The 72,089-nt window shown below is 41.0% G+C and overlaps 2 protein-coding genes across 2 annotated transcripts; one reads left to right on the forward strand and one right to left on the reverse strand.

The window, feature by feature from the left end:
- The first annotated feature begins 3,034 nt into the window (after positions 1-3,034).
- Tesl2 (testin LIM domain protein like 2) lies at positions 3,035-27,871 on the forward strand. Its single transcript, NM_001432879.1, is given in 2 exon segments — positions 3,035-3,176; positions 26,524-27,871. A coding segment is annotated over 1 exon segment (1,233 nt). The 5' UTR covers positions 3,035-3,176; positions 26,524-26,525; the 3' UTR covers positions 27,759-27,871.
- An 11,556-nt stretch (positions 27,872-39,427) lies between these two features.
- On the reverse strand, positions 39,428-56,027 carry LOC102553553 (uncharacterized). Its single transcript, XM_087601126.1, is given in 9 exon segments — positions 39,428-39,447; positions 48,670-48,846; positions 48,849-50,132; positions 50,135-50,396; positions 50,399-50,562; positions 50,565-52,097; positions 52,100-53,618; positions 53,620-53,884; positions 56,008-56,027. Coding segments are annotated over 9 exon segments (5,244 nt in total).
- Between the last annotated feature and the right edge of the window lie 16,062 nt (positions 56,028-72,089).

A 72,089-nucleotide genomic window follows, 5' to 3' on the forward strand; every position in this document is an offset into this window, starting at 1 on the left:
AAAGTCCTGGAAAAAACAAGAATTCAAGGCCCATACCGAAACATAGCAAACCAGTAGCTAATATTATACTAAATGTAGAGAAACTTGAAGCAATCCCACTAAAATCAGGAACTAGACAAGGCTGACCACTCTCTCCCTACTTATTCAATATAGTTCTTGAAGTTCTAGCCAGTGCAATCAGAAAACAAAAGGAGATCAAAGGGACACAGATTGGGAAAGAAGAAGTCAAAATATAACTATTTGCAGACAGGATGATTGTATACTTAAGTGATCCCAAAAGTTCCACCAGAGAACTACTAAACCTGATAAACACTTTCAGCAAAGTGGCTGGGTATAAAATTGACTCAAAGAAATCAGTAGCCTTCCTCTACACAAAAGAGAAACAAGCCGAGAAAGAAATTAGGGAAATGACACCCTTCATAATAGTCCCAAATAAAATAAAATACTTCAGTGTGACTTTAACCAAGCAAGTGAAAGATCTGTATGATAAGAACTTCAAGACTCTGAAGAAAGAAATTGAAGAAGATCTCAGAAGATGGAAAGATCTCCCATGTTCATGGATTGGCAGGATTAATATAGTAAAAATGGTCAATTTACCAAAAGGGATCTACAGATTCAATGCAATCCCCATCAAAATTCCAACCCAATTCTTCATAGAGTTAGCCAGAACAATTTCCCAATTCATCTGGAATAACAAAAAACCCAGGATAGCTAAAATTCTCCTCAACAATAATAAGACTTCCAGGGGAATCACTATCCTGGAAATCAAACAGTATTACAGAGCCATAGTGATAAAAACTGTATGGTATTGGTACAGACAGAGACAGACAGATAGACCAATGGAACAGAATTGAAGCCCCAGAAATGAACCCACACACCTATGGGCACTTGATTTTTGACAAAGGAGCCAAAACCATCCAATGGAAAAAAGATAGCATTTTCAGCAAATGGTGCTGGTTCAACTGGAGGTCAACATGTTGAAGAATGCAAATCTATCCATTCTTATCACCCTGTAAAAAGCTTAAGTCCAAGTGGATCAAGGCCCTCCACATCAAACCAGATACACTCAAACTAATAGAAGAAAATGTGGGGAAGCATCTTGAACACATGGGCACTGGAGAAAATTTCCTGAACAAAACACCAATGGCTTATGCTCTAAGATCAGGAATAGACAAATGGGATCTCATAAAACTGCAAAGCTGCTGTAAGGCAAAGGACACTGTGGCTAGGACAAAATGGCAACCAACAGATTGGGAAAAGATCTTTATCAATCCTACAACTGATAGATGGCTTATATCCAAAATATACAAAGAACTCATGAAGTTAGATTGCATGAAGATAAATAACCCCTTTTAAAAAATGGGGTTCAGAGCTAAATAAAGAATTCACAGCTGAGGAATGCCAAATGGCTGAGAAACACCTAAAGAAATGTTCAACATCTTTAGTCATAAGGGAAATGCAAATCAAAACAACCCTGAGATCCCATCTCACACCAGTCAGAATGGCTAAGATCAAAATCTCAGGTGACAGCAGATGCTGGCGAGGATGTGGAGAAAGAGGAACACTTCTCCATTGTTGGGATTGCAGACTGGTACAACCATTCTGGAAATCAGTCTGGAGGTTCCTCAGAAAATTGGACATCGAACTCCCTGAGGATCCAGCTATACCACTCCTGGGCATATACCCAAAAGATGCCCCAACATATAACAAAGACACGAGCTCCACTATGTTCATAGCATCCTTATTTATAATAGCCAGAAGCTGGAAAGAACCCAGATGCCCTTCAACAGAGGAATAGATACAGAAAATGTGGTACATCTACACAATGAAATACTACTCAGCTATCAAAAACAATGACTTTATGAAATTCATAGGCAAATGGATTGAACTAGAAATTATCATCCTGAGTGAGGTAACCCAATCACAGAAAAACACACTTGGTATGCACTCATTGATAATGGATATTAGCCCAAATGCTCAAATTACCAAAGATACAATCCACAGACCACAGGAAGCTCAAGAAAAAAGGATCAATAAAATTGTGGTGCTTCATTCGTTCTTAAAAGGTGGAACAAAAATATTTATAGGATAGTATATGGGGGCAAACTTTAGAGCAGAGACTAAAGCAACAGCTCTCTGATCCTGCCCCACATGTGGCCCATGTATATGCAGCCATCAAAACTGGATAAGATTCATGAAGCTAAGAAGTGCATGCTGACCAGAACCAGATATAGATCTCTCCTGAGAGACACAACCAGAGTATTTCAAATACAGAGGTGAATGCTGGCAGCAAACCACTGAACTGAGAATGGGACCCCCTTTGGGGGAATTAGAGGAAGGTTTGAAAGAGCAGATAGGCTTGCAACTCCATAAGAACAACAATGCCAACAACCAGAGCTCCCAAGGACTAAACCACTAACCAAATACTATACATGGACTGACCCATGGCTCCAATTTCATATGTGGCAGAGAATAGCCTTGATTGGCACCAATGGAAGGAGAAGCCCTTTTACCTGCAAGGTTGGGACCCCCAGTGTAGGGGAATGTCAGGGGGCAGGAAGTGAGGGTGGATGGGGAATAGAACACCCTTATAGAATTAGGGTAAGGGATAGTATAGGGGGCTTATGTCCGGAAACCGGGAAAGGAGATAATTTTTGAAATGTAAATAAAAAATATCCAAGAAAAATACACTCATAGGTCACAATGTCAATCTCCAGTTTGACTCATCTGAGAGGCACATCTCATATGCCTCCTGCAGACATAAGAAGACTAAAGTATTTTTATTCAAAGACAGTTTGTTAGAGCAGACCCCCACCTTTGGCATACTATTAAATCAGGCACTACTATGGTTAGAGGAAATAAGTCTAAGGACCTCTTCAGAATGTATTCAGTCAGAGTGTCAGACCCTTGCACTTGTGGGTTAGTTGAGTTCTACGGGGCCATATCTAAGACTTGATGGAATTATTAGCAGGAGGCAGAAATTTTTATGATTCTAGAAGGAAAGGTCTTAATCCCCATTGTGACTTCAGAAATTCTATTGCACAGGATTCTTAAAGGACTGCATATGTGGCCTTCTTAGGACCTTGAGTAGGATTGAATTTCTTTGCTTATCATTCATATATATCCAAGAGCCCTTCAGATATTGAGAATATGTGTAACATCCTTGCTCTGAAATGGTAAGTGTTTATCCATTTGGGCAGTTATAGAATGTCTGAGGTTTCCTAGTTATCAAAGGAATCGTGTCCCTATGTTTTCTTGAACACTGGGGAGTATCTGACACATTTGGTATTGAGAGAGTACATCTGAAACCCCCTTAAGATCTTGGTGAAATTTATGAGGTACAATGTTTCTAGACAGAGAAGCATAAGACCAGTTAGGCTATTTGGTAAGATCTGAGGACCTTTGGTTCTGAATAGACAGATCAGAAGCCCCTTGTTTCATACAGTAGTTTGGAACATTTGTGGTCCTGAAGCAGTAGGTCTAAACCCAACTTGAGAATGACTGGAATTAACTTCCTGGTTTAGAAAGAGTATGCCTGAGACCTTGATCCCTTGAGAATGATTTGAGCTCCATCTTTCTGCTTCTGAACGAATAAATCTGAGACCAGATTATCAGAAAAACTATTTACTGGATTCTTGGATTAAATGAGAATGTTTAAAGTATTCACAACCACAAATTCTTAAGGACCATGATTTTTTACTTAGATAATTTTTATTTACATTTCAAATATTATTCCCTTTCCCAGTTTCCCATCCATAAGCTCCCTATCACATCCCCCTCATCTTCTTCTATAAATGTGTTCACCCTTCCCACCACCTGCCCTTCCTGCCACCCCAACCTGACATTCCCCTATACTGGGGAGTCCAGCCTTGGCAGGACCAAGGGCTTCTCTTCCCATTGGTGACCAACAAAACCATCCTCTGCTACATATGCAGCTGGGGCCATGGGTCTGTCCATGTGTAGGCTTTGGGTAATGGTTTAGTAAATGGGAGCTCTGATTGTCTGGTATTGTTGTTCTTATGGGGACGCTAGTCTCTTCAACTCATTCAATCCTTTCTCTAATTCCTCCAAAGGGGATCCCTTTCTCAGTACAATGGTTTAGTGCTAGCATTCACCTCTGTGTTTTTCATGCTCTGGTTAAACCTGTCTGTCCCTTGGCTTTATTTGGCTGGGAGGCTTTTAATAATTGCTTCTATTTCTTTAGGAAATATGGAACTGTTTACATGGCTTATCTGATCCTGATTTAACTTTGGTACCTGTATTCTGTCTAGAAAATTATCCATTTAATCCAGATTTTCCAGTTTTGTTGAATACAGTTTTTGCAGTAGGGTCTTATGATTATGATTATGATTATCTGATTGTCTTATGATTATGTGGTGCCTTGCAGGCACCACAAGTTGTGGGTCATAGGTTTTGTGGCTGTGGTGGTATACTATTTCCACCATTGGAAGCCTAGCCTGGTTATAGAAGATAGCTGGTTCAGGCTCCATACCCCCTATTATTAGATGTCTAATCTAGTGTTAATCTTATAGATTCTGGAACTTTCCACTACAAGAGGTTTTCACATAGCCTGCTGCATGCCAAACTATTCCAGTGTCTCACTCCATAGTGACTCTCTCCATCCCTCTCTCCCCAACAATACCCTTCCTGTTCCCTTCCCCAACCATCCTAGTCTACCCACAAAATCTATTCTATTCCCTCCTCTCAGAGAGATCCATGGATCCCCTGTAGACCTCTCCTCTTTATTTAACTTCACTCGGATTGTGAATTATAGTGTTATCCTTTCTTTAACAGCTAATGTCCACTTATAAGTGAGTATATATGTTATTATTTCTGGGCCTAGCTTATCTCATTCCCAAAGATTCATTTATAGTTCCACCAATTTGTCTGCAATTTTATGATGTCATTTCAATAATAGCTAAGTAATACTCCATTATTGAGATAAACAATTTTTTTCTGCACCCATTTTTGATTATTGACATCTAGGTTGATTCTAGCTTTAAGTCATTATTAATTAAGCCACTTTATGACTTTATGGCTGAAATAGTCTATAGAAATCTGTTAGAAACAGTGGGTCTATAAGTCTTTTATCTCTAGAATTTTTGCTTGGTTTTGGCAGGATGATTTGTTTCTTGGTGAGAGTAAATGGTTGAACTCCCACTATCAATGCGTAAGGGTCAATATGTGGATTAAGCTTTAAAAAAGTTTCTTTTTGCAAATGTAGGTATCCTTGCATTTGGGGCATAGATATTAAGAACTGAAACATTATCTTGGAATTTTACCTTAAGAGTATGAAGTCATTACTTGAACCTTATGATTAATTTTGGTTGAAGTCCATTTTTATAGATATTAGAATGCCTAAACCAACTTATTTTGTAGGTTCTTTTCCTACCTTTTATTTTGAAGTAATGTCTATCTTTGATCTTGAGGTTTTTTGTATACTGTAGAATGATGGAGCCTGTTTTCACATCTATTCAGTTAGCCTGTGTCTTTTTTTTCCTTAAATGACTTTTATTACACTATAAATATAATTACTTTCATTAATTTGCTATTTTTATTAATATCTATATAGTTTAGAAATTAAACTATATTTTTCATATTAACATAAGGAATAAAACAGCACAAGTATGGTTTAGTACTAGCCTCAATTGTAGAAATTTTCGAGAAGGATTGGAACATACTCTAACAGGCATTACATAGCACTGTCTCTGCAAAGTACTTTCCCTGCTTCTCTCTGTGTATCCTCACATGGGAGAGGGACGCTCAGGTCAGAGGAATAAGGCAGCCATATGAGATCCACTTCCACAGACTCAGTCACCTCATAAATCACTCAAATGTCTTTCTGTGAGAACTCAGGCTTTATAATATGGATTTTGGAAGAAAATGAAGTGCCAGACCATGGCAGCAACAAATTATCAAATTACTTAAAGCATAATAAAATGTCAAAATTAGTTTCACTTGTTCCTCTTTTTGTATGGAATATTGTATTTATTCACATTTGAAATGTTAGCCCTTTCCTGGTTTCCTGACTGGAAACACCCCATGCTCCCTCCCCTGCTTCTATGAGGGTGATCCCCCTCTCGCTTACTTTACCCCCTGCCCCAAATTTTCCTACACTAGATATCAAACCTTCCCAGGACAAAGGGCCTCTCATCACATTGATGTCTCACAAGGCCATCCACTGCTAAATGTGCAGCTGGACCCATGAGTCCCTCCACATGTATTCTTTGGTTGGTGATTTAGTCCCTGGGAGTTCTGGGAGGTCTGGTTGGTTGATATTGTTGTTCTTCCTATGGGGTTGCAAACTCTTTCACCTCTTTCAGTCATTTTTTTCCATTGGATTTTTTTTATTTATTTACATTTCAACTGCTATTCACATTCCTGGATTCCCAGCAATAAACTCTCAATCCCATAACCCTTTCCCCTTCTTCTAGGAGAGTGTTTCCCCACCCATCCACCCACCACTTCCCTGCCTCCAGGCTCTGATATTTGCATACACTGGGGGATCCAGCCTTGGCAGAACCAAGGGCATCTCCTCCCATATCGTGCCCAACAAGGCCATCCTCTGCTACATATGCAACTGGAGACACGGGTCTGTCCATGTGTACTCTTTGGATGGTGGTTTACCCCATAAGAACAGTTGGTTGGTACTGTTGTTCTTATGGCGTTGCAAACAGCTTCAGCTCCTTCACTCCTTTATCTAACTCGTCCACTGGAGACCCAGTTCTCAGTTAAACGATTGGGTGCAGAGATCCACCTCTGTATTTGTGATGCTCTGGCTGAGCTTCCCAGGAGAGGGCTATATCAGGCTCCTGTCAGCATTCACTTCTTGGCATCAGCAATATTGTCGGGGTTTGGTGGCTGTATGTATATGGGCTGGATGCATAGGTGGGGCAGGCTTTGAATGGACATTCCTTGAGTCTCTGCTCCAAATTTGTCTCTGTATCTCCTCCTATGAATATTTTTATTCCCCTTTCTAAGAAGAACTGAAGCATCCACACTTTGGTAGTCAAACTTCTTGAGCTTCATGTGGTCCGTGGATTGTATCTTGGTTAATCTGAGATTTTGGGCTAATAATCCACTTATCAATGAGTACATATCAGGTGTGTGTTTTATGAATAGGTTACCCTACTCAGGATGATGTTTTTTAGTTCCATCCACTTGACTATGAATTTAATTAAGTCATTGGGTTTTTGTTCCTCCATCTTTATTAACTTGAGTATTTCGTATTTACATTTCAATTGTTATTCCCCTTCCCGGTTTCCAGGCCAAGATCCCCCTAACCCCTCCCCCTCCCCTTCTTTATGGGTGTTCCCTTCCCCATCCTCCCACCATTACCGCCCTCCCCCCAACAATCACCTTCACTGGGGGTTCAGTCTTGGCAGGACCAAGGGCTTCCACTTCCACTGGTGCTCTTACTAGGCTATTCATTGCTACCTATGAGATTGGAGCCCAGGGTCAGTCCATGTATAGTCTTTGGGTAGTGGCTTAGTCCCTGGAAGCTCTGATTGGTTAGCATTGTTGTGCATGTTGGTTCTCAAGCCCCTTCAAGATCTTTCAGTCCTTTCTAAGATTCCTTCAACAGGGGTCTGTTCTCAGACCAGTGGTTTAATGATAGCATTCGCCTATGTATTTGCTGTATTCTGGCTGTGTCTCTCATGACAGGTCTACATCCAGTTCCTATCAGCCTGCACTTCTTTGATTCATTCATCTTATCTAGTTTGGTGGCTGTATATGTTTGGGCCACATGTGGGGCACGCTCTGAATGAGTGTTCCTTCTGCCTCTGTTCTAAACTTTGCCTTCCTATTCCCTCCCAAGGTTATTCTTGCTCCCCTTTTAAAGAAGGACTGAAGCATTTACATTTAGGTAATCCTTCTTGAGTTTCACGTGTTCTGCGCATTTGGATAATTCGAGCATTTGGGCTAATAGCCACTTATCAAAGAGTGCATACCATGTATGTTTTTCTGTGATTGGGTTACCTCACTCAGGATGATATTTTCCAGTTCCCTCCCTTTGACTATGAATTTCATAAAGTCATTGTTTTGATAGCTGAGTAGAATTCCATTGTGTAGATGGAAGGGCATCTGGGTTCTTTCCAGCTTCTCGGTATTATAAATAAGGCTGCTATGAACATAGGGGAGCACGTGTCTTTGTTATATGTTGGGGCATCTTTTGGGTATATGCCTAAGAGAGGTATAACTGGGTCCTCAGGTAGTTCAATGTCCAATTTTCTGAGGAACTTCTAGACTGATTTCCAGAATGGTTGTACCAGGATGCAATCCCACCAACAATGGAGGACAGTTCCTCTTTCTCCATATCTTTGCCAGCATCTACTATTGCTGGAGATTTTGATCTTAGCCATTAGGATTGGTGTGTGGTGGAATCTGAGGGTTGTTTAGATTTGCATTTCACTTATGACTAAAGATGTCAAACATTTCTTTAGGTGTTTCTCAGCCATTCGGCATTCCTCAGCTGTGAATTCTTTGTTTAGCTCTGAACCCCATTTTTAAATAGGGTTATTTGTCTCCATGCAGTCTAACTTCTTGAGTTCTTTGTATATTTTGGATATAAGCCCTCTATCACTTGTAGGATTGGTAAAGAGCTTTTCCCAATCTGTTAGTTGCCGTTTTGTCCTAACCACAGTGTCCTTTGCCTTACAGAAGCTTTGCAGTTTAATGAGATCCCATTAGTCGATTCTTGATCTTAGAGCATAAGCCATTGGTGTTTTGTTCAGGAAATTTTCTCCAGTGCCCATGTGTTCGAGATGCTTCCCCAGTTTTTCTTCTATTAGTTTGAGTGTATCTGGTCTGATGTGAAGGGCCTTGATCCACTTGGACTTAAGCTTTTACAGGGTGCTAAGCATGGATTAATCTGCATTCTTCTACATGCTGACCTCCAGTTGAACCAGCACCATTTGCTGAAAATGTTATCTTTTTTCCATTGGATGGCTTTGGCTCCTTTGTCAAAAATCAAGTGACCATAGGTGTGTGGGTTCATTTCTCTGTCTTCAATTCTATTCCACTGGTCTGTCTCTGTACCAATACGATGCAGTTTTTATCACTATTGCTCAGTAATACTGCTTGAGTTCAGGGATAGAGATTCCCCCAGAAGTGCTTTTATTGTTGAGGATAGTTTTAGTTATCCTGGGTTTTTTGTTATTCCAGAAGAATGTGGAAGTTGTTCTGTCTAACTCTTTGAAGAATTGGATTGGTATTTTGATGGGGATTGCATTGAATCTGTAGATTGCTTTTGGTAGAATGGCCATTTTTACTATATTAATCCTGCCAAACCATGAGCATTGGAGATCTTTCCATCTTTTGAGGTCTTCTTCAATTTCTTTCCTCAGAGGCTTGAAGTTCTTATCATAGAGGTCTTTCACTTGCTTGGTTAAAGTCACACTGAAGTATTTCATTTTATTTGGGACTATTATGAAGGGTGTCATTTCCCTAATTTCTTTCTCGACTTGTTTCTCTTTTGTGTAGAGGAAGGCTACTGATTTATTTGTTAATTTTATACCAGGCCACTTTGCTGAAGGTGTTTATCAGGTTTAGTAGTTCTCTGGTGGAACTTTTGGGATCACTTAAGTATACAATCATATCATCTGCAAATAGTGATATTTTGACTTCTTCCTTTCCAAACTGTATCCTTTTGATCTCCTTTTGTTGTCTGATTGCTCTGGCTAGAACTTCAAGAACTATATTGAATAAGTAGGGAGAGAGTGGGCAGCCTTGTCTAGTCCCTGATTTTAGTGGGATTGCTTCAAGTTTCTCTCCATTTAGTTTAATGTTAGCTACCGGTTTGTTGTATATGGCTTTTACTCTGTTTAGGTATAGGCCTTGAATTCCTATTCTTCGCAGGACGTTTATCATGAAGGGGTGTTGAATTTTTTCAAATGCTTTCTTAGCATCTAATGAGATGATCATGTGGTTTTGTTCTTTCAGTTTGTTTATATAGTGGAGTATGTTGAAGGTTTTCCATATATTAAACCATCCCTGTATGCCTGGGATGAAGCTTACTTGATCATGATGGATGATTATTTTGATGTGCTCTTGGATTCAGGTTGCAAGAATTTTATTGACTATTTTTGCGTCAATATTCATAAGGGAAATTGGTCTAAAGGTCTCTTTCTTTGTTGGGTCTTTGTGTAGTTTAGGTATAAGAGTAATAGTGGCTTTATAGAAGGAATTCGGTAGTGCTACATCTGTTTCAATTTTGTGGAATAGTTTGGATAGTATTGGTATGAGATCTTCTATGAAGGTCTAATAGAATTCTGCACTAAAACCATCTGGACCTGGGCTCTTTTTGGTTGGGAGACCTTTAATGAATGCTTCTATTTCTTTAGGAGTTATGGGGTTGTTTAAATGGTTTATCTGTTCCTGATTTAATTTCGGTATTGATATCTGTCTAGGAAATTGTCCATTTCCTGCAGATTTTCAAGTTTTGTTGAATATAGGCTTTTGTAGTAGGATCTGATGGTTTTTGGAATTTCCTCCGATTTTGTAGTTATGTCTCCCTTTTCATTTCTGATTTTGTTAATTTGGACACATTCTCTGTGTTCTCTCGTTAGTCTGGCTAAGGGTTTATCTATCTTGTTGATTTTCTCAAAGAACCAAGTTTTGGTTCTGTTGATTCTTTCTATGGTCCTTTTTGTTTCTACTTGGTTGATTTCAGCTTTGAGTTTGATTATTTCCTACCTTCTACTCCTCCTGGGTGTATTTGCTTCTTTTTGTCCTAGAGCTTTTAAGTGTGCTGTCAAGCTGCTGATATATGATCTCTCCTGTTTCTTTCTGCAGGCACTCAGAGCTGTGAGTTTTCCTCTTAGCACACCTTTCATTGTGTCCCATAACTTTGGATAGGTTGTATCTTCATTTTCATTAAATTCTAAGAAGTCTTTATTTTCTTTCTTTATATCTTCCTTGACCAGGTTATCATTGAGTAGAGCATTGTTCAATTTCCATGTATATGTGGGCGTTCTATCCTTATAGTTGTTGAAGACCAGCTTTAGCCCGTGGTGGTCTGATAGGAAGCATGAGATAATTTCTATCTTTCTGTATCTATTGAGGATTATTTTTTATGACCAATTATATTGTCAATTTTAGAAAAAGTACCAGGAGGCGGTGAGAAGAAGATATATCCTTTTGTTTAAATATCTGTTAAGTCCATTTGGTTCATGACTTCTCTTAGGCTGTCTATGTCTCTGTTTAATTTCTGTTTCCATGATCTCTCCATTGATGAGAGTGGGGTGTTGAAATCTCCTACTATTATTGTGTGAGGTGCAATGTGTCCTTTGAGCTTTAGTAAAGTTTCTTTTATGTATGTAGCTGCCCTTATATTTGGAGCATAGATATTTAGGATTGAGAATTCATCTTCATGGATTTTTCCTTTGATGAATATGAAGTGTCCTTCCTTATCTTTTTGATGACTTTTAGTTGAAAATTGATTTTATTTGATATTAGAATGGATACTCCAGCTTGCTTCTTCTGACCATTTGCCTGAAAAGTTGTTTTCCAGCCTTTCCCTCTGAGGTAGTGTCTGTCTTTGTCTCTGAGGTGTGTTTCCTGTAGGCAGCAGAATGTACGGTCCTCGTTGTGTATCCAGTTTGTTAATCTATGTATTTTTATTGGGGAGTTGAGGCCATTGATGTTGAGAGATATTAAGTAATAGTGATTATTGCTTCCTGTTATATTCATATTTGGATATGAGGTTATGTTTGTGTGCTTTTCTTCTCTTTGTTTTGTTGCCAAGATGATTAGTTTCTTGCTTCTTCTAGGGTATAGCTTGCCTCCTTATGTTGGGCTTTACCATTTATTACCCTTTGTAGTGCTGGATTTATAGAAAGATATTGTATAAATTTGGTTTTGTCATGGAATATCTTGGTTTCTCCATCTATGTTAATTAAGAGTTTTGCTGGATATAGTAACCTGTGCTGGCATTTGTGTTCTCTTAGCGTCTGTATGACATCTGTCCCGGATCTTCTGGCTTCCATAGTCTCTGGTGAGTAGTCTGGTGTGATTCTGTTAGGTCTGCCGTTATATGTTACTTAACCTTTTTCCCTTACTGCTTTTAATATTCTTTCTTTGTTTTGTTCATTTGGTGTTTTGACTATTATGTGATGGGAGGAGTTTCTTTTCTGGTCCAATCTATTTGGAGTTCTGTAGGCTTCTTGTTTGTTTATGGGCATCTCTTTCTTTAGGTTAGGAAAGTTTTCTTCTATGATTTTATTGAAGATATTTACTGGTCCTTTGAGCTGTGAGTCTTCACTCTCTTCTATACCTATTATCCTTAGGCTTGATCTTCTCATTGAGTCCTGGATTTCCTGTATGTTTTGGACCAGTAGCTTTTTCCGTTTTATATTACCTTTGACAGTTGATTCGATGATTTCTATGGAATCTTCTGCTCCTGAGATTCTCTATTTTATGTCTTGTATCCTGTTGGTGATGCTTGTATCTACGGCTCCTTGTCTTTTCCTTTGGTTTTCTATATCCAGGGTTGTTTCCCTGTGTCCTTTCTTATTTGCTTCTATTTCTATTTTTAATTCCTTCACCTGTTTGAGTGTGTTTTCCTGGAATTCTTTCAGGCATTTTGTGATTCCTCTCTATAGGCTTCTGCTTGTTTATTTATGTTTTCCTGTGTTTCTCTAAGGGATTTCTTTATGTCTTTCCTGATGTCCTCCATCATTATGATAAAGTGTGGTTTTTAAATCTAGATCTTGCTTTTCTGGTGTGTTTGGATATTCAGTGTTTGCTTTGGTGGGAGAATTGGGCTCCGATGTTGCCATGTAGTCTTGGTTTCTGTTGCTTGGGTTCCTGTGCTTGCCTCTCACCATCAGGTTGTCTCTGTTGTTACCTTGTTCTGCTATTTCTGAGAGTGGCTAGACCATCCTATGGACCTGTGTGTCAGGAGTGCTGTAGACCTGTTTTCCTCTTTTCTTTCAGCCAGTCATTGGAACAGAGTGTTCTTCTTTCAGCCGTGTAGTTTTTCCTGTCTACTGGTCTTCAGCTGTTCCTGTGGGCATTTGCCCTGAGTCCACCAGGCATGTCGCTTGGAGCAGAAAAGTTGGTCTTACCTGTGGTCCCGTGGCTGAAGTTGTTCCTAGGGGGCTGCTTTTGAGCTCTCCATGAGGGCAGCAGCCAGGAGGGCCTGCGCTGCCTTTTCCCCAGGCCCCCGTGCACTGGGGTCCCATATGGAGTTAGGTGTTTTCCTCTGGAGTCAGAAATGTGGGCAGAGTGTAGTCTCTTCTGGATTCCCAGGTGTGTCTTCTGAGCTACTCTTAATGGGAAATGGAACCCCTGCCCTGCTTTTAGTCAGAGAGTCCAATCTGATGCCTCAATATGCCAAAGTAGCTAGGAGTAAAAGTCATATTTTTGAATGATAGTTGATGAGAAGAAAATGTTCTAAATTACTGTTCTTCGTATGGTGCACAAGATGGGAAAATATGAGGGTGGCTTGTGGATAAAAAGAACTGGTAAGAGAGCCATGGTAGGAGAGAATAGGGCCCCGGCTCCTCTACTGACGGATGCTACTTCAGCAGTTCCATTTGGCAATATGGAAAGCTCTTTTGTCCCCTTGGGCAAAAGGGGTAAATCGGAGGCTTTATTAGAGGAAAAATTTCTATGTTCTCTTTTTTCAGAAGGAGCACCTCTGAGGTCCAGTTTGTTAAATGGGGTATTAAAAGTACATCTCTTTCATCCTGAAACATTCTGATGCTGCCTGCAACAAGAGGCGATATCTAATGCCGTTTGGGTGAGACTGGGAGAGTCTGAGGCCACATTGTTCACATGGAGAAGGTCTGATAACTCCTTTATGGGAGAAGATAGGACAAAAGCACCACGTGCAAAGTAGGGTCCTTTGGAGACTGCTTGGAATTGAGTGTGACAGAAGGGTTACAATGAGGGACCCATTATCATATTGGAAGGTTGTGCATTTTCCTTGATCAGACAGGAAATATTTCAGGTTCCCTAGTTGGGATAGGATATGTCTGATCTTTCTTGGGTAACAGGGAAAAATGAGGTACTTTTTCTTGAAATGGGTACTGATATGAGTGTGTCCCCATGGGACAGGAAGCAAAGCCCTGGCCCCCTGTGGCACTAATGGCAGGTTTCTCTTCCTCTTGGACAGAAAGGGCATTTTTGAGAGCTCCTCAACAGAAAAGAGGTGGCTGACATCCCCTTGGTCTAATGATAGTTGGGCACACCCATGGGATTATCTCCATCTGGAGATGACTCAAAGCCTTTCTTGTTCTTCAGGAGAAGTTTTGATGTCTCCTTGATCTCAGGGCTATTCCTCAGTCTACTCCTATAGAAGGAGTATGTCTGGGATTCCCATGAGTAGAGGTGGAATTCCTGAGGCTCTCTTCAAGAGAGAATGTCATTCCAGTACCTTCTTTTGTAGAAACGGAAGATGCTATGTCCTCTTATGGAATAGCTTTTGGTTTCTTATCCTTTTCTGAAAGATGAAGAATCTCTGTGTCTTCTTTTGGCAAAGTGGATGGTTTGGTTTTCACTTATCATGAATTGGAATCTTGGTCAAAAAGGAGTCTTTTCTAATTTGGATTTAGTAGATTTGGACCATCTATTGATGTCTTGGAGAGATTGGAGAAATCTGAGTACCTACTTATGAGATACTGAGGACCTGTAACCTCCTTTGGCAGAAGCAGAAGTAGTGAGCCTCGTCTTGGCCTATACTTTAAACCATGCAGCCATTTTGTATGAATTAGAAACCCCCCCCCATTTTGGAAAAATAGCGAAGTTTTGGACCTCATCTTCTGATGGCAGAGTATTGAGGCCTGCTTGATCTGAAAAAGCATATCTTGGTTGTGTTTTCTTTTATTTATAATGTCTGTTACAACATCATGTAGAGAGAGAAGATCTGAGATATTAAGGATAATACTAGTTCAGAAGCCCAATTTTGATAATTTGTGAGGTTAGACACTCCTTGGAGGAATAGAAGTAAATTTGAGCCCTTTTGTGGCATACATGGAAGATGTGAGCCTACTTTTGGCAGAAGGTATAGGTTTTAAACCATGAAATCATGAAAAATAATATCTGATATCCTCTTCAGGAAATGGGGTATGTGTTAACATCCTTTGGTAGATTTGGAAAGACTTGTGCTTTTCTTACAATAAGGTGAGTGTCTTGAACACTTTTCATGAGAAGGGAGAGGGAAAAGGTTACCAAGTGAATAAATGAAGTTTCCCAGAAACTGTGTTGAAAAGGAATCTCCCACAGTCTCTTGGGTAGATGGCATAGATTTTAGTAGCCCTTGGGTTGGTTAAGAATGTTCCTGTTAGCTTCCAGGGACTAAGCCACTACCCAAAGACTATACATGGACTGACCCTGGACTCTGACCTCATAGGTAGCAATGAATAGCCTAGTAAGAGCACCAGTGGAAGGGGAAGCCCTTGGTCCTGCCAAGACTGAACCCCGAGTGAACGTAATTGTTGGGGAAAGGGCAGTAATGGGGGGAGGATGGGGAGGCGAACACCCATATAGAGGGGGAGGGGGAGGGGTTAGGAGATGTTTGCCCGGAAACCGGGAAAGGGAATAATTCGAAATGTAAATAAGAAATACTCAAGTTAATAATAATTTAAAAAAAAAGAATGTTCCTGTTTCCTGGAGAGATGGTGGTGTTCCCAGAATCCCTTGGTCAGGTACTGAAAGGTGCAGCATAACTTCCTTGGGTTTCAAAACTATTGGAGAACCTAGATCACATATCAAAGTTTATAGAGTCCCTGATATAGATTCTGAAGTCTTACAAATGCTTGAGCAGATGGTTGAGTTTCTGCTCTCTCTAAACTAACTGGTGAAGGAAGTAGAAATCCACGACTTTCTCATGGAGAATGATGAAAATTCTATAACTTCTTGAGAGACAGACATTATTTATAGACTGTTTTGAGTCTATAGCATTGTTTCTAATGTCCTCTGGGCTGATGCAGAAAGTCCAAGATCTTCTAGATCATATGGTGAATGTCCTAAAACCCCTGTTTCCAAACAAGACCTGGGATGACAGGGGAGTGTCTGGAGACCATCTTGTGATAGTGCTGAAAAACCACAATCCCTTGGGTAGATGGTGACCTTTCTGATGTGGTGAAGTTCCTAGAAACACTTGGTTAGATATAGACAACTTTGGACAAAACAGTCATGATAATAAAGAATCTAAGCCCTGGAACAGATTAAATAGGTCCCAATTAATTTGAAAAGATGAAGCAGAATGGAGAGTTTTCTGAGAAATGTCAATAATCCTTCAATCTTTGGGTCAGAATAACAAGGACACACAGCACCATTGGCAGATATTGAAATACCCAGTATTCCTGGGAGAGATGGCAAAGTTGCTAATGTCCCTGATGGATATTCTGAAGAAATTAAAAACTCTTGAGGAGAAAACTAATTTTCTGATATCTTTGGGGTTCATAGAAAATGTTCCAGATACCCAAGAGAATGAGGGTGAATTTCTAGAGTACCTCGCATTGCTGACTAATTTTTTAAAAGATCTCTAGGCAGAAGATGATGTTTGTAGAGTAACTTCGGAAGATGGCAAAGTTTGAAATATACCTGTGTAGAGACAGAGAGAACCAACTTCTGGAACAGATAGGAACATTATTATGAACCCTTGATCATCAAAAGGGCCTAGCACTTCATGAGAATTACGGAAGTTTTTAGAGTTCCTTTAAGGAATGGTGAAGGTCCTAGAGACTCTTGTATTGATGGCTACAATCTCATAGCTCCTTAAGTAGTGGAAGGTTTTCATTCATACCATTCTACAGGTGGTGAACTGTGCTAGAATCACTTGTGAAGACTGAGATATTTTCTGACCCATTTTATGTGGCAGAGAATATTCCAGAGTACTTGGTGTAGATAAGGTAGGTCCCAGAGAATGTTGGAAAGATGGAGAGTATTTCAGGAATATTTGGGGTATGGCTAAATATTCTAGAGAATTCTGTGAAGATGTGGAAAGTTCCAAATTGCTTTGGGGGGATAGGGAAAGGCCTCCAGCATCCTTGAGGGCAAAACTAAAAAGTCCTGGATGCACTGAGGCAGAGAGCATATTTGGTACAAACTCTGAGGTATAGAAAACAGATTTGAAATCCCCATAGGCAGATAGTAATGCTTTCAATTTTCGTTTGCTCTGGAAAAATGAGAAAGTCTCTGAGATACCAGGCAAGGGGATGTGAGTTCTAGATCATCTTAGGAATTTGGGAAAGGTTCTGTACTCCCAGTATATCTAGGGAAATTTTCACAACACTTTGGGTAAATTTCAATGTTCCTATAACACCATGAGCAGAAAGAGGATATCTCAGAGACAATGAGACAGGTTGAGACACTCCTAAATTCATTTGGACAAATGAAGAACATCCTAAATTCACTGGAGTAGATGGTAAAGTATCTAAATCTGCTGGTGAATTATTAAATATTCCTTGGTAGCCATATGTACAGGAGAAAACTTCAGATTGCCCAGTGAAGACAGGCAATGTCCTCCAGATTCATGGATAGATAAGAAAGATCCAAGAACTCACTTGATCAGATAAGGAAAATGCAAAAGACCCTAGGGAACATCATAGAGATCCTACAGTTCAGATAAAGACATAACCATGTGAATTTTGAAAGAAGGCATAGATCCTGAAGTGTATGAAGCAGATGAATCAGATGGATGGACCATTTGGGCAGATTTCAAAGATTCACATGGTCTCTGGCAAGAAGCAGAAGGTTCTTGTGTACCTTGTGTAGATGTAGATAGATCAAAAAACCTTCTGTTTAAAGGGAAGGATAAAAGTCTTTGGCAAGGTAGTAAAGGACTAACTTAGGGAAATATTGAACTTTCCAGAGGGGCATGATCAGATACCACATGGTCTGATATAGCTGATGACAATTTTCATGCACCTGGTTCAGATACAGAATGTACTGGAACACCATGGGGAGATGGCAAATCGTCTAGAGGGTCTTGGGCAGTTATAGTACTTATTAGAGACCCTTGGACAGATTTCAAATTTCCTGTCATTTTTGAGTATGGTGGGTATATGCTTGAAACATTGTGGTAGATTGTTTATGTGCTACTGTGCACTGTGTAGAAATGGACTGTGTTTCTATAACTTGTGCATGTAGGGTAAGAGTAAAAATCCCTTGGGCAGATTGAGAACATCCTAGAAAATTTTGAAAAGATGTGAACAGACACATATGTTCCCTTGTGTAGATAGGCAAGGACCCACAGCTCGTTGAAAAGAATAAGAAGATGTTTGAAAACCTTCTCCCGAGGAGGACACTCTCAGAGAATCAAGAGTATCTTCAGAACTTTGCAATGTATACATGATGCCTGGGCTTAAATAAAAAAAATCAGAAATCCCTGAGCTGAATGCATAGGTGCCAGATACCCTTGGCCAGATGGGAAAGTTGCTGTATGTCCTTGGGTAAAAATGAATGTCTACCAGATCCTGGAGGTGATGTTGGCACAGCTCTTATCATTTCTGAAGCAAGTTAAAAAAATTCCACATCATCCCTTACATATGGCAGATTCCCCATCATGTGCTGGCTGTGTTTCTGTTGTCCCAAAATCCCTGTGGAATATGCTGAAGGCCCTGGGACTCTTTGGTTGGAGAACAAAGAAGCATGCATGAGCAAAGTTCCTTCTGCAACCCTGGAAAGTACCTTGGACTTTTGAGAAGATTATGAAGGTACAAGCTCCACAGAAGTGGATAGAGCATGATACTGAGCATTTAGTGCAGATGTGGAATATCCTGTGTCTGCTGGTGAAGACCCGAAGGAGTCTTGAGATTTCTGGATAGGTAGGAAAAGTCCAGAAGTTCTTTGGAAAGACAGTGAACATTTCACAGCATGTTGGGCAGGTGCATAACATCTCATAGCTGCCTGGGAATAACTTAAATATTTCAAAGTCTGTTGACCAAATGATGCAGTCAAATGATGCAGTTTCTCCAGCCCCATGTTTAGATGTGAACAGTTTTTAACTATTCATTTACTTATTTTATGTATAGTAGTACTTTCAGACCCACAAGAAGAGAGCATCAATTCCCATTACAGGTAATTATGAACTACTCTGTGGTTGTTGTAAATTGTACTAAGGTACTCTGGAGAGCAGTCAGTACTCTTAACCCCCCCCCCCCGAGTCATCCTTCTAATTCCCTAGATATCGACGGTTTTTGAGACCCTTAGGCAGATTGGGAATTTCCCAAAGCCCCTTAGGAAAATGACCAAGATCCTAGAGTTCCTTGTGCAGATAAAGAAAATCTTAGAGATCCTTGATCAGAGGGAAAGTTGCTAAGAGTACCTGAGTATTTGGAGAAGACCCCAGAGGTCATAGATCAGAGGCAAACTTCTGACAGTCTGTTTTGAGGATTTCGAGTGTCATGGCATGGCTTGTGCAGATACTAAATGCACTCCCATAGCCCTGAGAAGGGGAATATCCTAGAGATGGTTGTTGAGATTTGGACATTTTCTTTCTTTTTTTCTTGGATTTTTTTATTTACATTTCAACTGCTATTCCCTTCCCTTTTTCCTCACCATAAGCTCCCTATCCCCTCCCCTTCCCCTTCTTATTCTTTTTTTTTAATTTTTTTATTGGATATATTTCTTTATTTACATTTCAAATGTTACTCCCTTTCCCGGTTTCCTGTCCATAAGTCCCATCCCTTACCCCTCCTCCATACAGGTGTTCCCCCATTCACCTCCCTTACCGAACCCCCCAACATTTCCCTGCACTGGGGGTCCAACCTTGGCAGAACCAAAAACTTTCCTTTCCACTGGTTCCTCTAAAAGACTATTCTCTGCTACATATGCAGTTGGAGCCTGGGTCAGTCCATGTATAGTCTTTTGCTAGTGGTTTAGTCCCTGAAAGCTCTGGTTGGTTGAAGTTGTTATTCTTATGGGGCTGCAAGCCCCTTCAGCTCTTTCACTCCTTCTTCTAATTCCTCCAGAGGGGATCCTGTTCTCAGTTCAGTGGTTTGCTACTAGCATTGACCTCTGGATTTGACATGCTCTGTGTCTCTCAGGAGAGATCTATATCTGGTCCCTTTCAGCATGCACTTCTTAGCTTCATCATTCCTATCTAGTTTTGGTGGCTGCATATATATGGACCACATGTGGGGCAGGCTCTGAATGGCCATTCCTTCACTCTGATCTAAACTTTGCCTCCATATCCCCTCCTATGGATATTTTTGTTCCACCTTTTAAGAAGGGGTGGAAGCATCCGCAATTTGGTCATCCTTCTTCTTGAGCTTAATGTGGCATGTGGATTTTATATTGAGTAATTTGAGTTTTGGGGCTAATATCCATTTATGACTGAGTGCATACCAAGTGTGTTTTTCTGTGATTGGGTTACCTCATTCAAGATGATGTTTTCTAGTTCTTTCCATATGTCTATGAATTTCATAAAGTCATTGTTTTTGATAGCTGAGTATTACTCCATTGTGTGTATATACCGCAATTTCTATATCCATTCCTCTGTTGAAGGACATCTGGGTTCTTTCCAGCTTCTAGCTGGACTTAAGTTTTATACAGGGTAATAAAAATGGATCGGTTTACATTCTTCTACATGCTGATCTCCAGTTGAACCAGCACCATTTGTTGAAAATGCTATCTTTTTTCCATTTGATGGTTTTAGCTCCTTTGTCAAAGACCAAGTGACCACAGGTGTGTGGGTTCATTTCTGGGTCTTCAATTCTATTCCCCTTATCGGCTTCCCTATCTCTGTAACCAATACCATAGAATTTTTATAACTATTGCTCTTTAATACTGCTTGAGGTCAGGGATGGTGAGTCCCCCAGAAGTTCTTGTGTTGTGGAGTGTAGTTTTAGCTATCCTGGCTTTTTTGTTATTCCAAATGTATTTGCAAATTGCTCTTTCTATCTCATTGAAGAATTGAGTTGCAATTTTGATGGGCATTGCATTGAATTTATAGATTCCTTTTGGCGAAATGGCCATTTTTACTATATTAATCCTGCTAATCCATGAGCATGGAAGGTCTTTCCATCTTCTGAGATCTTCAATTTCTTTCTTCAGAGACTTGAAGTTCTTATCATACAGATTTTTCATTTGTTTGGTTAGAGTCAAACCGAGGTATTTTATATTACATGGGATTATTACAAAGGGTGTCATTTCCCTAATTTCTTTCTCAGACAGTTTATCCTTTGATTAGAGGAAGGCTACTGATTTGTTTGAGTTAATTTTATAGCCATCCACTTTGCTGGAGTTGTTTATCAGGCTTAGTAGTTCTCTGATGGAACTTTTGTGGTCACTTAAGTATACAATCATATCATCTGCAAATAGTGATATGTTGACTTCTTCCTTTTCTATTTGTATCCCTTTGACCTCCTTTTGTTGTCTGATTGCTATGGTTAGGACTTCAAGTAATATACTGAATAAGTAAGGAGAGAGTGGGCAGCCTTATCTACTCCCTGATTTTAGTGGGATTGCTTCAAGTTTCTCTCTATTTAGTTTGTTAGCAACTGGTTTGCTGTATATTGCTTTTACTATGTTTAGGTATGGGCCTTGAATTCCTCATCTTTCCGGGACTTTTGTCATGAAGGGATGCTGAATTTTGTCAAATGCTTTCTCAGAATTTAATAAAAAGATCCTGTTGTTTTTTGTTCTTTGAGTTTGTTTATATAGTGGATTAATTTGATGGTTTTCCATATATTGAACCATCCCTGTATCCTTGGGATGAAGCCTACTTGATCATGACGGATGATCGTTTTGATGTGTTCTTGGATTCAGTTTGCAAGAATTTTATTGAGTATTTTTGCATTGATATTCAGAATGTAAATTGGTCTGAAGTTCTTTTTATTTGTTGTGTCTTTGTGTGGTTTAGGTATAAGCGTAATTGTGGCTTCATAGAAGGAATTAGGGAGTGCTCTGTCTGTTTTTATTTTGTGGAATAGTTTGGCCAGTATTGGTATGAGGTCTTCTATGAAGGTCTGATAGAATTCTGCACTAAACCCATCTGGTCCTGGCCTTTTTTTTTTCTTGGTTGGGAAACTTTTAATAACTGCTTCTATTTCTTTAGGAGTAATGGGGTTCTTTAGATGGTTTAACTGATCCTGATTTAACTTTAGTAACTGGCATTTGTCTAGGAAATTGTCCATTTCCTCCAGATTCTCCAGTTTTCTTGAGTATAGGATTTGAAGTAGGATCTAATGATTTTTTTTTTAATTTCCTCAGTTTCTTTTTTGATGTCTCCTTCTTCATTTCTGATTTTGATAATTTAGATACTGACTCTGTGCCCTCTGGTTAGTCTGGCTAAGGTTTTATCTCTCTTGTTGATCTTCTCAAGGAACCAGCTGCTGGTTTTATTGATTCTTTCTATAGTCCTTTTTGTTTCTACATGGCAGATTTCATCCCTGAGTTTGATTATTTCTTGTCTTCTACTCCTCTTGGATGTATTTGCTTCTTTTCGTTCTAGAGCTTTTAGTTGTGCTGTCGAGATACTAATCGATCCTCTCTCCCGTTTCTTTTTGGAGACACACAGAGTTATGATTTTTTTCCTCTTAACATTGCTTGCATTGTCTCCCATAAGTGTCGGTATGTTGTGCCTTCATTTACATTAAATTCTAAAAATTCTTTAATTTCTTTCTTTATTCCTTCCTTGACCAAGTTATCATTGAGTAGAATGTTGTTTAACTTCTATGTATACATGGGCTTTCTGTCATATTTGTTGTTATTGAAGACCAGCCTTACTCTGTGGTGATCTGATAGGATGCATGGGATTATCTCAATGTTCTTGTATCTGTTAAGGCCTGTTTTGTGACTGATTATATGGTCAATTTTGGAAAAGGTACCATGAGCTGCTGAGAAGAAAGTATTTTTTTTGTTTTATGATGAAATGTTCTATAGATATCTGTTAAATCAGTTTGTTTTATAACTTCTGTGTCTCTGTTTAGTTTCTTTTTCCATGATCTGTTCATTGCTGAGAGTGGGCTGCTCAAGTCCCCCACTATCATTGTATGAGTTGCCATGTGTGCTTTGAGTTTTAGTAAGGTTTCTTTTATGAATGTAAGTGCCCTTGTATTTGGAGCATAGATATTCAGGATTGAGAGTTCATCTTGGTGGATGTTTCCTTTTGAATATGAAGTGACATTCCTTATTTTTTTTGATAACTTTTTGGTATGATGTCATTTTATTCGATAATAATAAGGCTACTCCAGCTTGTTTCTTGGGACCATTTGCTTGGAAAATTGTTTTCTGATCTTTTACTCTGAGATAGTAATCAGTCTTTGTCAGTGAGGTTTGTTTTCCTGCATGCAGCAAAATGCTGGGTCCTCTTTATGTATACAGTTTGTTAATCTGTGTCTCTTTATTGGAAAATTGAGTCCATTGATGTTAAGAGATATCAAGTAATAGTGATAGTTGTTTTCTGTTATTTTTATTGTTAGAGGTGGAATTATCTTTGTGTGGCTCTCTTCTTTTGGGTTTGTTGCAAGAAGACTACTTTATTCCTTTTTCTAGGGAGTATTTTCCCTCCTGTGTTGGAATATTCCACCTAGTATCCTTTGTAGTGCTGGATATGTGGAAACATATTGTGTAAATTTGGTTTTGTCATGTATTATCTTGGTTTCTTCATTTATGTTAATTGAAAATTTTGCCGGATATAATAGCCTGAGCTGGCATTTGTATTCTCTTAGATGTCTGTATGACATCTGCCCTGGATCTTCTGGCTTTCATTCTCTCTGTTGAGAACCTGGTGTTATTCTCATGGGTCTGCCTTTATATGTTACTTGACCTTTTTCTCTTACTGCTTTTAATATTCTTTCTTTGTTTTGTGTGTTTGGTGTTTTGACTATGATTTGATAGGATCAAATGTTTTCTGGTCCAATCTGTTTTGAGTTCTGTAGGCTTCTTATACATTTATGGGCATCTCTCACTTTTGATTATGGAAATTTTCTTCTATAATTTTGAGGAAGATAACTAATGGCCCTTTAAGGTGGGAGTCTTCACTCACTTTTATACCTATTATCCTTAGGTTTGAACTTCTCATTGTGTCCTGGATTTCCAGGATGTTTTGGGTTAGGATTTTTTACATTTTACGTTTTCTTTGATGGTTGTGTCAATGTTTTCTATGGTATGTTCTGCCCCTAAGATTTTCTCTTCTAGCTCTTATATTCTGTTGGTGATGATTGTGTCCATGACTCCTGATTTCTTTTCTAGGTTTTCTATCTCCAGGGTTGTCTCCCTTTGTGCTTTCTTTATTGTTTCTACTTCCATTTTTAAATCCTGGATGGTTTTATTCCATTCCTTCACCTGTTTGGTTCTTTTTTCCTGTAACTCTTTAAGGGATTTTTGTGTTTCCTCTTTAAGTGCTTCTACTTGTTTACCTCTGTTCTCCTGTATTTCTTTAAAGTTCTTCTTGAAGTCCTCTATCATTATCATGTGATGTGATTTTAAATCCAAATCTTGTTTTTCTGGTGTATTGGGATATCCAGTATTTGCTTTGTTGGGAGAACTTGGCTCTGATGTTGCCAAGTAGTCTTGGTTTCTGTTGCTTGAGTTCCTTCTGTTGCCTCTCGCCATCTGGTTGTCTTTAGTGTTAGCTGGTCTTGTTGTCTCTGATGGTAACTAGACCCTCCTGTGAGCCTGTGTGCCAGCACTACTGGAAACCAGGTTTCTTCCAGTGGTATCTAGGTACAGACAACTATGGGGCCAGTTCAGCTATGGGCACAGGCAGAAACCTGAAGGATTCTGTCCCAAACTGCTCCTGGGTTCCTGTGTCCTGAGTTTTCCAGGCAGGTCATTCGGAGCAGAAGTGGTGGTCTTACCTCTGCTCTCAAGTGTGTCAGAGCTCCTGGAGTCTGGCTTTCATCTCTGGGCACAGGCAGAGACTGGAAGGATCCTGTCCCTGACTGCTCCTGGGTTTCTGTGTCCAGATGCCTCTAAGCAGATTCTTCTTGGGCCAGGAATGTGAGCAGAAGTGGTTGTCTCCCTGGAACTCTCAGGATTGTCCACACTTCTTAGAGTTCAGCTCTCTCCCCCATGGGATTTGGGTACAGAGAGCTGTGGGGACCAGGTCAGCTCTGGGCTCAGGCAGAAACTGGACTTGTGTTTTGTATTTTAATTAGGATTTCTCCCCTTGAGTCACAGAACACAGTATACAGTTGTGTCACCTTTTCTACTCTAATTCACTTAACTCCTCTGTCAGTGATATTCTTGCTGTCTTCACTAAGTCTGAGCACTCAGGAAAGATGAAGGTATGTTTGTTTGAACAAATAGTGTTAATCTAATTCTGTTCCTTTGTTATCTAGATGATGTACAGAGAAAGGTTTTGTTACTAGTACACGTGAGCACATGTATCTTAGTGTTCACAGGAGTCCAAAGATCTCTCCATCTTGTCTCCTGTAAGTGATAATATTGTTGAGAGTTCCTGGGTTCCATTTCCCTGTCACAACTTGAAGGTACTATGTAGCAGCCAGCATCTTGTCCTCTGTCTTTTACAGTGCCACCCTTGCAATGTTCCCTGGGCCACTAAATGTGTATCATTGGGTTTGGATATGCCATAGTTAGTTGTCCTCTGCATTTTTCCAGTTGTGGATTCCTATATTAGTTTCCATCTACTGCCAAGAGGTGGTTCTTTGATGAAGAGTGAGAGATACACTTATGTATGGTTATGATTATGTATTTAGATTGCAGTCTACTGGTTTAGGGAAGTGGCAGTAGTCAGTTGTCCTGAAACTCTTAGCTATAGATAATTGTTTGGTTTTCAGTACCCGGCATAAATCTCTATTCATGTGGTGGGTCTTAAGTCCAAGTAGATAGCTATTGGTTACCCCTCAAATAAAACTATCTTGTGGGGGTGGCCACAAGATAATCTAGATTTATAGCTAGCTAAGACTGCTGATTGCTTTTCTCCTTTGTCAGCCCTCATTAAAAACGTTGAATACTATGAGAGCTAATTCTCAGGGAGGAGGCTTCCAGGTACATTCCAGAATGTATTAACATTTTGATCCTGAGCAAATTCTGAAAGCTTTTTGGATTTCAACTAAATCATCTGTAAAATAAAGAGAGGGATATAGTGCCTGCTTTCTACATGTTTTATAGGGTTTTGTGAGATTTAAATAGTACTATAATAGAATGCTTTTTCTGGTATTCAAAAACTGTTTGTCCTTGCTGTGATTGTACTTCCATAATATAAAGTAATCCTTTAACTTTAATTCCTAAACTCTTTGACACATTTGTTTGCTTTTCAATCTCGGCCTTCTTAGTTCTCCCTGTATAAGGGAGCACATAAGGGCAAAGATATGAATTCATGAGTTTTCTGACTTTCAGTATTTGTAGTCTTCTATAAAGTTTACTTTGCTTCTTTTCCTTTCATGATAAAAGCAATGAGAGTATAACATATGCTCTTTATATACTTGTAGCTTCCATTTACATACCTGGTGTCACAGTTCACTAAACAATGTGACGCTCATAAAAGACTTGAAAGTAACATCAACAAGAGAGTTAAGTGGAATTAAAGGTGTGATTTATTGAATTTTTTAAATTTTGAAAAATTATAATAATAGATTCCCTTTTGTTCCCCCCCCCTCCAAGAGATGGACTTAAATCACGAACAAGGATTGGGAGCCCCCTGTCGAAAATGCAAAGAAAAATGTACAGGATTTGAACTACACTTCTGGAAGAAAATATGCCGTAACTGCAAATGTAAGCAAGAAGAGCATGATATACTCCTGAGCACTGAGGAGGAACCAAAAGTGGGGAGGCTATTTGAAAACACCAAGTACAACACCTTGATTGCCAAGCTGAAGTCAGAGGGAATTCCTTTTGAAAACCAATATGCTATGACATTGTCCAAACCATGTGCTGCTGAAAAGAAAGTCTCCATCAACACTCTTACTCATGAGAGTGTTCCCCCCTTCCAGAAGCAGGCACTTCCCAGGAAGTACATGGAGGTGCTACTTGATGAGAAAGAGCCAGTGTCCGATTCAGAGGAGGCACAGTACTGGAAGAAGCAGCTGGCAAAGCAGCTCCCTTCACATGACCAGGACCCTTCTAAGTGCCATGAGTTGTCTCCCGAGGAAGTAGAGGAGATGGAGCAGTTTGTGAAGAAATATGAGAATGAGGCTCTGGGAGTGGGTGACATGAAGCTTCTCTCTGATGTGAATGCTCAACATTACAAGGTGCACCACCCTACTGGAGACAGAAACACCACAGCAACAGTGGGTTCCAAGGACATGTCCACAGAGTCTAAGAAGACCGAATATCCCTGTTACTGCTGCAAACAAACCGTAAAGGAAGGAGATCTAGTCATCTTTGCGGAAAGGGCTGGCTATGATAAATGCTGGCACCCAGATTGCTTTATCTGCAGCACGTGTGGTGAATTCCTGGTGCACATGGTTTACTTCTGGAAGAACGGGAAGCTGTACTGTGGCAGACATTACTGTGAGAGCGAGAAGCCCCGCTGTGCTGGCTGTGATGAGCTGATATTCAGCAAGGAATACACCCAAGCAGAAAACCAGAACTGGCATCTGAAACACTTCTGCTGCTGTGACTGCAACTACATCCTGGCAGGAAAATTATATGTGATGGTCAGTGACAAGCCTGTGTGCAAAGCCTGCTACATGAAGAACCATGCTGTGGTGTGTCAAGGATGCCACAGTGTCATCGACCCGGAAGTGCAGAGAGTAACATACAACAACTTAAGCTGGCATGCATCCACCCAGTGCTTCCTATGCTCTTGCTGCAGAAAGTGTCTTTTTGGGGAGACATTCTTGACTGTAAAGGGAATGACTTTCTGTTCCATAGAGTGTAAGAATATGATGTGCTAAGAGCAGAACAAGAGCACCAAGCAGTATGGAGTTATAGCGGTCTACAGTGGCCTGCGTTTCATGATAAAGTGCAATTAGAAAAAAAATAAAAGAAAAAAAGCTACATAGTGAACGAAAATATTTTGTCCGATATTTTCTAACCTTAATGATATTGTCTGTGTTAATTTTAAATGGCTATTTTAAGCACATATTTTAAAAAATACAGTAAAGAATTGTAGCTTTTATTTCCACACATTAAATCTTCAAGTTGGAAGATTGAATCTGTATATGTCTAGTGCCAAATATATATATATATATATATATATATATAGTATTATATGTATTTGAAATTAGTGTCTATATATACATATATATCATACACATACACATATTCAAACACATACATACACATATATATACAGTTAAAATTAGTGCCCTGAGAGAGATAAATATTTTGACTTCTATGTTTATTTCACATGGACAATGTAAAGAAAATTACATGTTACCTGACATGACACTGCACACTACTCTGTCTCATTGAATTTTTAGGTCATGTGATGATGTCAGCTCAGAGAATTCTTCTGGCAGACATAATGGTACATAATGTCTGTTCTAGTGCCTAAGGCCTTGCATTCCTTGATTGAGACAAAAGGGCTTCTCACCACATCTCTCTCTATTTACTTACCTCTCAATGTTCTCTTTTGTAATTTAGTAACATCCATCTGTGGCATTGGATATTTTATACCTATGTGGTTGAAACAATATGTGCTCTTTGCTCTTAGAGATTTATTTTTGTTCAAAATTTAAACGTAGGCCACTCATCTAGGTTTTTTGGAACCCAGAGAACATTTGTAGGTTTCATACCCAGGGAATTATAACTTGCGCTGATGTCACCTATCTGTCATGCTTTGACTCAATTTTTTGCATGATTTATAGTGTTACTTTATGGATACACTCTTATGCTCTCTCTGAGCTTGCTGTAGAGGCAAGAGGTGTCTTCTATGCTTGTGTGCTCCCATAATTGGGTGTTTTTAATGTTTTCCCCTTGTATACAGTCATACATAACTATGCACTATAAATATTAAATTAAGTGACTTATATTTCATTCAAAACAAAGTATTGTTCACTTTAAAACATAAAGACATCAGGCAAATGTAGATTTTTATATGACCTTCAGACCACTAATACAATACAGCCTAGTCTTCAAGTACTGTTGACCCTTCCAAAACAACTGTATGTGCTGACCATTGACATTAAGGATTGCTTTTTGTCCATCCCTCTCCACAAAAGGACAGGCCCAGCTTTGCCTTCTCAGTACCAGTGGTCAATAATAATGGGCCTGCCCAATGAATCCAATGGAAGATGCTGCTGCAGGGCATAAAAAATAGCCTCACCATTTGCCAGGTGTTCATTTGAAACACCATAAATCATTTCAACCCCAAGTGTTACGTTCTCCATTACATAGATAGCATAGGAATTGGTTTACACAGCCAGTTCTTTATGGGTATTTAGGCACAGCTCTTCCAGTTTCCTGGTACAGCAGACAGCAGCCTTTAGTATCTATTCTCATGTAAAAACAGAAAGATAACAAACTACTAAAATTAAAATGATTTCTTACAAAGTTTTGAATTTATATAAGTAAAATGGTTAGTTCTCTCTAATATCTTTCCAAGCATTATCATCTCCAATTATTCAGTCAGCTAGAAAAACAGAGTATTAACTTTTTATACGCTTCTACATCATCTTTTAATTTTCTAATCTTCATTTCCTTATCCTAGCAATTCCATAGCTTCATGTGCTCTCCTAAATCATATGTAATTTCCTATTTTTCTATTCATTCCATTTCTTTCTGAAACTTCTTTAACTATCTTTAATGTCCCCAGGATTGCCTTGACTAATTAATGGAGCACTCATTCGATTAGAGGGTACACGTGCTTCCTCATGATTCCAAATGAAAGGCCAAGTCTGGCAATGAACCATTTCCAAGAAAGACCATATAAGCTTCAGGGCCCTTGTGGCTTTGTTACTTAGGTCCTTTCACATGGCCCCAAAGGCCAAGCAAATGGCCTGTTCCTCCTCCTCCATAGCCTCAAGACCATCTCCATTCATTCATTATTCCTGAAAACTATGTGTTTCATTTATTATGGCATGCTTACTTCTGAGTGATGGAGATAGTATGCTCCCAAGAAAGACAGATTGAAAGTAAAATAGAAAAGACAACAGACCAGCTTTAGGGCAACAGCAACCATTAACACATGGGATCATGGGATCAATAACCTGGCAATGCTCCAGGGGCAGGAACTATGTCACACCTCCCCTTATGAAGCCATGCTGGACCTGGCAACAGGCCCTACTGTATATTAGGATATATAATTCTATATGATAATATAGAATTCTATACATTTTAGCATATATACTTCTATATGCTAAATTTAGCTATGCCTCCAAGTCCCCGGGGCCCTGGGAGCACCAAAGTCCATTTCTCGCAGGGCTCCTTCCACCTGGGTGAACTATTGTTGATGCTGTCTGTTGGTACCAGCTCCCCTTTAACTTGCTCAATGATAGCCACTGTGCTGTCATTACTGTAAGGTCCTTCCCTTTTGCTGTAATTAAACCATCAAGAGGTCCACTCCACCTTGTCACATCTCAGCTTCAGGCCTTGCTTGAGATAAGAGAAGCGCCTTTATATGTTCAGCATATCCAGTCTGTCTGAAGCCATCTAGGAAAAAGCAGACACTTTCCCACTGAAGTCAGACAAAGCAACCATGTTAGGGACCCCACACCACAGTCAGACTATAGCTTTAGGGAGACTAAAGCTTTATTATTTGTTTGTTTTTGTTTTTGTTTTGGAGTTGTTTTCTTTTTGTTGTTTTTGAGACAGGGTTCCCCTGTATAGCCTTGACTATCCTGGAACTCACTTTGTAGTCCAGGCTGGTCTGGAACTCAGAGATCCCACTCTCTCTGTCTCCAGAGTGCTAGGATTAAAGTCATGTGCTATCGCCACCCAGTTCAAAGGTTACTTTTTACTTATTTATATATTTTATTTATTTACTTTACATGCAGATCACAGCCCTCCTCTCCTCCCAGTCACACTCTTACAAATTCCTCTTCCAATATCCATTTTCTTCTCAGAGAAGGGAACCCCCACTCCTACCCCCAACCCCACCCCCACCCTGCCTTGAGCTGGGCTAGCTAGTACCAGAAGAACTAAGCACATCCTCTTTTACTGAGGCTTAACCAGGCAGTCCAGCCAGAGGAAGGGTATATCTTTCAATTTTTGAGACTGTGATATAATTATATTCTTTCTCCCTTCTCTTTTCATCTTCCAGACCCTCCCATATATTCCTCCTTGTTCTCTCTACACTGATCAGGGCTCACCAGTATGATACTTTAAACATGAGATGAACAAGGGCAAAATATATGGTTAACTGAACAGAGACAGCCCATAAGGCCTTAGCCCTACACAAGAGACAACAGGCAACTATAGAATGCTGAGAGTAGAAGTAATACCTGGTGCAGTGAAGAACACACAGATTGGTTAGCAAATATCATTATTATTATTATTATTATTATTATTATTATTATCATCGTCATCATCATCATCATCATCATCATTATCATTATTATCATTTCTTTCGTTGGGGTTATAATATAACCACACCATTTTCCCCTTCCCAGCAGAATATGAAATAAATTTTCCCCTATCCAGGTTTGAAGCCATTTGGGAACCTAGTAACCAGTTGAGGTAGGGGCTTGTGTCCCCCATGACAGTGACCCACCTTTTTATGCTCTACGTCTCCAGCAGTTTGGGTGTGGTATGGATCCATCGTGCTAGCACAGGCTAGGCAGGCCTGGCCACCCTGGGCATCACTCTGCCTTTGAGGAGTCAAGGTGATAGCTGAGGATCCTGTACCAATGTCCTAGTGGTCGTTTTTCCACTGCACAGTGAGAGGACCTGAGTTCAGCCCCTGGATCCAGTGTCCGTTCTATTGTTTCTGAAGTTTCTGATCTCTCCTCCAGGGATGGGAATCCATAAGGAGAGTTATACAATGGGTTCCTGTACCTTGAGAGAATATCCAACTCATAAGTACAATGTCACAGTACAGTGGACATGTGGACACAATGGGGCCTTTGTCTCCCAGGATGAACCACCTGATTTATTCTAAGACGCCCATATCTAGCCTGAAGTGGCCAAGATACGGGAGTAGCCAACATTGAGTCTGAAAGGTAATAGGTTAGTGTATTGTGCTCAGTAGAGGGACCAGGTAGTGTGTGTCAATGCATCACTATGAAAATTTCTCTAATATCCCAGTTCTATGATCCTAGGGTTGACTCAGCAGAAGGGCATGTTGCTCAAGTAGCAGACTCTGCATCCTGTGAAATAAGTACCATGCCACCCACCTACATCCCTAACCCTAGAATTGTACAATTTGATTACTACTACTACTACTAAAGGAACTTCATGATAGACTTATCTGTAACTCCATTATAAAATTACACATAGCTGAAGTGATAGAGGCTCCTGACAACTATGGTGTTCCCACATATCCTTGATTTGTTTGCCAAAATCAACTACCCAATTCCACAGAGAGAGACTGGGCTCAGTTGAATTTTCTTAAGCTTTACATTAGAATTTCCATCAAACAAATTATCAAAAAAGACATTATAGACACAGTAGCTGATGTGCAAATTGGCCCACCCAGTCTCCAATTTTAAATAGTCAAGGGTTTCATGGCAAAGGTAATCCCACTACTAAAGTACACAAAACCCGTAAGTTTTCAAAGCAAAGCTGCCAATTTCAACCCTATATTTCACCCTTACCTTTTTCTCTTTGGGGTAGAAGCTCCTGTCTCAATGGAGTTGTGAAATCTCTGTCCCAGAACATTCTTTCTCTAGCCAATTATTTTTTTAATAGAACGATCCCTTGTTTCAGCACACTAGTGACCAATTAAGGACATGGACTTAAACGTTTGGCAGAGCTAATCTAAGAACAACTTCAGGAAGATCATATAGAGCCACACTTCAGCCCCTGTAATAAGTCTATCTCCTGTATTCCTGAGATTGTGGTAAATGGTTTACATATCTTCCTCTCTGTCAATGCTCATCCCCATTACTTTGATGCTCTTCAGCCTGGAGTTTCTGCTCCTGCCCTGGTCACTCAAAACTGTCATATTATTGTTATCCATTTACAAGATTATAGTACAATTCCTTTACATCCTTGTGATAAAGGTATGCTTTTTCAAGGCCTATTTCTCAATAATCAAGCACTGACATCTGGCTTTCAAAGTGCTTCCCTAAGTATGACCAACAGCCCCACCTTCTCCCAATGTTGGATAATACAGTGATATGCCCTAAAAGACAAAAATATACCCACATGCAAGTATGCCTAAATGCAAATATTTGAACGTAGGAATAATTTCAGAGCATCAAAAACCTGTCTTTCATATTATGGAAAATAAATGTAAATGCTTTTTCCTGGTGTAATTTAACCAGGGTGAACCTAGATGTGAATTCTTTATTTCTCTCTCTCCATATCTTCCATTGTTTCCATGGCTCTAATGCATCGATCTGGGCCTGACTTAAATATGTTTCTCTATGTCTATGTCTGTCTCTGTCTCTGTCTCTGTCTCTGTCTCTGTCTCTCTGTCTCTGTCTCTGTCTCTCTCTCTCTCTCTCTCTCTCTCTCTCTCTAGATTGAGTCACACACAAAGCAACATATGGGGAAGAAATTAATGATACTGTAATGAAATATTTAACAGTTTTACCAGTGAATAAGTCACTGACTTCAACTGATCTAAATTAAAAAACATTATAAATTCCATTGTTTTTCACACAGTATCTGTATGTTGTATTCAATATTTATGGTGGGTATTCATTTTTAAAAACAGCTTTTATTCTATTTGCCATTTTCTAAAAATGATTATCATAACACATACATAAATGCACATTTATTACACTGTGAGTCAGGATCATAAAAGAGAACATATTTTAAAACAACAGCTATGCCTTAGGTTGGATTATAATGGTAGATTACTCGACAAAACATCCAGTCTTTTAGATTATAGAAGAAATTGCTATTTAAAATGCATCACCATTGGAATAGACTTTAGGTAAGGATAGTTTGGTACTCTCAATATGATGCTTCCCTGAAGCAGAATACTCTCATAGATGCCCAGAATATTTCCCTGTGGTTTTCTTGGTTGGGTTTGGATTCCAGCAGATTAGGCAGGTGAGTTTCCTCAGACTTAGGAGTCTTTGAGGAAACCAAGGTCCAGGTGGACCAGTGCTGGCTTGTGAGGCACACAGTGCATTAGAGTTCAAGACATAGGAGATACATGTACATCTAAGTCATTTGACAGACATATCTGCCTATGAAACCAGTTGTCACTGCCCAGGAGAATTCAGCTGACACTGAAAGATGTGACGAAATTTCCTGGGATTGCTTCCTGGCCTCTTTGCACACAGTAGTAACATGCAGCAGCGCACTGGATCCTTAGCTACATTCCGAGCTAAGCAGCGCTGCTCACAGCTAATTTGAAGAAACCCCACCTTATGCTTGATATCCTGGGATCTTCCCGTGGTGTTTGGGGCATACAGATCTACCACATAGAAAGCTCTTTATCTTTCCTTCCTCAGTTTTCTCTCCTTCATCTCTGACCCACCATCTTTGCATGTGTGCCTAGCCCCAAATATAGGTATGTAACTGTTTACAGAGAACACAGAAAATCTGAGAGTGACATAGGGACTTTGGAGAAAGACAGTGAAGTATCCTGAGTAGTCCCTGGTGATTGGGGTGGACTTAGGAGAAGAGATGGTAACAGATCTCGGAGATAGCTCCCTGTGACTGCCAGGCTATGAGTAGGACATGTTTCGGATGGGAGGCCAAGTCCATGGCTTGGCAAGCAGGAGAGGATGTGGGGTGAATTGTTTCTCCTTTTGAAATGTGCTTGTGCCCTACATCAATCAGGTTCCTGGGCTTTCTGATGTTTTCAGCAGTTGTTCTAAATGAACGCTGCTGCCCCCTGGTGGTCGACAGTTTGGAAGACACGCTGAAGCATCAATCTGGACCCAGATGGTTGGTGTGTATGTCAGGCCTGGGTCCAGGGAAAGAAGAATCAAAGGAATTGGCAGATGCTCTTATCATAGTCCTACCTCAGGCTTGAAAAATTGAGTAGAGCTGCCTGTACTTAGCCCTGTGTCCATCCCAGAGTCATATTCTGCCACATCGAAACAGTATACTCTCCAGGGGCCCAGCTGAAGTTGCTGGTCTTCTCCTTTGTGGCATCTGCACACCTTGCCTTATTCCCTGAGCTCTCAGCCACAAACAACCCTCTGCTCTACCAGCATAGGGTGCTCCAGGAAGGGGAGATCTTTAATGTGACAGCATTCTTGTGGTCTGAATTCCAAATATTTGCACACTCATGGCAGGCTTGGCAGCTGTACACCAGATACTTTATCCTAAATGATTTAGGCCTAAGCCAGTTACCTCAGCCCAGAGAACAGAAATGATAGATCTGACTCAGGCTCTTAGATAGGGGAAAGGAAACTCTACCACCATATACATGGACTTCACTATAATTTTTACTACTCTGTCCACTGAATATATGTTTGTATGTATGCATGTATGTATGAATGAATGAATGATCAATAAAGAGTGCATCTCACTACTAGGAAACATTGACCTTTCCTAGAGGCTATTTGTCTTTCCCTGTGAACTATGATCCTCCACTGCCAGGTTGCTGACCTGGCTTCCCAACAAAGAGCTCTAACACCAATGGGACCTATTGATATTCTGATGACATACCCTGATTACATGCTGCCTGAGACATTCTGGTAAAGAAGAATTAGACAGCTCAACCCCACAGGTTGATGGAGGACACCAGAGGCAAAGATCATCCTCCCAGAAACAACTGGCAGAACTCATTGGTAATTGAGCTTCACCAGGCATCTGAGGTGGACAAAACATTCTGAGTTACTCAGATTAAGGTATGTTATACCTAAATAGGCATTCTAGTTCAAGATAATGCCAGGTTTCTGTTCAAATAAATCTAAAACAAAGAGCCCTTCCCACGAAGGGGTGCAAATATGAGATCAATACCTCAGTAACTCTAGGGGAACTGACTTCAGCAAGATCCTGCCTGCAAGGGGATGGTAAACATTTACTTGCGAACTTTTATACGTACCTATTCCAGGTGGGTTGAAGCATTCATTTGAACTAAACCTGCTCAAGTAGTAGCTTCAAGGCACCCCCAAGAACTGGTCCCCTGATTATCCTCCCCCCCCAGCAATGATATCTGACAATTACCCAGCTTTCATAGCCAAAAACTTCACAATTAACAACTAAAGTTTACTCATAGATTGAAAAAAACATCATTGTGCATATAGTCCTCAGAGCAATAAGAAGGTTAAAAAATTATCAGGACATTAAAAGAAACTCTAAGAGGACTCTCATTAGAGTCCAACAAAGGATGGATAGATCTCCTTCCTTTGCTTGGGGCTGCTGCACTCCATATAGGGAAGAATTTAGTCCCCATGAGATTACATTTGAAAGATTTCCCCCACTGCTTTCTGAGCTCAGAGGCCAGCAGTTAGCAGAACTCTCTCTAACATCCATTCGTAGTTAATACAGGCTCTCTAGTTCTCCATAAAGGGTATTTATCAGACTATCTGAGAGACTTAGCCAACACCTAAAGCCATCACCAGTTTCTGCTTGTTTAAATCTGGAGATAATGTATGGGTCAAACAGGTAACCCTGGAAACAGATAGAACCAACTTGGAAGGGACCCTACATGGTGATTTTCTGCACTCCTTTGGCTGTGAAGGTAGCTGCCATTAAAACATGGGCCCATCATACCCCAGTCAAGAAAGTGGAAGCCATGGATGTCCTTGCCAAATGGACTGTTTCTGGGAGTATTTATCCATTCATCATGCCCCCAGACCTTTTGGTTCCCTACCCTTCTACCTTTGCCAGAGTCTTATGTTTTGCCCTATGGGTATGAGTTTAAGGTGATGATCCAAACCCTATGGTCCTTAGGAATCGATTTGGGAACTAAAGAAGACAGATACAGGGAAGGCATTAGATAGCATGACTACAGACCAGAAACCCATATTTATCTTGACCTTGGTTTGCTGGTTTTAGTGGAGAAATGGAAAGATGGGGGGTTTACCTTTTGAGATAGAAATACAGAGTTTACAACTGTGTGCATGCCCTGTAGCTGTCCCCCAGAAACAGTTTCCATTGCAAAAATTTGGGTTGTAAAATAGGGGCTTTCACTGGTTGTTGCCCTCACAAAGAGCTGAAAGCTAGCCCTGAGGAGCAACTTCAGGCCCGAGACTAGAGGTAAGACCAACTTTTCTGCTCCAAGTGACCTGCCTGGTGGACTCAGAACACACAAAGGCAATTCCTCTGGAAACAGACACTTCCAGTTTCTAGACACCATGGGAGACAGAGCTGATCACCCAGAAGTGTGAGGAATCCTGAGACTGCAGGGCAGGAAAGACTGCGATTTCTGCCCACTTTGCCCACACCCCTGGCCCAAGAGGAAACTTTATAGTGCCTCTGAACACAGGAAGATAGAAGCAGTCAAGCTGAAGGAGCCCTGAGGTCCAGACTGTGCCTGGATCTGAATGGACCCCATCAAATAGCTCCCTGCACCCAAATACCATGGAAGGAAGAGCTAGACCTTCACAGGGGCAGACACGCCTGGGAAACCAGAAGAGACTACTCTCTGCTCTCATTTCTGACTCTAGAGGAAAACACCTAGCGCCATCTGGGCCCTCTGCACACAGGGACCTAGGAGAAGTAGGGGCAGGCCCTTCTGGTTCCCGCTAACAGGGATAGCTGAAAACCAGTGGACAGGAATGACTACACACCTGAGAACAGAACACTCTGTTCCCATAACTGGCTATAAGAAAAACAGGAAAACAGGTCTACAGCACTCCTGACACACAGGCCTATGGGATGGTCAAGCCAATGTCAGAAATAGCAAAACAAGGGAACACCAGAGACAACCTGAAGGTAAGAGGCAAGCACAGGAACCCAAGCAACAGAAACCAAAACTACATGGCATCATCAGAGCCCAATTCTCCCACCAAAGCAAACACTGAATATCCAAACACACCAGAAAAGCAAGATCTAGATTTAAAATCACATTTTATCATGATGATGGATGACTTTAAGAAGGTCATGAATAACTCCCTTAAGGAAATACAGGACAACACAAGTAAACAACTAGAAGCCCTTAAAGAAGAAACACAAAAATCCCTTAAAGAACTACTGGGGGGGGAGCAAAACAGGAGAAGGAAATGAACAAAACCATCCAGGAGATAAAAATTGAAATAGAAACAATAAAGAAAAACAAAGGGAGACAACCCTGGAAATAGAAAACCTAGGGAAGAGATCAGGAGTCACCTTTCTTTGTTTTGTGCATTTGGTGTTTTGACTATTACATGCGAGCATCACCAATAGAATACAAGAGATAGAAGAGAGAATGGCAAGAGTAGAAGATTTCATAGAAATAATAGACATAACTGTCAAAGATAATGTATAACAGAAAAAGCTACGGGCCCAAAACATACAGGAAATCCAGGACTCAATGAGAAGATCAAACCTAAGGATAATAGGTAAAGAAGAGAGTCAAGACTCCCAACTCAAAGAACCAGTAAATATCTTCAACAAAATCATAGAAGAAAACTTCCCTAACTTAAAGAAAGAGCTGCCCATAAACATACAAGAAGCCTACAGAACTCCAAATAGATTGGACCAGAAAAGAAACTCCTCCCATCACATAATAGTCAAAACACCAAATGCACAAAACAAAGAAAGAATATTAAAAGCAGTAAAGTAAAAAGGTCAAGTGACATATAAAGGCAGACCTATAAGATCACACCAGACTTCTCACCAGAGACTATGAAAGCCAGAAGATCCTGGACAGATGTGACCCTAAGAGAACACAAATGCCAGCCCAGGTTCCTGTATCCAGCTAAGCTCTCAATTAACATAGATGGAGAAACCAAGATATTCCATGACAAAACCAAATTTACACAATATCTTTCTACAAATCCAATCCTACAAAGGATATTAAATGGTAAAGCCCAACACAAGGAGGCAAGCTACACCCTAAACAAAGCAAGAAACTAATCATTTTGCAACAAAACAAAGACAAGCACAAACATAATCTCACATCCAAACACAAATATAACAGGAAGCAACAATCACTATTCCTTAATATCTCTCAACATCAACGGACTCAATTCCCCAATAAAAAGACAATGATTAAAAAACTGGATACACGTGATGGGGCTGGAGAGATGGCTCAGTGGTTAAGAGCACCGACTGCTCTTCCCAAGGTCCTGAGTTCAAATCCCAGCAACCACATGGTGGCTCACAACCATCTGTAATGAGATCTGATGCCCTTGTCTGGTGTGTCTAAAGGCAGCTAAAGTGTACTCATATATAATAAATAAATAAAATATTTAAAAAAAAACTGGATACGCAATGAGGACCCAACATTGTGTGTGTGTGTGTGTGTGTGTGTGTGTGTGTGTGTGTGTGTGTGTGCTTGAGTGCCAGCAAAGGTAAGAAAATGGAGTCAGATAACTTGGATCTGGAGTTGGAAGTGGCTGTGAACTGAACAACATGGGTATTGGAAACTGAACTCAGATTCTCTGGAAGAGCATTAAGCACTTGTCTACTGAGGAATAATTCTATCTCTCATTCATCTCTAACTTTACTATAAAAACACATTCTTCATTTTTCAGACATTTTGTGTTGAATATATTTTGCTCATAATACTTATTGTAAATTGCAAAAAATGCAATATTTTATTATTAAATTCAAGGGAAAACAAAGACATTTCAGGACTTCTCCAAAAAGCAGTGTTTATTTGGAAAGTCTTCATTCTCAGTTAAAATGGAGGATTTGCAACACCATATTTTGGTTGTATTTATTGGGTCCAGGCTCCCATTACAAAAGACCATGAGCTGGAGGACTTCAATGGAACAAAAGTTTTTACAGAAGCTTACAAAGACATGATCAAGGTCCTAGAAGATTCAGTGCCTGGCAGATGTATCCCTTAACTTTGAATTAATGCTATTTTTGCTACATCTAGGCTATTTTTTTTTACTTTTTTGTAGTTTACCACCTCTAATCTTTTTTATTCTCCATCTTTATTAAATGGGGTATTTCTTCATTACATTTCAAATGTTATTCCTTTTCCCAGTTTCCAGGCCAACATCCCCCTAACCTCTCGCCCTCCCGTTCTATGTGGGAGTTCTCCTCCAAATCCTCCCCCCATTACTACTCTCCCCCAAAAAATCTTGTTCACTGGGGGTCCAGTCTTGGCCGGGCCAAGGACTTCCCCTTCCCCTGGTGCCTGTTACTAGGCTGTTCATTGCTACCTAAGAATTTGGAGCCCAGGGTCAGTCCATGGGTAGCGGCTTAGTCCCAGAAAGCTCTGGTTGGTTGGCATTGTTGTTCATATGGGGTCTCAAGCCCCTTCAGCTCTTTCAGTCATTTCTCTGATTCCTTCAATAGGAGTCTCATTCTCACTTCAGTGGTATGTCACTGGCATTCAGCTATGTATTTGCCATATTCTGACTGTGTCTCTCAAGAGAGATAAACATCTGGTTCCTGTCAGCATGCACCTCTTTGCTTCATCCATCTTATTTAGTTTGGTGGCTGTATATGTACAGGCCACATATGGGGCGGGCTTTTAATGGGTGTTCCTTCCGTCTCTGTTCTAAATTTTACCTCCCTATGCCCTCCTAAGGGTATTCTTGTTCTCCTTTTAAAGAAGGAGTGAAGCAAGCATCCACATTTTCATTATCCTTCTTGAGTTTCATGTGTTCTGTGCATCTTGGGTAATTTGATCATATGGGCTAATATCAACTATCAATGAGTACATACCATGTATGTTTTTCTGTGATTTGGTTACCTCACTCAGGATGATATTTTCCAGTTCCATCCATTTGCCTATGAATTTCATAAAGTCATTGTTTTTGATAGCTGAAAAGAATTCCATTGTGTAGATGTCCCATATTTTCTGTATACATTCCTCTGTTGAAAGGCATCTAGGTTCTTGCCAGCTTCTAGCTATTATAAATAAGGCTGCTATGAACATAGTGGAGCATGTGTCTTTGTTATATGTTGGGGCATCTTTTGGGTATATGCCGAAGAAAGGTATAGCTCCGTCCTCAGGTAGTTCAATGTCCAATTTTCTAAGGAACCTCCAGACTGATTTCCAGAATGGTTGTACAAGTATGCAATCCCACCTACAATGGAGGAGTGTTCCTCTTTCTCTGAATCCTCGCCAGCATCTGCTGTCACCTGAGTTTGTGATCTTAGCCATTCTCACTGGTGTGAGGTGAAATCTCAGGGTTGTTTTGATTTGCATTTCCCATATGACTAATGATGTAAAACATTTCTTTAGCTGTATCTCAGCCATTCAGTATTCCTCAGCTGTGAATTCTTTGTTTAGCTCTGAACCCCATTTTAATAGGGTTATTTGTCTCCCTGAAGTCAAACGTCATGAGTTCTTTGTATATTTTAGATATTAGCCCTCTATTAGTTGTAGGATTGGTGAAGAACTTTCCCAATCTGTTGGTTGCCATTTTGTCCTAACAACAGTGTCCTTTGCCTTACAGAAGCTTTGCAGTTTAATGACATCCCATTTGTCGATTCTTGATCTTAGAGCATAAGCCATTGGTGTTTTGTTCAGGAAATTTTCTCCAGTGCCCATGTGTTCGAGATGCTTCCCCACCTTTTCTTCTATTAGTTTGGGTGTAACTGGTTTGATATGGAGGTCTTTGATCCACTTGGACTTAAGCTTTGTACAGGGTGATAAGCATGAATCAATCTGCATTCTTCTACATGCTGACCTCCAGTTGAACCAGCACCATTTGCTGAAAATGCTATCTTTTTTCCATTGGATGGTTTTGGCTCCTTTGTCAAAAATCAAATGACCGTGACCATAGGTGTGTGGGTTCATTTCTGGGTCTTCAATTCTATTCCACTGGTCTATCTCACTGTCTCTGTACCAATACCATACAGTTTTTATCACTATTGCTCTGTAATACTGCTTGAGTTCAGGGATAGTGATTCCCGCGGAAGTCCTTTTATTGTTGAGGATAGATTTAGCTATCCTAGTTTTTTTTGTTGCTCCAGATGAATTTGCAAATTGTTCTGTCTAACTCTATGAAGAATTGGTTTGGAGGGGTTGGGGATTTAGCTGAGTGGTAGAGCGCATGCCTAGCAAGGACAAGGCCCTGGGTTCGGTTCCCAGCTCCGAAAAAGAAAGAAAGAAAGAAAGAAAGAAAGAAAGAAAGAAAGAAAGAAAGAAAGAAAGAAAGAAAGAAAGAAAGAAAAGAATTGGGTTTGAATTTTGATGGGGATTGCATCCTTGATGGGGATGTAGATACTTTTTGTAAAATGGTCATTTTTACTATATTAACCTGCCAATCCATGAGCATGGGAGATCTTTCCATCTTCTGAAATCCTCTTCAATTTCTTTCTTGAAACGCTTGATGTTCTTATCATACAGATCTATCACTTGCTTGGTTAAAGTCACACCGAGGTATTTTATATTATTCGGGACTACTATGAAGGGTATCATTTCCCTAATTTCTTTCTCACCTTGTTTCTCTTTTGTGTAGAGGAAAGCTACTGATTTATTTGTTAATTTTATACCAGGCCACTTTGCTGAAGGTGTTTATCAGGTTTAGTAGTTCTCTGGTGGAACTTTTGGGATCACTTAAATATACTATCATATCATCTGCAAATAGTGATATTTTGACTTCTTCTTTTCCAGTCTGTATCCCCTTGATCCCCTTTTGTTGTCTGATTGCTCAGGCTAGAACTTCAAGAACTATATTGAATAAGTAGGGAGAGAGTGGGCAGCCTTGTCTAGTCCCTGATTTCAGTGGGATTGCTTCAAGTTTCTCTCCATTTAGTTTAATATTAGCTACTGGTTTGCTATATATGGCTTTTACTATGTTTAGGTATGCGCCTTGAATTCCTGATCTTTCCAGGACTTTTATCATGAAGGGGTGTTGAATTTTGTCAAATGCTTTCTCAGCATCTAACGAAATGATCATGTGGTTTTTATCTTTCAATTTGCTTATATAGTGGATTACGTTGATGGTTTTCCATATATTAAACCATCCCTGCATCCCTGGAATGAAGCCTACTTGATCATGATGGATGATCATTTTGATGTGCTCTTGGATTCGGTTAGCAAGAATTTTATTGAGTATCATTGTGTCGATATTCATAAGGGAAATTGGTCTGAAGTTCTCTTTCTTCCTTGGGTCTTTGTGTGGGTTAGGTATAAGAGTATTTGTAGCTTCATAGAAGGAATTCAGTAGTGCTCTATCTGTTTCAATTTCATGGAATAGTTTGGATAGTATTGGTTTGAGGTCTTCTTTTTTTTTTTTTTGGTTCTTTTTTTTTGGAGCTGGGGACCGAACCCAGGGCCTTGTGCTTCCTAGGCAAGCGCTCTACCACTGAGCTAAATCCCCAACCACGGTTTGAGGTCTTCTATGAAGGTCTGATAGAATTCTGCATTGAACCCATCTGGTCCTGAGCTCTTTTTGGTTGGGAGACTTTTAAAGAATGCTTCTATTTCGTTAGGAGTTATGGGGTTCTTTAAATGGTTTATCTGTTCCTGATTTAACTTTGATACCTGTTATCTGTCTAGGAGATTGTCCGTTTCCTGCAGATTTTCAAGTTTTCTTGAATAGTAGTAGGAGCTGATGATTTTTTGAATTTCCTCTGATTCTGTAGTTATGTCTCCCTTTTCATTTCTGGTTTTGTTAATTAGGACACACTCTCTGTGTCCTCTCATTAGTCTGGCTAAGGGTTTATCTATCTTGTTGATTTTCTCAAAGAACCAACTTTTCGTTCTGTTGATTCTTTGTATAGTCCTTTCTGTTTCTACTTGGTTGATTTCAGCTCTGAGTTTGATTATTTCCTGCCTTCTACTCCTCCTGTGTGTATGTTTGCTTCTTTTTATTCTAGAGCTTTTAGGTGTGCTGTCAAGCTGCTGATATATGCTCTCTCCTGTTTCTTTCTGCAGGCACTCAGAGCTATGAGTTTTCCTCTTAGCACAGCTTTCATTGTGTCCCATAAGTTTGGGTATGTTGTACCTTCATTTTCATTAAATTCTAAGAAGTCTTTATTTGTTTATTTATTTCTTCCTTGGCCAGGTTATCATTGAGGAGAGCATTATTCATCTTCCCTGTATATGTGGGCATTCTTTCCTTACTGTTTTTGAAGACCAGGTTTAGCCCGTGGTGGTCTGATAGGATGCGTGGCATTATTTCTATCTTTCTGTACCTGTTGAGGCCTGTTTTTTGACCAATTATATGGTCAATTTTGGAGAAAGTACCATGAGGTGGTGAGAAGAAGGTATATCCTTTTTTTTAGGATAGAATGTTCTATAAATATCTGTTAAATCCATTCAGTTCACGACTTCTCTTAGTCTGTCTATATCTCTGTTCAATTTCTGTTTCAATGATCTGTCCATTCATGAGCGTGGGGTGTTGAAATTTCCTACTATTATTGTATGAGGTACAATGTGTGCTTTGAGCTTTAGTAAGGTTTCTTTTATGTGCATAGCTACCCTTGTATTTGGAGCATAGATATTTAGGATTGAGAGTTCATCTTCATGGATTTTTCCTTTGATGAATATAAAGTGTCCTTCGTTATCTTTTTTGATGTCTTTTGGTTGAAAATCGATTTTATTCGATATTGGAATGGCTATTCCAGCTTGCTTCTTCAGACCATTTGCTTGGAAAGTTGTTTTCTATCCTTTAACTCTGAGGTAGTGTCTGTCTTTTTCTCTGAGGTGTGTTTCCTATAGGCAGCAAAATGTTGGGTCCTCATTGCATATCCAATTTGTTAATCTGTGTCTTTGTATTGGGAAATTGAGTCCATTGATGTTGAGAGATATTAAGGAATAGTGATTGTTGCTTCCTGTTATTTTTGTGTTTGGATGTGAGATTATGTTTGTGCTTGTCTTCTCTTTGTTTTGTTGCAAAATGATTAGTTTCTTGCTTTGTCTAGGGTGTAGCTTGCCTCCTTGTGTTGGGCTTTACCATTTATTGGCATTTGTAGGGCTGGATTTGTAGAAAGATATTGTGTAAATTTGGGTTTGTCATGGAATATCTTGATTTCTCCATCTCTATTAATTGAGAGTTTTGTTGGATGCAGTAACCTGGCTGACATTTGTGTTCTCTTAAGGTCTGTATGACATCTGTCCAGGATCTTCTGGCTTTCATAGTCTCTGGTGAGAACTCTGATGTAATTCTTATAGGTCTGCCTTTATATGTTCCTTGACCTTTATCCCTTGCTGCTTTTAATAATCTTTCCTTGTTTTGTGCATTTGGTGTTTTGACTATTCTGTGATGGGAGGAATTTCTTTTCTGGTGAAAAACCCTCAGACAGAGGAGACTCTCGCTCCAGGCCTGAGGACACACACCACTCCACAAACACACGGGACTCAGTCTTGATGTAAAAACAGGAGGTTTACTTTGGGATACCAATGCATTGGGGCTCGACACGGTCCTCACACAGGAGGGATGTGAAGAGCATCGAGCAACAGAAATGTACAGCTTAAATAGTCATTTAAGATTACACAGTTTCATTAGCTCAGCTATTTCGGTGCCAAGGATAACTAGGCAGATGTTTCTCATCCTGGAATTCATGGGATAAGGCTGTAACCACATCAGTGCAGCTATTTCAGTACCAAGGACGTCTGACTTGATATATGTTTTCTTAACGTGGGTTTCCCAGGAAAGGGACCAAGGATATCTGTCTTGGCAGGTGTTTCTCTTCTGGAGTTCCTAGGACAAGGCTATAGCTATGTCAGCACAGCTGCATTCAGTACCAAGGACATCTCACTTTTATAGTAATCAGTTAGCTTCCCAGAGATGTTTCCTGTCTTGTAATTGCCCTGCAGTAAATATGTTCTATACCCTCTATTCTTATGGTCTGGCAGCTTCCTAGAGAGTGGGTGGGAATGTGCTTTCTGTACTTTCTGGTCTATTGTCTAACATCTAGGGGCTAAGCAAGGGCCAGCTTAAAAGATTTTTATTCTTAAGAAATAGCTGCACTAATATCAAACAGGGATCTTTTTTTGTTGTTGTTGTTTTTGTTTTTTGGAAGATGTCTTTTTTTTTATTTAGAGAATACTTTATTAGTTATTGTAATCAAACCCACATAGATAAGACCTTACATATTTAATACAGTGCGTTACCCCTGTACAAATGGAAAAAACTTAAGTTCAACATTTCTAGACCAATATGGCTGTTAATTTCTGTACAGTGCCAACTCAACACAGTAAACGGGGATACTTTTTTCCAAAGTTGACAGCACAGCTAAAGTTTCAAAAAATTCAAATTATATATCTGTATATATATATTTATATTTATATAAAAAGACCAATAATAGCAGTGTGTTATGCAGCAGCAGCAGCAACAGCTTTTCCAGGTTCTGCAGTCATCTGAACAAAACTGTAGAGACATCCAGCACACTCCATTAAAAAAAAAAAAAAACTAAAAAAACAAAACCCGAGAAAACAGCACAGTTCTGTTACTCTTGTGGTACCTGGCACCATTTTTTTTAAATTAGCTTCTCAATCATCATCTGGAAAGAAAACATTCTGAGCAACATCATTAAAAACAGCTCTGATAAAGCACGGTCACTACTACGTATCATAAAGCAGGTACAAGCTATTTTATATCCACAGAGGTATGATACAGTACTGTCCTACATCTATAATACTAGAGGATACAATTTAAAAGGCATTATTTGAGACTTGATTCTACTTTTCCAGCAGAGGGCCCAAAGGATGGTGTGACACAGCTTTGTAAAGAAACATACTCTAGACAGGATTTCCTTTCACTAGTGGCACAGTTCTAAGGATTCATTCTCTCCATGAATGTCAGCTAAAACTGTTATTAAAAAAATGAAATATCCCTAAAACAAAACTCAAACGGGGATCTTTCATTCCCCCATTTTCTTTTGTGCCAAGTTCTAATCATGGAACTTCTGAATCTAGGTCTTCTAAGGCAAAAGCTTGGTACTGTTATCTCAACACTAATAATTGTACAGCGCTAATTTTTTCTAATAAAAGTCACTAGCCTATTTAGTATATATGGTTAGAAGTAACAAAAGAATTATTAGGGGTCCCATTAGGGTAGAAACTAGGGTAGTCAACCAAGGGGATGGGTGAACCAGTCTTCAAACCATCTTCCATTTGTTTCTCTCTCTCTCTCTCTCTCTCTCTCTCTCTCTCTCTCTCTCTCTCTCTCTCTCTCTCATGGATAGTCTCTCTCTCTGCTTGGCCATTGACTCTTTATTCACTCTTGAATGATCTATATAGGAACAGCATTCTTCTTTTAGGGCTGTACACAAACCTCCTTACTGTAAGAACAGTAGGTCTAGGCCGCGCCTGTTTTGCAGAACCACCTCAGACAGGCTGGTCAATGATTCTTGTAACTTAGATACAGAGTTCTCTAGGGCCTGGATATCTTTATCTATGACTGTAATGGGAAGCTTGGGTGGCTAGCGCCGCAGTTCCAGTCCCTATGCCTGTGGCAACTTCCAGTCCCAAGAGTACAGCCAGGGTCATACTGTTAGGCTCTCTCTTAAACCTCCGGTAGCCTGTAAGATATTCTTCTAAGAATGACTCTTCAGGATGATAAATTAACAGGGGTACTAACTGTACAAGGACACAAAAGGAGGCGTTTTGACTTAACATGGCCAGAGAAACACAAGGAGTCAAACCTGAATTACAGACCCACCACCCTTCTGATGGGGCTGGCAGATATCCGTGATTAAGGCTGAACAACTGGGTGGTGTTACACAGGCTCTGGTGGGATGCCAGGACCACGCCCACACAGGTCCCTTTCCCTGATACTGTAGAGGTTGTTAACCAAGGGCCTGTCTGTCTCCAATGACACTTATTGTCAGAACTTTCTAAAGATATATTTGAGTTAACAAGTCCTACTGCCTCATAATAAGGGGTGTTGTTTCATAACATAACCAACAGGACTGGGTAGCCTCCGGGTTGCTGGCATTTAACACTTGATAGGCCAGGGTAACTATATTTGTTAGCTGATCTACAGTACGTGGAGGAGAGGTGGATAGAGGCATTATAGTACCTCAGTCCCTGCAGGGGTCCTTGTCACAGGCTCCAGGGACACCGTAGGTTTGGGCTGAGGTTTGAGAGGCTGCAGAACGAGATGGGGCCCGATGGGGACAGAAACAGGAGCCTCTATCTTAAGGCAAATGGAGAATATGAGTCTGTTATCATAACTGGTCTTATAAAAGCGCAATCCCCACATCTTCCCTCTCGTCCAACCTTGGGATTCCTGTTCTTTCTTGGTAAATATAATATTTAGGGGGTCGGTCCCTGATGCTATAAAGCTTCGATTAACTGAGATTAGGTCCCAAGAAGACATTGGCTTCCAAAAAAGTCTCCAGTGGTTTTAAATGCCCATTGTTTACAAAAGTAATGATCCAGCCCCCCATACCTATGGGCCTCCAACCTAGTCCTGCCGTCTCTGGGACAGACGTAAAAAGGGGTTTGTCTCAACCTCCTCTGGGCTGGAGAGTCTTTGTAGCCAGGATTATCTGCCCATAGGACACTACTCTGGTTGAGAGAGACCTTTTCAAAATGGGATGTGAGTCCATAGGTGTTTCTTCATATGTATATCTTGGGATGCCCCATGTATCCAGTCTAGCCATTAAGGAACAAATGTCAGGTATGAGTGGCGGCCACCATGTCCATAGTGGGGCCATTTTGCTTTGTTCCCATACTGTATCTCCTATTTGCGAGATGACTTGCCAGGTTAGTTTCTGGGGGGAATGGGGGTTTGAACTACTTACCATACTCAGATTGGCTAACAAAAGCAGAAACAGAAGGATGACACACACGCAATTTGAGGGGGTTCTCCGTCTTTTCCACTCTCCATCCCTCATCTGGAGGATCTGCAGGCTTAACATGGGAGGCATGGATCCAGGTAGGGATTCCTTCGAACTTAACAGCTGTGGGAGTTGTCAACAGTACCAGATAGGGTCCTTTCCAAAGAGGCTCAAGGTTGGCAGTCGATGCCGTCGTACGTAGACTGAGTCTCCAACCTGGAACTGGTGTGGCACCTGCAGGTCTCCGGGATGATAGGCTTCAGCGAGCTGGTTCCAGACTTCTTTCTGAATAGTCTCTAGGGCCTTTAACCTGCTGTAAAAGGGTCGAGAAATATGAACTTCAGGTGGGGTGTGGGGATTAAAATTTACTAAAGGTGGATGTTCACCATACATGAGTTCAAAGGGAGTCAATCCAAACCTGCCAGGGGTATTCCTGGCCCTAAATAAGGCAAAGGGCAGGAGGGCTGTCCAGTCTGTAATGCCAGTCTCCAAGGACAATTTAGTCATGGTCTCTTTTAGAGTTCTATTCATCCTTTTTACCTGACCTGAACTTCGGGGTTGGTAAACACAATGTAGCTTCCAATTAAACCCCAAGACCCTGGCTAGTCCCTGACTTACCTGGGCAAAGAACGCGTGGCCATTATCAGATCCCATTACCTTGGGGATTCCAAACTGGGGAAAGATTTCTTCTAGAATCTTTTTAGCCACAATCTGAGCAGTTTCTCCTTTGGTGGGGAATGCTTCAACCCACTCTGAGAAAGTGTCTACAAATACTATGAGGTACTTGTAGCCATATCTGGCAGCCTTCACCTCTGTAAAGTCCACCTCCCAGTAGCTGCCAGGCCTGTCTCCTCGCAGCCTACGACCTTTTGGGAGTCTTCTAGGCTGGGCATTTACCAGCTGACAGGGAACACATTTTCTGACTGTCCTGTCGGCCAGTTCCCCCAGCCCGATGATGTAATAGGGGTAAGCCTGGACAATAGTCTTTAAGTGTTTGGCACCCAGATGGGTGAGTTGATGCAGTTGTTGCAGATAATCAACAGCCTCTTTCCTTGGGAGGATGTTTTTCCCATCTCCTGTCTCATATATCCCTTGAGGGGAGTGTTGATGGAACCCCAAATCAGCCATTCTCTTGAGGTCCTCCTTGGTATACTGCAAGTTAGTCACATATGACTGAACTGGACAATCAGAAAGGGGAAAAAGGGTTACTACGCTTGTTGCCACTTTTTTAGCTTCCTGGTCAGCTAACTGATTTCCAAAGGCCACTGAATTTCTAGCCTTCTGATGTCCAGGGCAATGGATAATGGCCAACTTAAGAGGCCCGTGGACGGCTTCTAAAAGTTCTAGAATCTCTTGTTTATTTTTAATGTCCTTTTCTGCAGAGGTTAAAAGTCCTCTTTGTCTATAGATGGCTCCATGTACATGAGCAGTAGCAAAGGCATATCGACTGTCAGTGTAGACATTGAGTTTTTTCCTTTTCCCAAGCGCAGGGCCTGGGTCAAGGCTATTAGTTCTGCTTTCTGAGCCGAAGTTCCTTCTGGCAGGCTGCTGGCCCAGATGACTTTTTCTCCATCTACCACTGCCGCCCCTGCCACCCTTTTACCTCCATCTAGGAAGCTGTTACCATCTGTGTACCACGTCACTTGGGCGTCCGGCAGGGGTGTATCTCTGAGATCCCGACGTACTCCAGTTTCTTCAGCCAGGACTTCTTGACAGTCATGAAGCACCGTGGCAGCTTCAGATCAGTCTCAGGCAGCAGAGAGGCAGGGTTGAGGGTGACAGGAGGTGAGAACTGGACTCTGTCCTCATTTAAAAGGAGGCTCAGGTAGTGAGTCAGTCGGGCATTTGACAGCCAGCACTCAGGGGGTTGCCTGATGATGTTTTCAAGCGCATGGGGGCTACTATAATCAGGTGCTGTCCAAAGGTCAGCTTATCAGAGTCTTTCACCAGCAAGGCTACAGCTGCTATCGACCGTAAGCAGGCAGGCTATCCACTAGCCACAGGATCTAGTTTTTTGGATAAATATGCTATTGGCCTCCTCCAGGGTCCTAATTGTTGAGTCAGAACCCCTCTTGCTATTCCCTTTTTTTCATCTATATATAAGGTGAAAGGCTCAGTCACATCTGGTAGTGACAGTGCTGGGGCCGTGAGGAGGGCCTTTTTGATAGAATCAAAGGCCTGTTGTTGTTCTTTTCCCCATATGAAAGGGGCTTTCTCCCTGGTTAGAGGATATAGAGGATCTGCCGGCAGGGCAAATATTGGTATCCACAGTCTACAGAATCCTGCTGTTCCCAGAAATTCACGCACTTGGCGGGGTGTGTGGGGAACGGGGATCTGAGTCACAGTTTTTTTTCTGGTGTCTGTTAGCCATCTCTTTCCTGCTTTTAGAATATACCCCAAGTACTTTACCTCTCTCTTGCAGATCTGAGCTTTCTTAGCTGATGCCCTGTATCCAAGCTGGGATAGTTCTCTCAGGAGGAGGTCCATACTGCGGCACTCGTCCTCAGTTTCCCCTGCCAGCAGGAGATCATCGACGTACTGCAAGAGAGTTACCTGGGGGTTGCTGGTCTGGAAATGAGCCAGATCCTGATGTAACGCCTTATCAAAGAGAGTGGGAGAATTCTTAAATCCCTGGGGGAGTCTGGTCCATGTCAGTTGTCCATTTAGGCCAGACCCTCGGTCCTTCCACTCAAAGGCAAAGATCTCTTGGCTAGCAGGGTGAAGTTTCAGGCAAAAGAAGGCATCGTTAAGGTCTAACACAGTATACCAAACTCGGTTGGGAGGTAGAGAACTCAGCAAGTTATATGGATTTGTCACAGTAGGGTGTATGTCCTGTACCTTACGATTTACTTCCCTTAAGTCCTGGACCAGTCTGTAGTCCCCTGTCCCTGGTTTCTTAACAGGCAGCAGGGGCGTATTCCAAGGTGAAGTGCATTTGACTAGTACCCCTAGTTGGAGGAGGTGCTGGATGCCAGCTCTTTCCTCCTGACTCATGGGGTACTGTCGAACTGCCACAGGGGTGGCAGTGGCTTTTAATTCTACTACCACTGGGAGCTGGTGAGCGGCCAGCCCAAGCCCTGCAGTTTCAGGCCAAGCTCCTGGAATCTTATTCATCCAGGTAGTGAGTTCCTGTAGGTAGTTGTCTGGTGGGAGATCGAAAAGTCTATGTTCATCTCCAATTCTTAAAGTCAAAGTAGCAATTACATCAGGATTGGGGGTCACGGCAGGCCCTTGAGGAGAGAATGTAATTTGGACTCTCATTTTGGTTAGCAAGTCCCTCCCCAGAAGGGGAGTAGGACATTCAGGAATGACCAAAAATGAGTGAGATACCCGGCCCACTCCTAAATCTACCGTTCTTCAGGTAGTCCATGAGTATTGATGATGCCCAGTAGCTCCCACAACCCATGATTTCTTTTTAGAGAGTGGTCCAGATGTTGAAGCAAGACAGAATGTTGAGCTCCTGTATCAACTAGGAACTCCACAGGTTTCCCCTCCACTTTAAGCATTACCCTAGGCTCAGGGAGGAGCACCGAGCCCCGTCCCCACTAGTCATCATCTTCTAAGGTTAACACTTTTTTAGGTGGGGGTGTTTCCTTTTTCTTGGGACATTTATGAGCCCAATGTCCCTTTTCTTTACAATAAGCACACTGGTCCTTTTCCAAAGGTATGTGATTGCCCAGGTCTCTCACTCACCTACCTCTGTCTCTTCCTCTAGTACCGCGTTCCCTGTCACTTACTACTGCGGCCAGGATCCAAGTAAGATTCTTTTCCTGCCTCCTGTCTCTTTCTCTTTCCCTTTTCAATTCACGTTCTTCTCTTTCTTTCTCTTTTCTTTGCTCCTTCTCCTCTTCTGTCTCTCTCTTATGATACACTTTCTCTGCTTCCTTTACTAAATCTCTCAAGTCCATATCCTGTAATCCTTCTAGCCTCTGTAGCTTTTTCTTAATGTCTGGGGCAGATTGTCCTATAAAAGCCATAGCCACTGCGGCCTTTTGTTCCTTTGCGGTGGGATCAAAAGGGGTGTACCTGCGGTAGGCCTCCATGAGGCGCTCCAAGAACACAGAGGGGGGTTCAGTGAGTCCCTGCAGTGCCTCTCTTACCTTGGCCAAATTGGTGGGGCGTCTTGCTGCCCCTCAGAGACCAGCCACTAGAGCCTGGCGGTAGACTGTCAACCTCTCCCTACCTTCTGGGGTGTTGTAATCCCAATCGGGTTGTGAAAGGGGGAATCCAAGATCAATAAGGTTTGGTAGTCGGGTCATTTGTCGATCTGGTCCTGGCACATTCTTATGAGCCTCCAGCAAAATCCTCTCCTTTTCCTCTGTACTGAATAGAGCCTGTAACAGCTGTTGACAGTCATCCCATGTGGGTTGGTGAGAAAACATAATGGAACTCATAAAGCTGATTAGTTTCTGAGGGTCTTCTGAAAAGGGAGGATGATTAAGTTTCCAGTTATAAAGATCAGAGGAGAATGGCCAGTACTGAAGGGGCTGCATCCCCTCACCTGGACCCGGGGGAGATCCATAAGCCCACAAGGGAAAGACAGAAACTGGGCCAGTAGAGGAGTCAGGAATGGGTGCCGGCTGGCTGTGCATTCCCTGGGCAGGACCAGAAACATCTGCAGCCGGAAGGGCAATGGGTTCAGGAGGTCGGGTAGGCGAGAGGGCAGGGGGATAAGGAGGAGGAGAATCCAGGAGGAGCAAATCCTCCTGAGCATCAGGATAAACTTTTGGAGGAGCCGGTCGTGAGGACTCCCCATCAGAAGTTTGGACTGCCAGAATCTGTTCGTCTGGCAGTCGCCAGGATTGATTAGCCCACGGTTTCACCCAAGGAGGAGGTGTTCGAGTTAAATCCTCCCAGACTAGGATGTATGGTTGCTGATCAGGGTGTCCGTGCGGCCTTGGCTGAAAAACAACTTTTTTAACATTCTTTATAGTTTCCATATTGAAAGATCCCTGGGGAGGGGCAATCGACTTGAAATTTTGGTCACTCAGAGACGCAGAAAGTCTGCCATGGTCCATTTTTAACTTCCACGGACAGATTGTGTGCTCTTGCCCTCACCTCTCCCCAGTGGTCTAGGGTGAGACTGAGGGGGGTAGTGATCTTCTAACCCACTGTTCCAAAATACAAAAGGACGAGGACAAAGATAAACAGACAAGAGACACAAATATCCACAAGACAGCGGCCGTTTCTACTTCTTAACAAATTCGACAGAGAAAGAGTCCTAGAAGGCAGATGCCCGAAGGAAACAGCGGGCAACAGAAAAAAACTGATCAGGTTTGCGCTTAACAAACCTCACACCGGAGGCTACCAGGCATCCCTGGTCCTCCCCAGACCCTGGGGCATCCCCCAGGCTGGCAGCCTGAGATCCCCTAGTATGTCTACTGATCTCAGTCCAAATGCTCTTACAAGCGCCTGAACAGCTGCTACAGAACTTCCTTACTGAGTCCGGACGCACAGACAGAAAAACAGAACACCTGCTGCTACAGAATGCAGCCAGAGCCCTCTCAGGAGTGCTCAAATGGCTGCTACAGAATGTAGCTTGCAGAACCAGGCCAAACACTCCCATGAGTGACCGGTAATTAGAGAACTAGGACACATAAACAAAAAGACAGAACAGTTAAAGGCACCACCTTACCTCCAAGAGCAGTCTCAGTGTTGAGGGGGTGGTTGTAAATCCCTTACGAGCCCCCAAATTAAAGAACCTCAGAGAGAGGAGACTCTCGATCCAGTCCTGAGGACACTCACCACTCCACCAACACACGGGACTCAGTCTTGATGTAAAAACAAGAGGTTTACTTTGGGATACCAATGCATTGGGGCTCGACACGGTCCTCACACAGGAGGGATGTGAAGAGCCTCGAGCAACAGAAAGGTACAGCTTAAATAGTCATTTAAGATTACACAGTTTCATTAGCTCAGCTATTTCGGTGCCAAGGATAACTAGGCAGATGTTTCTCATCCTGGAATTCATGGGATAAGGCTGTAACCACATCAATGCAGCTATTTCAGTACCAAGGACGTCTGACTTGATATATGTTTTTTTTTTTTTTTGAAAAGGAAAAGGTTTATTTGGCTTACATATTACAGTCCACTGAGGAAAGCCAAGGCAGGAACTCAAACAGGGCAGAAACATAGAAACAAGAGCTAGTGCAGAGGTCACAGAGAAGTGCTCCTTTCTGACTCGCTCAGCCTGCTTTCTTATAGAACCCAGGACCACAAGCCCAGGGTGGTGCCTCCCCCATCAATCACTAGTTAAGAAAATGCCCTGCAGGCCTGCCTGATCCGATGGAGGAATTTTCTCAACTGATGCTCTCTCCTCTTAGATGACTATATGTCAAGTTGACACAAAACTAGCTAGCACAGTCCTCCAAAGCAATGATCTTGCACAAGATATTTCAATCTCATTTATATGACTAAAGAGGGGGTGGGGTAAAAATAAATCATATTAGGACTTAACTGATGATAAGGGGGTCTGTGACAGCAGAGTGAAAACTTCCATCTTCTACCACACTCAACATGCCCATCCAGACTAAGCCAGTTTCAGTAGTCAAATATACATAAGTTTAAAAATTTTAAACCTTTAAAATGTAATCTTTTAGACTCCTGAAAGAATCTAAGCATGACTATAATATAAAGTTATAATTTTATTTTGATTATTTTTATACTATTTATTTATTTGTGTATGTGTTTGCAGTATGTGTGAATGTGTATATATGTTTATAATTATGTGCTCACGTGTGTGTATGCAGTTGTGTGTGCAGGTGTGCATGAGTGCATGTGTGTGCAGCTGTGTGGGTATACAGGAGTATGTGTGCATGTGTATGTGTGCATGGTGTGTATGTGTGAGAGTGTGTGTGTGCATGCAGGTGTATGTGCATGTGTGTGAATGTGTGAGTGTGTGTATGAGTGTGTGTGTGTGTGCAGGTGTATGTGCATGTGTGTGAATGTGTGAGTGTGTGTATGAGTGTGTGTGTGTGTGTGTGTGTGTGTGTGTGTGTAGATGTGTGTAGGTCCATAGTTGATGTAGGTATCTTTTTTCACACCTTTCCACTTCATTTATTGCAGCAAGGCCTCTCATTAATCCCCGGAGTTTACCAGGTTCAGGCAGTCTAGCATTTCAGTATTGTCTCACCTCTCCTTACTGGATTTTTTCGTTGTTTGTTTTGTCTACCTGCTTGCTAGCTTGAGACGCTGGGAATGGTATCCAGGACCTTTCACCTGCTAGGCAAGCACTCAGCCACTGCTTCAATGACCTCAGTCTCCCTGGTCTCTCTGTCTCCCAGCTCTTCATTACAGATTTTGAAAATCCACCATCTATCTTGCCCCCAATCCCTACTCTCTCACCTCCTTTTCCCTCTCCCCATGACCTATTTGCATTTTTTCCCCTTTTCTTTTAAAAGAATAGCTAAAAGCAAAGCTTTCACTGTGTTGGAAAATCTGCCTCCCAGGGATCTGTAGTCTTCGCTGCAGCCCATCTCAACCAAGGGCTCTTCAAGTAATTGATGATGGTTATTAGTCCATGTTGAGTGAAGGGTATTTACTGCTCACTCAAGGCCCTGGGGTTCTTGTTTTTAAATGCTCCCCATCAACATTTGCTTTATATGTTCCATGTGTTCAATAAAAGGCTTAATGCAATCTCTGCCCTCTGTGGGAATATTTTTCTAGCCTGGTTGTCACCCTCTTACTATGTGATTTCATAACTGTTATTCTCAGCTGGAGTTGTGTGGTTTGGTTTCTCAAAGGATATTTGGAGACGTTTTTAATTACCATGATAGCAGGGGATGAATAAAGTATCCTAGTAGGCGGAGGTTAGAGATGCTGCTAAATGTCCCACAAGTCACAGGATGGCTCCTCCAAATGAGAATTATCTGGCAACTGTCAAGAATTTCAGGACTGGAACATAGCTTCGTATTAATTAATATGTCCACAGTCTAATAAAATCAATGCATTTAAGATCAGAGAACTTTCTAGAACCTAGTTTGTGTAGCTGCTCTTGTTCCATCTATAATTCTGTCATATCCAGACCTTGCTTCTTCTTTCCCTGATAATAGGGACAGAGGAAACACTTTGGCATGAGCATGTGCTGGGGAGAGAAGGTTGTGTTAATCTTGAGATTCACCAGAGAAAAACAAGTCCCACCATTTTGGGCCAAATTTGAAGCAATCTTACTAAATATTAAATACTGAGCAAGTGAACTTTGCAGGTTGCAGGGGTTTACAAAGACAAACCTATAGGCCACCATACTTTCCTATGAGGCTTTACTATATTCCAAGAACTACAACTCCCAGCATTCTAGGAAGTTACTTGGCCCTAGGGCAGATGGGGCTTACAGGTTAATTTTGGGCATTACATTCCCCACTGGAGTGTGTCTCTGGTCAAATCCTTGACTCTGTGATGGGTACTTGTTAATTTTAGAATCTTATAATCATCAGTTTAATGAGATTGAAATAGGGATTATCATTTAGTTATTGTATCAATGATGTAAGAGCCAAATGTAATTAGTAGAAGTAAGAGAGCCAAAGGCCCTATGATGACTGACATCAGAGTTACTCTCTTGGAACCTGAAAGTGGATAGGGCACCAGTCATTTATTTTATCTCAAGTATTCTTTTTGTAAATGTTTTTTTTTACTACAGCCCCATTATAATTCTGAATGGATTGTACAGAAATAACAATTTCTTTAAAGGCTATATAATACTCCTTTGTTCTGCATAAAACAGGGCAAGTGTCCTATTATATTGCAAAACTATTTTCACTAATGAATCTAACAGTTGACAAATCTGGGCTCACTTTTCTGGTATGTCAATTGGCATTATAGGTAGCCATTTTGTTCCCTATGCCAGGAAGTTTCCTTTTTTTTTTTTTTGTTTTGTTTTGTTTTTTTTTAATTTTTTTTTAATTTATTTAATACGTAATAATAATTCTTTGCTTTCCGGGTAAACATCCCCTCCCCCCTCCCCTTCCTTACGGGTATTCCCCTTCCAACCATCCCCACATTGCCGCCCGCCCCCCAACAGTCTAGTTCACTGGGGGTTCAGTCTTAGCAGGACCCAGGGCTTCCCCTTCCACTGGTGCTCTTACTAGGATATTCATTGCTACCTATGAGGTCAGAGTCCAGGGTCAGTCCATGTATAGTCTTTAGGTAGTGGCTTAGTCCCTGGAAGCTCTGGTTGCTTGGCATTGTTGTACATATGGGGTCTCGAGCCCCTTCAAGCTCTTCCAGTTCTTTCTCTGATTCCTTCAATGGCGGACCTATTCTCAGTTTAGTGGTTTGCTGCTGGCATTCGCCTCTGTATTTGCTGTATTCTGGCTGTGTCTCTCAGGAGAGATCTACATCCGGCTCCTGTCGGTCTGCACTTCTTTGCTTCATCCATCTTGTCTAATTGGGTGGCTGTATATGTATGGGCCACGTGTGGGGCAGGCTCTGAATGGGAGTTCCTTCAGTCTCTGTTTTAATCTTTGCCTCTCTCTTCCCTGCCAAGGGTATTCTTGTTCCCCTTTTAGAGAAGGAGTAAAGCATTCACATTTTGATCATCAGTCTTGAGTTTCATTTGTTCTAGGCATCTAGGGTAATTCAAGCATTTGGGCTAATAGCCACTTATCAGTGAGTGCATACTATGTATGTCTTTCTGTGTTTGGGTTAGCTCACTCAGGATGACATTTTCCAGTTCCAACCACTTGCCTACGAATTTCATAAAGCCGTTGTTTTTGATAGCTGAGTAATATTCCATTGTGTAGATGTACCATATTTTCTGTATCCATTCCTCTGTTGAAGGGCATCTGGGTTCTTTCCAGCTTCTGGCTATTATAAATAAGGCTGCGATGAACATAGTGGATCACGTGCCTTTTTTATATGTTGGGGCATCTTTTGGGTATATGCCCAAGAGAGGTATAGCTGGATCCTCAGGCAGTTCAATGTCCAATTTTCTGAGGAACCTCCAGACTGATTTCCAGAATGGTTTTACCAGTCTGCAATCCCACCAACAATGGAGGAGTGTTCCTCTTTCTCTGCATCCTCGCCAGCACCTGCTGTCACCTGAGTTTTTGAACTTAGCCATTCTCACTGGTCTGAGGTGAAATCTCAGGGTTGTTTTGATTTGCATTTCCCTTATGACTAAAGATGTTGAACATTTCTTTAGGTGTTTCTCAGCCATTCGGCATTCCTCAGCTGTGAATTCTTTGTTTAGCTCTGAACCCCATTTTTTAATAGGGTTATTTGTCTCCCTGCCGTCTAACTTCTTGAGTTCTTTGTATATTTTGGATATAAGGCCTCTATCTGTTGTAGGATTGGTAAAGATCTTTTCCCAATCGGTTGGTTGCCGATTTGTCCTAACCACGGTGTCCTTTGCCTTACAGAAGCTTTGCAGTTTTATGAGATCCCATTTGTCGATTCTTGACCTTAGAGCATAAGCCATTGGTGTTTTGTTCAGGAAATGTTTTCCAGTGCCCATGTGTTCCAGATGCTTCCCTAGTTTTTCTTCTATAAGTTTGAGTGTATCAGGTTTGATGTGGAGGTCCTTGATCCAGTTGGACTTAAGCTTTATACAGGGTGATAAGCATGGATCAATCTGCATTCTTTTACATGTTGACCTCCAGTTGAACCAGCACCATTTGCTGAAAATGCTACCTTTTTTCCATTGGATGATTTTGGCTCCTTTGTCAAAAATCAAGTGACCATAGGTATGTGGGTTCATTTCTGGATCTTCAATTCTATTCCATTGGTCTATCTGTCAGTCTCTGTACCAATACCATGCAGTTTTTATCACTATTGCTCTGTAATACTGCTTGAGTTCAGGGATAGTGATTCCCCCTGAAGTCCTTTTATTGTTGAGGATAGTTTTAGCTATCCTGGGTTTTTTGTTATTCCAGATGAATTTGCAAATTGTTCTGTCTAACTCTTTGAAGAATTGGATTGGTATTTTGATGGGGATTGCATTGAATCTGTAGATCGCTTTTGGTAAAATGGCCATTTTTACTATATTAATCCTGGCAATCCATGAGCATGGGAGATCTTTCCATCTTCTGAGGTCTTCTTCAATTTCTTTCTTCAGTGTCTTGAAGTTCTTATTGTACAGATCTTTTACTTGCTTGGTTAAAGTCACACCGAGGTACTTTATATTATTTGGGTCTATTATGAAGGGTGTCATTTCCCTAATTTCTTTCTCGGCTTGTTTCTCTTTTGTGTAGAGGAAGGCTACTGATTTATTTGAGTTAATTTTATACCCAACCACTTTGCTGAAGTTGTTTATCAGCTTTAGTAGTTCTCTGGTGGAACATTTGGGATCACTTAAATAAATTATCATATCATCTGCAATTAGTGATATTTTGACTTCTTCTTTTCCAATCTGTATCCCCTTGACCTCCTTTTGTTGTCTGATTGCTCTGGCTAGAACTTCAAGAACTATATTGAATAAGTAGGGAGAGAGTGGGCAGCCTTGTCTAGTCCCTGATTTTAGTGGGATTGCTTCAAGTTTCTCTCCATTTAGTTTAATGTTAGCAACTGGTTTGCTGTATATGGCTTTTACTATGTTTAGGTATGGGCCTTGAATTCCTATTCTTTCCAGGACTTTTATCATGAAGGGGTGTTGAATTTTGTCAAATGCTTTCTCAGCATCTAATGAAATGATCATGTGGTTTTGTTCTTTCAGTTTGTTTATATAATGGATCACGTTGATGGTTTTCCGAATATTAAACCATCCCTGCATGCCTGGGATGAAGCCTACTTGATCATGGTGGATGATTGTTTTGATGTGCTCTTGGATTCGGTTTGCCAGAATTTTATTGAGTATTTTTGCGTCGATATTCATAAGGGAAATTGGTCTGAAGTTCTCTTTCTTTGTTGGGTCTTTGTGTGGTTTAGGTATAAGAGTAATTGTGGCTTCATAGAAGGAATTCGGTAGGGATCCATCAGTTTCAATTTTGTGGAATAGTTTGGATAATATTGGTATGAGGTCTTCTATGAAGGTTTGATAGAATTCTGCACTAAACCCGTCTGGACCTGGGCTGTTTTTCGTTGGGAGACCTTTAATGACTGCTTCTATTTCCTTAGGAGTTATGGGGTTGTTTAACTGGATTATCTGTTCCTGATTTAACTTCGGTACCTGATATTTGTCTAGGAAATTGTCCATTTCCTGTAGATTTTCAAGTTTTGTTGAATATAGGCTTTTATAGTAAGATCTGATGATTTTTTGAATTTCCTCTGAATCTGTAGTTATGTCTCCCTTTTCATTTCTGATTTTGTTAATTTGGACACACTCTCTGTGTCCTCTCGTTAGTCTGGCTAAGGGTTTATCTATCTTGTTGATTTTCTCAAAGAACCAACTTTTGGTTCTGTTGATTCTTTCTATGGTCCTTTTTGTTTCTACTTGGTTGATTTCAGCTCTGAGTTTGATTATTTCCTGCCTTCTACTCCTCCTGGGTGTATTTGCTTCTTTTTGTTCTAGAGCTTTTAGGTGTGCTCTCAAGCTGCTGACATATGCTCTTTCCTGTTTCTTTCTGCAGGCACTCAGCGCTATGAGTTTTCCTCTTAGCACAGCTTTCATTGTGTCCCATAAGTTTGGGTATGTTGTACCTTCATTTTCATTAAATTCTAAAAAGTTTTTAATTTCTTTCTTTATTTCTTCCTTGAGCAGGTTATCACTGAGTAGAGCATTGTTCAATTTCCACGTATATGTGGGCATTCTTCCCTTATTTTTATTGAAGACCAGTTTTAGGCCACGGTGGTCCGATAGCACGCATGGGATTATTTCTATCTTTCTGTACCTGTTGAGGCCCGTTTTTTGACCAACTATATGGTCAATTTTGGAATAAGTACCATGAGGAGCTGAGAAGAAGGTATATCCTTTTGCTTTAGGATAGAATGTTCTATAAATATCTGTTAAGTCCATTTGGCTCATGACTTCTCGTAGTCTGTCTACTTCTCTGTGTAATTTCTGTTTCCATAATCTGTCCATTGATGAGAGTGGGGTGTTGAAATCTCCCACTATTATTGTGTGAGGTGCGATGTGTGTTTTGAGCTTTAGTAAGGTTTCTTTTATGTATGTAGGTGCCCTTGTATTTGGGGCATAGATATTTAGGATTGAGAGTTCATCTTGGTGGATTTTTCCTTTGATGAATATGAAGTGTCCTTCCTTATCTTTTTTGATGACTTTTAATTGAAAATTGATTTTATTTGATATTAGAATGGCTACTCCAGCTTGCTTCTTCTGACCATTTGCTTGGAAAATTGTTTTCTAGCCTTTCACCCTGAGGTAGTGTCTGTCTTTGTCTCTGAGGTGTGTTTCCTATAGGCAGCAGAATGCAGGGTCCTCGTTGCGTATCCAGTTTGTTAATCTATGTCTTTTTATTGGGGAGTTGAGGCCATTGATGTTGAGAGATATTAAGGAATAGTGATTATTGCTTCCTGCTATATTCATATTTGGATGTGAGGGTATGTTTGTGTGCTTTTCTTCTCTTTGTTTTGTTGCCAAGACGATTAGTTTCTTGCTTCTTCTAGGGTATAGCTTGCCTCCTTATGTTGGGCTTTACCCTTTATTATCCTTTGTAGTGCTGGATTTGTAGAAAGATATTGTGTAAATTTGGTTTTGTCATGGAATATCTTGGTTTCTCCATCTATGTTAATTGAGAGTTTTGCAGGATACAGTAACCTGGGCTGGCACTTGTGTTCTCTTAGAGTCTGTATGACATCTGTCCAGGATCTTCTGGCCTTCATAGTTTCTGGCGAAAAGTCTGGTGTGATTCTGATAGGTCTGCCTTTATATGTTACTTGACCTTTTTCCCTTACTGCTTTTAATATTCTTTCTTTATTTTGCGTGTTTGGTGTTTTGACTATTATGTGACGGGAGGTGTTTCTTTTCTGGTCCAATCTATTTGGAGTTCTGTAGGCTTCTTGTATGCCTATGGGTATCTCTTTTTTTAGGTTAGGGAAGTTTTCTTCTATGAGTTTGTTGAAGATATTTACTGGTCCTTTGAGCTGGGAGTCTTCACTCTCTTCTATACCTATTATCCTTAGGTTTGATCTTCTCATTGAGTCCTGGATTTCCTGTATGTTTTGGACCAGTAGCTTTTTCCGCTTTACATTATCTTTGACAGTTGAGTCAACGATTTCTAGGGAATCTTCTGCTCCCGAGATTCTCTCTTCCATCTCTTGTATTCTGTTGGTGAGGCTTCTATCTACAGCTCCTTGTCTCTTCTTTTGATTTTCTATATCCAGGGTTGTTTCCATGTGTTCTTTCTTGATTGCTTCTATTTCCATTTTTAATTCCTTCAACTGTTTGATTGTGTTTTCCTGGAATTCTTTCAGGCATTTTTGCGATTCTTCTCTGTAGGCTTCTACTTGTTCTCTAAGGGAGTTCTTCACGTCTTTCTTGAAGTCGTCTAGCATCATGATCAAATATGATTTTGAAACTAGATCTTGCTTTTCTGGTGTGTTTGGATATTCCATGTTTATTTTGGTGGGAGAATTGGGCTCCGATGATGCCATGTAGTCTTGGTTTCTGTTGTTGGGTTCCTGCGCTTGCCTCCTGCCATCAGATTATCTCTAGTGTTACTTTGTTCTGCTATTTCTGACAGTAGCTAGACTGTCCTATAAGCCTGTGTGTCAGGAGTGCTGTAGACCTGTTTTCCTGTTTTCTTTCAGCCAGTTATGGGGACAGAGTGTTCTGCTTTCGGGCTTGTAGTTTTTCCTCTCTACAGGTCTTTAGCTGTTCCTGTGGGCCTGTGTCTTGAGTTCACCAGGTAGGTCACTTGCAGGGGAAAAGTTGGTCCTACCTGAGGTTCCGAGGCTCAAGTGTGCTCGTGGGGTACTGCCTAAGTCCTCTCCTCGGCGGCAGCAACCGAGGAGATCTGCGCCGTTCTTTCCGGGAGTCTCCGTGCACCAGGGTTCCAGATGGCGTTTGGTGTTTTCCTCTGGCGTCTGGATGTTCGCAGAGTGCAGTCTCTTCTGGTTTCCCAGGCATGTCTGCCTCTCTGTAGGTTTAGCTCTCCCTCCCACGGGATTTGGGTGCAGAGAACCGTTTATCCAGTCTGTTTACTTCAGGTTCCGGCGGTGTCTCAGGCACAGGGGTCCTGTCGCTCCTGGGCCCTCCCCTAGGGGAACCCAGAGGCCTTATACAGTTTCCTCTTGGGCCAGGGATGTGGGCAGGGGTGGGCAGTGTTGGTGGTCTCCTCTGCTCTGCAGCCTCAGGAGTGCCCACCTGACCAGGTGGTGAGGTCTCTCTCCCACGGGGTTTGGAAGCAGAGAGGTGCTGCGGGCCGGGATCCGAGGGTGTGGGACTTCCGGTAAACACAGGAAGTGCCCAGTCCTAGAGGAATTTTGCCTCTGTGTGTCCTGAGTTCAACAGGCAGGTCACTTGCAGGGGAAAAGTTGGTCCTACCTGAGGTTCCGAGGCTCAAGTGTGCTCGTGGGGTACTGCCTAAGTCCTCTCCGCGGCGGCAGCAACCGAGGAGATCTGCGCTGCTCTTTCCGGGAGCCTCCGTGCACCAGGGTTCCAGATGGCGTTTGGTGTTTTCCTCTGGCGTCTGGATGTGCGCAGAGTGCAGTCTCTTCTGGTTTCCCAGGCGTGTCTGCCTCTCTGTAGGTTTAGCTCTCCCTCCCACGGGATTTGGGTGCAGAGAACCGTTTATCCGGTCTGTTTCCTTCAGTTTCCGGCGGTGTCTCAGGCGCAGGGGTCCTGCCGCTCCTGGGCCCTCCCCTGAGGTTCCGAGGCTCAAGTGTGCTCATGGGGTACTGCCTAAGTCCTCTCCGCGGCGGCAGCAACCGAGGAGATCTGCGCCGCTCTTTCCGGGAGCCTCCGGGCACCAGGGTTCCAGATGGCGTTTGGTGTTTTCCTCTGGCGTCTGGATGTGCGCAGAGTGCAGTCTCTTCTGGTTTCCCAGGCCTGTCTGCCTCTCTGTAGATTTAGCTCTCCCTCCCACGGGATTTGGGTGCAGAGAACAGTTTATCCGGTCTGTTTCCTTCAGGTTCCGGCGGTGTCTCAGGCGCAGGGGTCCTGCCACTCCTGGGCCCTCCCCTACGGGAACCCAGAGGCCTTATACAGTTTCCTCTTGGGCCAGGGATGTGGGCAGGGGTGGGCAGTGTTGGTGGTCTCCTCCGCTCTGCAGCCTCAGGAGTGCCCACCTGACCAGGCGGTGAGGTCTCTCTCCCACGGGGTTTGGGAGCAGAGCGATATATGTTTTCTTAACGTGGGGTTCCCAGGACAAGGACAAAGGATAGCTGTCTTGGCAGGTGTTTCTCTTCTAGAGTTCCTAGGACAAGGCTATAGCTATATCAGCACAGCTGCATTCAGTACCAAGCACATCTCACTTTTATAGTAATCAGTTATCTTCTCAGAGATGTTTCCAGTCTTGTAATTGCCCTGCAGTAAATATGTTCTATACCCTCTATTCTTATGGTCTGGCAGCTTCCTAGAGAGTGGGTGGGAATGTGCTTTCTGTACATTCTGGTCTATTGTCTAACATCTAGGGGCTAAGCAAGGGCCAGCTTAAAAGATTTTCATTCTTAAGAAATGGCTGCACTGGCCGACAGGAGCCGGATATTGATCTGTCCTGAGAGACACAGCCAGAATACAGCAAATACAGAGGCGAATGCCAGCAGTAAACCACTGAACTGAGAATAGGACCCCCCGTTGAAGGAATCAGAGAAAGAACTGGAAGAGCTTGAAGGGGGTCCTGACCCCTTATGAACAACAATGACAAGCAACTAGAGTTTCCAGGGACTAAGCCACTACCTAAAGACTATACATGGACTGACCCTGGACTCTGACTTCATAGGTAGCAATGAATATCCTAGTAAGATCACCAGTGGAAGGGGAATCCCTTGGTCCTGCTAAGACTGAAGCCCCAGTGAACGTGATTGTTGGGGGGAGGGTGGCAATGGGGGGAGGGTGGGGAGGGGAACACCCATAAAGAAGGGGAGTGGGGGGGTTAGGGGGATGTTTGCCCGGAAACCGGGAAAGGGAATAACATTCAAAATGTAAATAAGAAATACTCAAGTTAATAAAAAAAAAGAAAGAAAAAAACAATTAGAATGATGAAAATAGAAAATAAAATCAAATATGTACACAGAGCTAGCTGTATATACAGTGGTAACATAGCTCTATGGTTATGGTTGGGAACTATGCTAAGTGGACATTAAAATGGAAAATGTAAAGTGAAATTTCTAGGAGAAGTATATATTATTGTCAGGAAGAACATATAAAATACCATGCTTTTGAACTTACATTGTTCGTGGAGTATTGTTGTACTACGACTATTATACATGGAATAAAACACATATGTAATCATTTATAACTTTTTCCAGTGAAAAGAACAGGAAGCAAGATAATATTTTTTAAAAAAAGAAAAAAAAAGAAATGGCTGCACTAATATCAAACGGGGATCTTTCACTGGTCCAATCTGGAGTTCTGTAGGCTTCTTGTATGCCTATGGGTATCTCTTTCTTTAAGTTAGGGAAGTTTTCTTCTATGATTTTGTTGAAGATATTTACTGGTCCTTTGAGTTGGGAGTCTTCACTCTCTTTCATACCTATTATCCTGAGGTTTGATCTTCTCATTGAGTCCTGGATTTCCTGTATGTTTTGGGCCCAGTAGCTTTTTATGTTTTACATTATCTTTGACAGTTGTGTGGATGATTTCTATGGAATCTTCTGCTCCTCAGATTCTCTCTTCTATCTCTTGAATTCTGTTGGTGATGCTTGTATCTACAGCTTGTTGACTCTTCCTTTGGTTTTCTATATCCAGAGTTGTCTCCCTTTCTGCTTTCTTTATTGCTTCTATTTCCATTTTTAATTCCTTCACGTGTTTGATTGTGTTTTCCCGGAATTCTTTAAGGGATTTTTGTCATTCCTCTCTATAGGCTTCTGCTTGTTTATTTCTGTTTTCCTGCATTTCTCTAAGGGAGTTATTCATGACCTTCTTAAAGTCCTCCATCATCATGATCAAAGGTCAATTTTTTTTATTAACTTGAGTATTTCTTATTTACATTTCGATTGTTATTCCCTTTCCCAGTTTCTAGGCAAACATCCCCCTAACACCTCCCCCTCCACTTCTTTATGGGTGTTCCCCTCCCCACCCTCCCCCCATTGCCGCCCTCCCCCCAACAATCACGTTCACTGGGGCTTCAGTCTTAGCAGGACCAAGGGCTTCCCCTTCCACTGGTGATCTTACTAGGATATTCATTGCTACCTATGAGGTCAGAGTCCAGTGTAAGTCCATGTATAGTCTTTAGGTAGTGGCTTAGTCCCTGGAAGCTCTGGTTGCTTGGCATTGTTGTTCATAAGGGGTCTTGAGCCCCTTCAAGCTCTTCCAGTTCTTTCTCTGATTCCTTCAACAGGGGGTCCTATTCTCAGTTCAGTGGTTTACTGCTGACATTCGCCCCTGTGTTTGCTGTATTCTGGCTGTGTCTCTCAGGAGAGATCTACATCCGGCTCCTGTCAGGCTACACTTCTTTGCTTCATCCATCTTGTCTAATTGGGACGCTGTATATGTATGGGCCACATGTGGGGGAGGCTCTGAATGGGTGTTTCTTCTGTGTCTGTTTTAATCTTTGATTCTCTCTTCCCTGCCAAGGGTATTCTTGTCCCCCTTTTTAAGAAGGAGTGAAGCATTCACATTTTGATCATCCGTCTTGAGTTTCTTTTGTTCTAGGCATCTAGGGTAATTCAAGCATTTGGGCTAATAGCCACTTATCAATGAGTGCATACCATGTGTGTTTTTCTGTGATTGGGTTACCTCACTCAGGATGATATTTTCCAGTTCCAACCATTTGTCTACGAATTTCAAAATGGCATTGTTTTTGATAGCTGAGTAGTATTCCATTGTGTAGATGTACCACATTTTCTGTATCCATTCCTCTGTTGAAGGGCATCTGGGTTCTTTCCAGCTTCTGGCTATTATAAATAAGGCTGTGATGAACATAGTGGAGCACGTGTCTTTTTTTATATGTTGGGGCATCTTTTGGGTATATGCCCAAGAGAGGTATAGCTGGATCCTCAGGTAGTTCAATGTCCAATTTTCTGAGGAACCTCCAGACTGATTTCCAGAATGGTTTTACCAGTCTCCAATCCCACCAACAATGGAGGAGTGTTCATCTTTCTCCACATCCTCGCCAGCATTTGTTGTCACATGAGTTTTTGATCTTAACCATTCTCACTGGTGTGAGGTGAAATCTCAGGGTTGTTTTGATTTGCATTTCCCTTATGACTAAAGTTGTTGAACATTTCTTTAGGTGTTTCTCAGCCATTCGGCATTCCTCAGCTGTGAATTCTTGTTTAGTTCTGAACCCCATTTTTAATAGGGTTATTTGTCTCCCTGCAGTCTAACTTCTTGAGTTCTTTGCATATTTTGGATATAAGCCCTCTATCTGTTGTAGGACTGGTAAAGATCTTTTCCCAATCTCTTCATTGCCATTTTGTCCTATCCACAGTGTCCTTTGCCTTACAGAAGCTTTGCAGTTTTATGAGATCCCATTTGCCGATTCTTGATCTTAGAGCATAAGCCATTGGTGTTCTGTTCAGGAAATTTTTCCAGTGCCCATGGGTTCGAGATGCTGCCCTAGATTTTCCTCTATAGTTTGAGTGTATCTGGTTTAATGTGGAGGTCCTTGATCCAATTGGACTTAAGCTTTGTACAGGGTGATAAGCATGGATCGATTTGCATTCTTCTACATGTTGACTTCCAGTTGAACCAGCACCATTTGCTGAAAAGCTATCTTTTTTCCATTGAATGGTTTTGGCTCCTTTGTCAAAAATCAAGTGACCATAGGTGTGTGGGTTCATTTCTGGGTCTTCAATTCTGTTCCATTGGTCTATCTGTCTGTCTCTGTACCAATACCATGAAGTTTTAATAACTATTGCTCTGTAATATTGCTTGAGTTCAGGGATAGTGATTCCCCCTGAAGTCCTTTCATTGTTGAGAATAGTTTTAGCTATCCTAGGTTTTTGATATTCCAGATGAATCTGCAAATTGTTCTGTCTAACTATTTGAAGAATTGGATTGGTATTTTGATGGGGATTGCATTGAATCTGTAGATTGCTTTTGGTAAAATGGCCATTTTTACTATATTAATCCTGCCAATCCATGAGCATGGGAGATCTTTCCATCTTCTGAGGTCTTCTTCAATTTTTTTCTTCAGAGTCTTGAAGTTCTTATTGTACAGATCTTTTACTTGCTTGGTTAAAGTCACACCGAGGTACTTTATATTATTTGGGTCTATTATAAAGGTGTCGTTTCCCTAATTTCTTTCTCAGCTTGTTTCTCTTTTGTGTAGAGGAAGGCTACTGATTTATTTGAGTTAATTTTATAACAAGCCACTTTGCTGAAGTTGTTTACCAGTTTTAGTAGTTCTCTGGTTGAACTTTTGGGATCACTTAAATATACTATCATATCATCTGCAAATAGTGATATTTTGACTTCTTCTTTTCCAATCTGTATCCCCTTGACCTCCTTTTGTTGTCTGATTGCTCTGGCTAGAACTTCAAGAACTATATTGAATAAGTAGGGAGAGAGTGGGCAGCCTTGTTTAGTCCCTGACTTTAGTGGGATTGCTTCAAGTTTCTCTCCATTTAGTTTAATGTTAGCAACTGGTTTGCTGTATATGGCTTTTACTATGTTTAGGTATGGGCCTTGAATTCCTATTCTTTCCAGGACTTTTATCATGAAGGGGTGTTGAATTTTGTCAAATGCTTTCTCAGCATCTAATGAAATGGTCATGTGGTTTTGTTCTTTCAGTTTGTTTATATAATGGATCACGTTAATGGTTTTCCGTATATTAAACCATCCCTGCATGCCTGGGATGAAGCCTACTTGATCATGGTGGATGATTGTTTTGATGTGCTCCTCGATTCGGTTTGCCAGAATTTTATTGAGTATTTTTTGTGTCAATATTCATAAGGGAAATTGGTCTGAATTTCTCTTTCTTTGTTGGGTCTTTGTGTGGTTTAGGTATAAGAGTAATTGTGGCTTCATAGAAGGAATTCGGTAGTGGTCCATCTGTTTCAATTTTGTGGAATAGTTTGGATAGTATTGGTATGAGGTCTTCTATGAAGGTCTGATAGAATTCTGCACTAAACCCGTCTGGACCAGGGCTCTTTTCGGTTGGGAGACCTTTAATGACTGCTTCTATTTCTTTAGGAGTTATAGGGTGGTTTAACTGGTTTATCTGTTCCTGATTTAGCTTCGGTACCTGGTATCGGTCTAGGAAATTGTCCATTTCCTGCAGATTTTCAAGTTTTGTTGAATATAGCCTTTCATAGTAAGATCTGATGATTTTCTTTAATTTCCTCTGATTCTGTAGTTATCTCTCCCTTTTCATTTCTGATTTTGTTAATTTGGACACACTCTCTGTGTCCTATCATTAGCCTGGCAAAGGTTTATCAATCTTGTTGATTTTCTCAAAGAACCAACTTTTGGTTCTGTTGATTCTTTCTATGGTCCTTTTTGTTTCTGCTTGGCTGATTTCAGCTCTGAGTTTGATTATTTCCTGTCTTCTACTCCTCCTGGGTGTATTTGCTTCTTTTTATTTTTCAGCTTTTAGGTGTGCTGTCAAGCTGCTGACATATGCTCTCTCCTGTTTCTTTCTGTAGGCACTCAGAGCTATGAATTTTCCTCTTAGCACAGCTTTCATTGTGTCCCATAAGTTTGGGTATGTTGTAGCTTCATTTTCATTAAATTCTAAGAAGTCTTTAATTTCTTTCTTTATTTCTTCCTTGACCAGGTTATCGTTGAGTAGAGCATTGTTCAATTTCCACGTATATGTGGGCGTTCTTCCCTTATTGTTCTTGAAGACCAGCTTTAGGCCTTGGTGGTCTGATAGCACGCATGGGATTATTTCTATCTTTCTGTACCTGTTGAGGCCCGTTTTTTGACCAATTATATGGTCAATTTTGGTGAAAGTACCATGAGGATCTGAGAAAAAATGTATATCCTTTTGCATTAGGATACAATGTTCTATAAATATCTGTTAAGGCCTTTTCGTTCATTACTTCTCTTAGTCTGTCTACGTCTCTGTTTAATTTCTGTTTCCATGATCTGTCCACTGATGAGAGTTGGGTGTTGAAATTTCCTACTATTATTGTGTGAGGTTCAATGTGTGTTTTGAGCTTTAGTAAGGTTTCTTTTACGTATGTAGGTGCCCTTGTATTTGGGGCATAGATATTTAGGATTGAGAGTTCATCTTGGTGGATTTTTCCTTTGATGAATATGAAGTGTCCTTCGTTATCTTTTTTGATGACTTTTAGTTGAAAATTGATTTTATTTGATATTAGAATGGCTACTCCAGCTTGCTTCTTCTGACCATTTGCTTGAAAAGTTGATTTCCAGCCTTTCACTCTGAGGTAGTGTCTGTCTTTGTCTCTGAGGTGTGTTTCCTGTAGGCAGCAGAATGCAGGGTCCTCGTTGCATATCCAGTTTGTTAATCTATGTCTTTTTATTGGGGAGTTGAGACCATTGATGTTGAGAGATATTAAGGAATAGTGATTATTGCTTCCTGTTATATTCATATTTGGATGTGAGGGTATGTTTGTGTGCTTTTCTTCACTTTGTTTTGTTGCCAAGACGATTAGTTTCTTGATTTTTCTAGGGTGTAGCTTGCCTCCTTATGTTGGGCTTTACCATTTATTATCCTTTGTAGTGCTGGATTTGTAGAAAGATATTTTGTAAATTTGGTTTTGCCATGGAATATCTTGGTTTCTCCATCTATGTTAATTGAGAGTTTTGCAGGATACAGTAACCTGGACTGGCATTTGTGTTCTCTTAGGGTCTGTATGACATCTGTACAGGATCATCTGGCTTTCATAGTCTCTGGCGAAAAGTCTGGTGTGATTCTGATAGGTCTGCCTTTATATGTTACTTGACCTTTTTCCCTTACTGCTTTTAATATTCTTTCTTTATTTTGTGCATTTGGTGTTTTGACTATTCTGTGTCCAGAGGTGTTTTTTTCTGCTCCAATTAATTTGGAGTTCTGTAGACTTCTTGTATGCCTATGGGTATCTTTTTTTTAGGTTAGGGAAGTTTTCTTCTATGATTTTGTTGAAGATATTTACTGGCCTTTTGAGCTGGGAGTCTTCACTCTCTTTTATACCTATTATCCTTAGGTTTGATCTTCTCATTGAGTCCTGGATTTCCTGTATGTTTTGGACCAGTAGCTTTTTCTGCTTTACATTATCTTTGACTGTTGAGTCGATGATTTCTATGGAATCTTCTGCTCCTGACATTCTCTCTTCTACCTCTTGTATTCTGTTGGTGATGCTTGTATCTACGGCTCCTTGTCTCTTCCTTTGGTTTTCTATATCCAGGGTTGTTTCCATGTGTTCTTTCTTGATTGCTTCTATTTCCATTTTTAATTCCTTCAACTGTTTGATTGTGTTTTCCTGGAATTCTTTCAGGGATTTTTGTGATTCCTCTCTGTAGGCTTCTACTTGTTTATTTATGT

The sequence above is a fragment of the Rattus norvegicus genome, chromosome X, assembly GCF_021556685.1.
Source record: "Rattus norvegicus strain SHRSP/BbbUtx chromosome X, alternate assembly SHRSP_T2T, whole genome shotgun sequence".
Lineage (NCBI taxonomy): Eukaryota > Metazoa > Chordata > Mammalia > Rodentia > Muridae > Rattus > Rattus norvegicus.